This window comes from Balaenoptera physalus (genome assembly GCF_965194825.1).
Source record: "Balaenoptera physalus genome assembly, chromosome: 6".
In the NCBI taxonomy this organism is placed as follows: domain Eukaryota; kingdom Metazoa; phylum Chordata; class Mammalia; order Artiodactyla; family Balaenopteridae; genus Balaenoptera; species Balaenoptera physalus.
The window spans coordinates 17,699,653-17,771,741 of record NC_138885.1 but is presented as its reverse complement, the minus strand read 5'-3'; the positions used below and the strand labels follow the sequence as shown (position 1 = coordinate 17,771,741).

At 43.1% G+C, this 72,089-nt stretch overlaps 1 long non-coding RNA gene across 1 annotated transcript; it reads left to right on the top strand.

Annotated features, from left to right (window-relative positions):
* The first annotated feature begins 37,310 nt into the window (after window positions 1-37,310).
* Window positions 37,311-71,323, top strand: LOC309662778. Its single transcript, XR_014264954.1, has 3 exons — window positions 37,311-42,923; window positions 60,051-60,115; window positions 60,812-71,323. It is a non-coding gene; the product is annotated as an uncharacterized lncRNA (long non-coding RNA).
* Window positions 71,324-72,089: the final 766 nt, after the last annotated feature.

The following is a 72,089-nucleotide window of genomic DNA, read 5'->3' as shown; positions in this document are numbered from 1 at the left end:
TGACACTAAGCTACATGGAATTTTCATGAATATTTTGCATAGTTTTAGATACACTGATTTTGAGATACATGTGGAATGTATATAGATAACTAGTTGGGAACACTGGAATACCAGTTTAGTACTTTTAAATTAGAGCTTAGGACAAGGGTCAGGCTAAAAATATGGATTGGGCAGTTAGTTATTAACATGTAGGTGGGAAAGGAGGTCAGGATAAGTGACACTTAACCAAGGAAAGCAGAACGGAGGGAGAAGGATAAAACCTGGTGGAACATCAACAGCTTAGGGGCAAGTGAAGGAAAAAGAGCCAGGAAAGGAGTGTGGGAAGGGCTAGGGATGGAACAAAGGAGAGAGTAGTGTGGGAGAAGCTAGGGAAGGAAGAGAGAACAGGGCAAAGAAGATTTTGGGGTCAGTGACCAAACCTGGGCTAAGGGCGTGTGGATAGAGCTGATGAGAAGGGAGCATGTGATTCTACCTCTCCCTTTAGCTGCCTGATAAACCTTGTAAACACAGTTTTTCCCAAGTTGATGGTGGCTTATTTCTGTTACTCTGTATAGGGCAGTGGTTCTCAGTGGGGTAGGGGGTGATTTTGTCTTTCTGGGTTCATTTGTGGTTGTCACACTGGGGTAGGGATGCTTCTGACCGTCTGGGGGGTAAGGAGCCAGGGATTCTGCTCAACATCCTACAATGCACAGGGCAGCTCCCTGCCGTCCCCAGCAAAGAATCGCCCGGCCCCAAACAGCAGTGAGAAGGCTGAGAACCGTGATGCAGACTTTGTGTGTTGGGTACATTCCTTGCGCACAACTTCTTAAAGCCTCGGGCGCTGTGTTCACAGTGAGAACTGTCTGCCACCGCAGGGCACTGCAGCTCTTTCTAGTTTGTGGTTCAACAGCGGGGCCGCCTTTGAAAGTGGAATTTGAAAGATTCTAGCGAGCCAGCCCACCTTTTCAACCAACGCAAGAGGTACATTAGCACAATAATTTTAGGAATAGTCGTTTTTTTTGTTTTGTTTTGTTGTTTTATTTATTTTTGGCTGCTTTGGATCTTCGTTGCGGTGCGCGGGCTTCTCATTGCGGTGGCTTCTCTTGTTGTGGAGCACGGGCGCTAGGCATGCGGGCTTCAGTAGTTGTGACATGCGGGCTCTAGGCGCACGGGCTTCACTAGTTGTGGCGCACGGGCTTAGTTGCTCCACGGCATGTGGGGTCTTCCTGGACCAGGGCTCGAACCCATGTCCCCTACATTGGCAGGCGGATTCTTAACCACTGCACCACCAGGGAAGTCCCAGGAATAGTTCTTTTTTTTTTTTTTAATTATTTATTTATTTATGGCTGTGTTTGGTCTTCGTTTCTGTGCGAGGGCTTTCTCTAGTTGTGGCAGGCGGGGGCCACTCTTCATCGCGGTGCGCGGGCCTCTCACTATCGCGGCCTCTCTTGTTGCGAAGCACAGGCTCCAGACGCGCAGGCTCAGCAATTGTGGGTCACGGGCCTAATCGCTCCGCGGCATGTGGGATCTTCCCAGACCAGGGCTCGAACCCGTGTCCCTTGCATTGGCAGGCAGATTCTCAACCACTGCGCCACCAGGGAAGCCCCAGGAATAGTTCTTAATAAGTGCCATAAGAGACTTAAGAGAAATGTATTCCAAGAATTGAACATCTTAACTCAGCAACGTCACTCTTTCCTTGGTGCCTTCTTGGTACACTTCCGAGTCTGGGAGTGAGCCAGGTCTTCTCCAAGTTGTGCTTTGCAACTTTGGCCCTGCTGATAAGCCCCAGGCATGTCAGCTCTGGGGCCTTTGAGATCTTTCAGCTCAGCTTAGCACACTGGAGCTTTCTTAATTGAGAGCACTCACTAGTAACTCCATTTCCTAGAAACTCCTACCACCCAACAGCTAAGCTTCCTGTGGGTCCTGATTTCTGCTCATCAGGCTGGTGAAGCCAGAGCGGGAACGCGGGTTGCTGTGTGCTCACACCAACGCTGGCCCATACGTTCATATCAGTTTCACCTCCCAACTCTCAGAGCTCATGTTTGGAGGCTCCGAGTGAGGGCTGTGAAGTGGCACTGCCTGGATTAGAGCCTGCTTGACTATCCAGCCGCTGGGTAAGTGACTGAATATCTCTTACGTAAAATGAGAATAACTGTACGTCCCTCAGGAGGTTGCTTTGAGGATTAAACGGGTAAATACGTGTAAAGTGTTCAGAGCAGTGCCTGGCACAGAGCAAGCTCTCAAAATAATGTTAGTGACGTTAGTTATTAGATACTCTATTCCTTTCCCAGGGATGCTTTAGCAAAGTACCATGAACTGGATGTCTTCAAACAACAGAAATGTAATTTCCCACAGTTCTGTAATCTGGAAGTCTGACATCAAGGTGTTGGCAGGGCTGAATTCCCCCCAAAGGTTCTAGGGAAGAATCCTTGCATTTTCCTAGCTTCTGGTGTCTTCTGGCATCCTTGGCGTCCCTTGGCTTGTAGCTCCAACTTCTGTCTCCATCATCATACCTTCTCACCTGTGTGCCCCTGTGAATCTTCAGATATCCCTCTCCTTACGAGGACACCAGCAGTCATTGGATTTAGGACCCACCCCTACGTAATCCAGTATAACTTCATCTCAACTAATTGCATCTGCAAAGACCCTGTTTCCAAGTAGGGTCACATCCCAAGATTCTGATGGACATGGGTTTGGGGGAACACTATTCAACCCACTGCAGTACCATTAAGGTTAATCAACAAATTCATTTTGATTGAGCAAGTACTTCTCTTGGTGAGGAAAATCTAGCAATATGTTTAGGTTTCTTTCAGACAAATTTTAAAAGCTGCTTCTTTAAAACACTCTACATGTTATAGCCTGAACACCATCCTGTAGAGACAATTTATTAAAAAAATCAAAAATAGTGTTTGACTCAGACTTCCTCTGGCATGAGAGCTGGTGGCAGAGCTGGGGTGGGAGGAGGAGGCTGTGTCCAGTTCAGCTGACCGCCTGTCCACCGCCAAGGTGACAGACTTCCACAGAACCGACTCAGGCAGCTTGATGTGTAATGGAAGAGTCACTCTTCTGGTTTATGCCAAACAGAACTGGGTCTGTGTGTTCAGAACATTGAGTCCCCAGCACCCCAGTGCGGCATCAGAAAACACGTAGTAAGAGAATGGTGCCAGTCAAAACCCTATTTATGGGCAGAACATCCACGCGTGCATCTGTTTCGGTGGGCGTCCCCTCCCCCCAGGTTTCCCAGGTGGGAGAGACTGCCAGGTGCACAGCGGTTACGTTTGCATCCAGATGTGTACTGCTTGACGTCCAAGTCACGTGCTGATTCCTTTACATTCTTGTCGTGCACGAGAGGCAGGTGATGCTTTCCAAGTCAATATCTGAATGTAGTCACATGTATCAGATACCCATTTAACTCCCACAGAACCCACCCGAGAATAGTCAGCTTCTTTATGTCTGTTGATGACTGCCCTTGTGAGCACGTCTTCCACGGTGGCGGTTCTCAAACCCTTGTGTGTATACAGATCCCCCGAAGATCTTGTGAACCTGCAGGTTCAGATTCAATACGTCCTGGCTGGGCCCAAGGCTCTGCATTTCTAACAGGTGGTGCTCCCAAACACGGCTGGTCCACGGCCAGGGCAATGGAGAGCTTAGCTAGCAAGGCTCCGTGTGAAATGCCCTCCCCCAGTCCTTCCTAACAGGTGTGCAGCTTGAGAAAAAGTAATTGTGGAATTAACCTTACGGCATCTGAGAATAAGAAGTACACTCACCATCCAAGGAAAGAATGCCAGACCAGAAAGTAGGAACCAGATACTGGCATTTAAGTCCTGGCTTTGCTGCTGAGTAGCTATATCATCTTGGATATATCATTTAACCTCTTTAATGCCTCAGTTTCTTAACCTGTACAGTAAGAGTGATAATGCTTCCTTTAACTACAGAATTAACTGAGGTGACGCATTTTTTAAAAACTCTGTGAAAAGTGTAAAGCATGATTAAAGGTAAGTTATTCTCTTCTTCCATGCTGTCTGGAGAATGAAAGACCGGCGTTGGCCCATGGAAAAGAGCGCTGTGACATAAAAAGCTCCACCCATGGTACGTGTCTGGGCTTCTTTAAGAAATGTATCCGTCAGGGTGCTCTAGGACAAAAGCATGTTCAAACATAAAGCTTTCATTAATAATTTCTAGTAATTCAATGTATTTGGCACTGACTCAACTCTTTTTACCTGCAAGGTGTCCGGGGCTATGGATGTGTCAAGGTAAATGAGGCAGGGCTGTGGTCCTGGAGGAGTTAAATTGCGCTCTGGAGCTAGATCACAGACCTGGAGTCCCATACAGAGTAGCCTGGATCACACGTAGTGGGTGGGCGCATGGGGGTCCTCACTGCCCGGTGCTCCTTCGGCTTCATCTCTGTGTGTCTTTGGGTAGTTTACTTAACCTCTCTGTGCCAGAGAGGCTGATCTGTACATTGGAGATACTATAATAGAGAGCTGTTGTGAAGGTTAAATAAGTAAGTATAAATATATATAAATATATGTATATTTTTACACGGTAAGCTCTGTGGGTTAGCTGTTAACGTCGAGTGAAAGGGGTGTCCACAGAGAGCAGTGAGGGTGGGGCTCTGCCAGCGTGGGCCCCGGCTGGGTGCGCGTCTTCCCCGAGCTGGAGAATCCACAGGCGGAGTACAGGCACCTGAGCTGGAAGGCCCTGCACCCCCAGTAACATGAGATGGACAGTTAATGAGGCTTCCTGCTTGCACAGTGTGGCGCCTTGAGTGACAGCGAGTGACGCACAGGGGTGGCTAGGCTTTCAGCCTCTGGTTGGGCTCCCCTGCCACTCCCTGCAGCCGCCACCTAGGTCCTGACTCCTGGGCTGCCTCTTCTCTCCTCCTGGTCCCCCAGGCCGGAGCGGCCACTCTCTCCTCCCAGATCTCTTCCAAGTCACACTCCATTGCACCCTCCCCTGGGGGCCCTCTCTTGGTGTCCCTGAGGGCAGAAGAGGGTGGAGAGAGGATGGTCTCCTCCTTTCTCCATCCTCCCGTTCAGCTCTCCTGTTGGGCACACAGTGTAGCTCCTGCTTATGTCACGTCTTACGTTTTAGTAGTAGCGTATATAAGGGTTCATTCCCTCAGTCTCAAGGCAGCATGGAGGCCTCGAGCACTGATGTAGGGAAAAGAAAAACAAAAATTGCTATTTAATTTACGAAGCCTCTACATATACTGCAGGAAAGGTGCAAACCCAGGAAAGGAGGGCAGAAGAGAGGGCCAGCCATCAACCAGCACATATTTACTTGTTGTCATTTTCACACAAGACACTATGGGGACAAGCAGAAGGGGTTAAATCTGCAGAGCGCAGGTTTCCCAGTGGTGTGTGTCCGGGGAAAGACTGACCCCTCATGGAATCTGAGAGTGAGAGGAAAGTGTTCACTATGCGGGGAAGGCGTGAGGTGTTGAGGCAAGAAGGCCAGCTTTCTAATTGTCACCTCTTCCCGGAAGCCTTGCTAACTTCAACCTGCAGTAATTCATTCCTTCATCCATCCATCCATCCATCCATCCATCCATCCATCCATCCATCCATCCACCCATCCTACAAGGGTTTCTGGTCGACCTTGCTTTTCCCCTCTTCCAGGCCACCTAAGGTTATTACAGTGGCTTATCCATTTCTCACTATTGTCTGACTAATTAGCTTACCCCCCCTATCCTATAACAGTGTGGGTCACCACAGTGACTGTGGTTTTCCATCAGAATCTCAGCCTGGCAAAATGAAAACAATGTGGAGTGGAGTTTTAGCTCTGCCACTTACCGACTGTATGATCTTGAGCAAGTTACTTAACCTTTCTGAGTTCAGTTTTCTAATCTACTAAATAAGAATGACAATGCCTATATACTAGTCAGCTTGGGCTGCCAAACAGAATACCTTAGACTGGGTGGTTTAAACAACAGAAATTTATTTTCTCACAGTTCTCCAAGCTGGAAATCCCAGATCGAGGTCCAGCAGGGTTGGTTCCTGGTGAGAGCTCTCTTCCTGGCTTGTAGATGGCTACCTTCTCTCTGCGTCCTCACGTGATGGAGAGAGAGAGACAGACAGACGGACACACAGAGAGAGATCTCCATCCTCTTATAAGGCTGCAGTCCTATCAGATTAGGACTCTACCTTTATAATCTGATTTAACCTTAACTACTTCCTAATGATCCTGTCTCCGGAGACAGTCACAGAGGGGGTTCGAGCTTCAACATATGTATTTTGGTTGAGAGGCACAGTTCAGTCCATAACAAACTGCATGCAGTCATTTCGCACAAGTTTCTTCCTCCGTGGAGGAGGCGGGTCCGAAGGGAGTCTGCCAGCCTCAGGCCTCCCTATCGAGGGGCAAGGTCTGAGTTGAGCAATGCTCCTCCTAGTGGTCCGTTTCTTCTAGGGAGCCCCGTTGTCCTTTCCTGCCAGCTGCTGCCTCAGTCCACGGACCTGTCCGATAACTTTAAACCACAACAGGCAGGGCCCTGGTTCTACTCCCCTTCCTATCAGAAGGCTCCAAGGCCCCGGGGTAAAGGAGCAGATGCAGATATCCGCCAGGGAAGGGCACACACTGACGGATGCTACCTCTATCTGCAGATCTCCTCGCCCAGACAAAGGCATCTGGGTAGGTAATTCTTCCAGAATGAATGGGCACCTGCCTTAACCTAAATAACTTAGAGAAGCCACTCAGCTGCCTCTTCTCAGAGCAGCAAACTGCTCCAAGGTGGTGTTTCTGACTCTAGGAATAGGAGGGACTGGGACTTGAGAAATTCTGTTTTCTTACCAGCGATCAAAAGCGTATGTTCATATGTGATAAAGCTCTGCTTTACTGGGCACGTCGCTATATTTAAAAATGAAATAATGTCAACTTTTTTTTTTTTCTTTTTCTAATTGGGTTTATTGTACTTCTAGATGTTATATGCAGGGCTCTCCACTAGAAGCCAGTCCGGAGACCGTGAGCAATGAAAGACTAGGTTCCTCCTCTTGAAAAGGCTTCCAATGTAGCCTGAAAGACAAAGCAGACACATGTGAAAGGATCAATGCAGTGCGGGACTTAATAACATTTCAGGACAACAATGACCTGCCTATCTGCACCTGCTTCATAGGGTCATGGTGAAAACGAAATTAATAAGCGAAGGCAGAGGTGGTTGAATAAATGGGTGAATGCATGGCGGCCAGTGAGGGTGGGGCACGGGAGACATAAGAGCCAATGGAATGGGTCGGAGGGTGTGGTCCTGGCTCTGGAGCAAGCCTTGGAAAACACAGACCCTCTGTGTGGCTGAGCTGGAGCTGCAGTTGTCTGTCACTCAGGGATCCCAGCTCTTCCCAGCTCCTGGAGCCCTTGAATTACCCACCCATTCACAGGGCTCACAGGCAAGGGCGGATTGGTTCAATGTGTTATGTTTTTTGGTTTTATTTTTTTTACATTCCACTTTTTGCCTTTCAAGTGATAGAGCAGATGGAAATCTTGCTTCTCAATTATCCAGTGTCCCCATTTGATCCGAGTACATCTGGAAGGAGATTATTTGAATACATTTGTTTTTTAAAAATGAGAGTGAAAACAGGCATGGAGTTGGGGAGGCTTTTTATCTTTTTTTCCTCCTGCCTGCCCCATCAATATAGCTTCCCAAGAAAAACGAAGAAATACACTCTTACAACATTAAGTCACAGCAGGGACTACTTCTGCTGCATCCCTTTCATCTCAAAATAAACTTAATTTATAAGGACTGGGAGGGCTACAGTGATCTTCTGCAATGCAAATTAAACTCAGCATGAATACATACACGGGAAGAAAGTTTTGCGCTGTGAATATACCCAGAAAGTTCAGAGAGGCATAAAAAAGTTGGGGCAGGAGCGAGAAATGATTACTTTGGAAGTGAATTGCAATTTTCCATTTTTAAGGGAACATATTCGCTACAGTTTTCTCTTCCAGGATTGACTAGAGGGTGGCCTTTAGCCAGTTTTTTACTGTGGTTGATTTGGCTGGCTGTGTTGCATTTGAAATGCCCATGACAATGCTGTCCTTTGGGTATTTTCATTCCCACTTCTCTTCTTGCAGCCTGAGCAGTTCAGAGCAATGTCACCACCAACTATAATTCAACCACTGACCACTTATTTCTTCTGGCAATTAAAAAGTGTGCTAAACCAGGGAGATCAGCTCGGTGCTTTGTGACCACCTAGAGGGATGGGATGGGGAGGGTGGGAGGGAGGGAGATGCAAGAGGGAAGAGAAATGGGAACATATTGTATATGTATAACTGATTCACTTTGTTATAAAGCAGAAGCTAACACACCATTGTAAGGCAATTATACTTCAATAAAGATGTTTAAAAAAAAAAAAAAAAAAGTGTGCTAACCAAGCCAGGACTGACTTACCAATTGAAGCATGTCTCCCCCCCACCCCACTTTTCTGAAATTCCAGTTATAAGGCTGGAAGCAAGGACTGAACGCTAAATCTTTTCCTGACTTTGCTATTAAATCAGAGGATGTCCAAATTTGGACAAGGCAGGGATCTAGGACCATCTAAAATTGTGAGGGTAGAAAGGTTGTCTCTGGGCACTGCCTGTCTCCTTTCTCTGCTGCTGGCCGCTTTATAACTCTCTACAGGCTCCTCGTCTCCTAGCATCCTTGTTCCTGTAGTTAGGAGAGAGGGCATCTGATGCCTGTTTTCAGGCCAAGGTGTTAGAGACACAATGAGCTATCAATCTGGAGAATATTTGAATTTATTAAAGAATGCCTGCAAAGGGCACAGCTTAACCAAAAAGCATGTTAATGGTGAGGTTTCAGTCACAGTAGGTCTTGGGTTGGGGAAAATATTTGGGGACAAGAAAATTTCTTGACACTCAAGAAGAGACATTATTTATTTACTTAGTTTCCTATTTATCTCCCTATCTCTCTAGATCTATCCACCTATCAATTATCTCTCTCTTTCTCTCTCTATCCATCCATCCATCATCTTTGATCTTGAGAGTTTATTATTTATAACAACTAAATGCTATGCTCAGATATTTAAGAGCTTGAGATCTCTCTTCAGACCAGGTCAGAGGGCTCCCAAGACACTCTGCATACAACACCTGTGGAGTTCTGACCTCTCCTCTCTGTGTGTAAGGAAGAGCCTGGTCACAAGCAAAGTATGGATGGAGAAACATTTGCCGTTTGCATCTACGTTTTCTTTCCAACTCTTCTCTGCCCTAGGTTCTATTTGGAGGCACAAGGATATGTCTCCAAATAGAGAGACACATCTTTTATTTGCGGCAAAATTAAAGTTACTCAGTGACACTATTAGATCATCAAAAGTTTTAAGCAGAAGCTGAATCCCAAAAGTAAAGGGGAGAAGCTTGCCGTTGCACAGAATCAGCAAAAGAGAGACTCAATGATTCAGTTTAATTCCTTAGAATCCTTTGAATTAATTTTAAGGGCAGTAAGACATTTTAATGAAGCTCAGTATTTAATTCCAGGTTGTTGCCCCAGTGACTGTGGAGTGGTCTCTTGAGTGGCGTGATTAAGGGGGTTGGTCTCTGGAGGTAAGAGCAGTCTTTCTCCAGGGGTCTTCTTCCTAAATCACTAGATGATTTACCAAGGGTTTGATTGACAAGAATATTGCACTGGTCGCCAGCTTTCTTTTCTGTCTCTTTGGGACTCCCCTGTAAAGAGGGTGGAAGGGCCGCTCCTTCACTCCAACATAGCACGCACTACATGTCTGAGACTGCCCCAAGTGCTTTACCTACGTTAACACTTTAAGTCATCGTAACAACCCAGTGATGTAGGTACTATCATTAACCTGGCTTTATGAAGGAACTGAGGTACAGAGAGGTTAAGTGACTTGCCCAGGGTCACACATTTTGCAAGCAGTAGGGCAAGCGTTTGAGCCCAGGTAGAGGTCTGACTATGCGCCCAGGCTGTTAACAATTCTCTGCCTCTCATCTCACCCCCTCGCACTGATTTATGCTTCTCATCTATCTCTTATCCACCGTGTCCTCCACTGTGGCTATATCAACACTTGCCTCTTTCCCCATCACAACACCATGAATTTCCTGGGATCGGGAACTGCATCTTATATTTGTATTTGCGTTCCTTATCATGTGTTGCTGGCACAGAGCACAGTGGGTGAACAATACATGTTTCCTAACTTTATTACCAAACAACTTTAGAGCAGTTCCCTGGAGGAAGAGAATGCTTCTGTAGGCCCTGGGATCCCCTGCTCCAATTGTCCTCAGCTCCAGGGACTGGGCAATGAGCTGGCCTTGGGCCCTTCCCACTAATCTCCACTGGGGAACCTGCTGGAATCTAGCTAGGCAGCCTACTGGACTGTGGACTGAGGCGGGCTTCTTGGGTTTGTTAACTTTGTCCCGAATAATCTTAAAGTTACCACAATGACTCAGGTGCCGATGAAATCAGAGAATCTGAGTGTTGAAAGAGATCCCTCTAGGTAAAGTCCCTCTAGGTAAATGACTGCAGGACAGGTGTTTTTTCTTCTGAAAGATCTCTAGGGTGGGTAACGGCAGTATTTTCAGTCACTCATCACTGATACCTCCTTAATTTTTATTCTTTAATAAAAATATTTCCTTATTTCTTGTGAAAGAATGTGAGCTCTCATATAAACTTCAATCTAACATAGAAGAGTCAAATTAAAAATAACAGTAGCACTCATGCTTTGAAAGGAACAACAAGAATAGATGTTCCCAGGCACCTAGAATGTGCTAATGTAACAGGTTTTTTTTTTTTTTTCATGGATCTTGGCTCCAAAAAGTGAAATAAAGTTGCATAATTTTCCTCATAAGATAAAAGAAATCCTACAAAATTTTGATCAATGATAAATTCTCTTTGGGACTAAATTCACAGTGGAATTTATCCCCAAGGTCCTTTAAAAGGGGCATTTAGTCATGCGTGAGCATTGTATTTACATGTGAATGACAGCACTTGAGTGGATGCCTCTTATTTCAGGCCTTTACCCGAGGCATATCTTACCAAAGGCATTTCTGTGGGTGTTGGGAGATCTATATTGTGGCAGCAGATCACTGGAGGTTATTCAGAGCCTGTGCACAAATATGAATGAATGATCACCCTGCTCATTACAAGAACCTTCTAGAAGTCGGTCAATAGCACAAGTATGAGGGTGTCCATGTGTTTCATGGCAAATTAGTATTGGACCTGGGATTTGGAGCCAGGGCTTCTACCATGAACTCCTTGCACTATGATGTGTAAGTCCAAGTTCTTGGCTTTCTCATGACCTAGGAGAGCCTGGAGATCCTAGGAAATCATCTGGTTAACTTGTTCATTAGAGTGGCTGTCGCAATATCCAGTCCATTGAGAATCAAATTACCCGGCAAATGGCGACAGCACTGATTCTTAGTATTATGGAAATTCCGCAAGGTTGATTAAAAGTGACTGGGCAGACAGAGTCACCATTCTGTTGAGAGAGTAACAAGTTTTAGATCCTCACAAAATCGCCCTAAATGGCAAATGGATCTTATTTCCTATTATCTTTAAAGGGCCGCGGTGGCTGTCTTCCTCTGGGCTGAGGAAGGTCTGAGGCTGCATCTGGACTTGGCAGATAGGATTGGTGATGGGTGATTGGCGGGCAGGGGGGGATGCAGTGCCAGCATGTGGGTATGTATTATTCAAACCTGAGACAGTCGATTTTTACTTAAAAGAGAAAAGAGATGCAGATGTTGCAAATGATGGCAAAAGTACATGGTTTAGTCCCAAAGGTCTGTATCATTTATTATGAAAAAATTGGGGGCAGGTATTACCAAAGAATTCATTCACCATAGAAACTTAGTATAATCCTGGTGAAACTTCTGACTGCAAATTTAGCTGCATCATTGGAACAAGCCCTCCAGGATGAGTTTGCTGTAAAGTACACCCTTAAGTAGATGCATGAAATTACTTTGTGGGCAGGCTTGTTTATGAAAAATGTAGAGAAAATGTGCCAGATGCAACTATCTCAACTTTGTGCAATGGGAGGCTGAGGCATTCTTTTTTGCTTACTTTGAAAATTTAATTTAATTTATTTTTTTTTGGCTGCGTTGGGTCTTTGTTACTGCGTGCGGCCTTTCTCTAGTAGCAGCAAGCGGGGGCTGCTCTTCGTTGTGGTGTGCAGGCTTCTCATTGCGGTGGCTTCTCTTGTTGCGGAGCATGGGCCCTAGAGCACAAGGGCTTCAGTAGTTGTGGCACGCGGGCTCTAAAGTGCAGGCTCAGTAGTTGTGGCTCACGGGCTTAGTTGTCCCACGGCATGTGGGATCTTCCAGGACCAGGGATCGAACCCGTGTACCCTGCATTGGTAGGCAGATTCTTTTCTTTTTTATGTCTTATTAGACTATAATTGCTTTACAATGGTGTGTTAGTTTCTGTTGTGTAACAAAGTGAATCAGCTATACATATACATATATCCCCATATCTCCTCCCTCTTGCGTCTCCCCGCCACCCTCTCTATCCCACCCCTCTAGGTGGACACAAAGCACCGAGCTGATCTCCCTGTGCTATGTGGCTGCTTCCCACTAGCTATCTATTTTACACTTGGTAGTGTATATATGTCCATGCCACTCCCTTACTTCGTCCCAGCTTACCCTTCCCCCTCCCCGTGTCCTCAAGTCCATTCTCTATGTCTGCGTCTTTATTCCTGTCCTGCCCCTAGGTTCTTCAGAACCTTTTTTTTTTTTAGATTCCATATATTTGTGTTAGCATACGGTATTTGTTTTTCTCTTTCTAACTTACTTCACTCTGTATGACAGTCTCTAGGTCCATCCACCTCACTACAAATAACTCAATTTTGTTTCTTTTTATGGCTGAGTAATATTTCCATTGTATATATGTACCACATCGTCTTTATCCATTTATCTTTTGATGTACATTTAGGTTGTTTCCATGTCCTGGCCATTGTAAATAGTGCTGCAAAGAATATTGTGGTACATGACTCTTTTTGAACTATGGTTTTCTCAGGGTATATGCCCAGTAGTGGGATTGCTGGGTCGTATGGTAGTTCTATTTTTAGTTTTTTGTTTTTTAAAAAATTTATTTGTTTATTTCTTTATTTTTGGCTGTGTTGGGTCTTCGTTTCTGTGCGAGGGCTTTCTCCAGTTGCGGCAAGCGGGGGCCACTCTTCATCACGGTGCGCGGGCCTCTCACTATCGCGGCCTCTCTTGTTGCGGAGCACAGGCTCCAGACGCGCAGGCTCAGTAGTTGTGGCTCACGGGCCTACTTGCTCCACGGCATGTGGAATCTTCCCAGACCAGGGCTCGAACCCACGTCCCCTGCATTGGCAGGCAGATTCTCAACCACTGCGCCACCAGGGAAGCCCTATTTTTAGTTTTTTAAGGAACCTCCATACTGTTCTCCATAGTGGCTGTATCAATTTACATTCCCACCAACAGTGCAAGAGTGTTCCCTTTTCTCCACACCCTCTCCAGCATTTATTGTTTGTAGATTTTTTGGTGATGGCCATTCTGACCAGTGTGAGGTGATACCTCATTGTAGTTTTGATTTGCATTTCTCTAATGATTAGTGATGTTGAGCATCCTTTCATGTGTTTGTTGGCAATCTGTACATCTTCTTTGGAGAAATGTCTACTTAGGTCTTCTGCGCAATTTTGGATTGGGTTGTTTGTTTTTTGATATTGAGCTGCATGAGCTGCTTGTGTATTTTGGAGCTTAATCCTTTGTCAGTTGCTTCATTTGCAACTGTATTCTCCCATTCTGAGGGTTGTCTTTTCTTCTTGTTTATGGTTTCCTTTGCTGTGCAAAAGCTTTTAAGTTTCTTTAGGTCCCATTCGTTTATTTTTGTTTTTATTTCTATTTCCCTAGGAGGTGGGTCAAAAAGGATCTTGCTGTGATTTATGTCATAGAGTGTTCTGCCTGTGTTTTCCTCTAAAAGTTTTATAGTGTCTGGCCTTACATTTATTTATTTTAATTAATTAATTAATTATTTAATTTTTGGCTGCTTTGCGTCTTCTTTGCTGCGCAGGCTTTCTTTTTAGTTGCAGCAAGCGGGGACTACTCTTCATTGCGGTGAGCAGGCCTCTCATTAAGGTGGCTTCTCTTGTTGTGGAGCATGGCCTCTAGGTACACAGGCTTCAGTAGTTGTGGCACATGGGCTCAGTAGTTGTGGCTCGCGGGCTCTAGAGCACAGGCTCAGTAGTTGTGGTGCAAGGGCCCAGTTGCTCTGCAGCATGTGGGATCCTCCCGGACCAGGGCTCGAACCCATGTCCCCTGCATTGGCAGGCAGATTCCCAACCGCTGCGCCACCAGTGAAGCCCCTGTTACATTTAGGTCTTTAATCCATTTTGAGTTTATTTTTGTGTATGGTGTTAGGGAGTGTTCTAATTTCATTCTTTTACATGTACCTGTCCAGTTTTCCCAGCACCACTTATTGAAGTGGCTGTCTTTTCTCCATTGTATACTCTTGCCTCCTTTATCAAAGATAAGGTGACCATATGTGCATGGGTTTATCCCAGGGCTTTCTATCCTGTTCCATTGATCTATATTTCTGTTTTTGTGCCAGTACCATACTGTCTTCATTACTGTAGCTTTGTAGTATAGTCTGAAGTCAGGGAGTCTGATTCCTCCAGCTCCGTTTTTCTTTCTCAGGATTGCTTGGCTATTCGGGGTCTTTTGTGTTTCCATACAGATTGTGAAATTTTTTGTTCTAGTTCTGTGGAAAATGCCATTGGTAGTTTGATAGGGATTGCACTGAATCTGTAGATTGCTTTGGGTAGCATAGTCATTTTCACAATGTTGATTCTTCCAATCCAAGAACATGGTATATCTCTCCATCATTTTGTATTATCTTTAATGTCTTTCATCAGTGTCTTACAGTTTTCTGAGTACAGGTCTTTTGTCTCCTTAGGTAGGTTTATTCCTAGGTGTTTTATTCTTTTTGTTGCAATGGTAAATGGGAGTGTTTCCTTAATTTTTCTTTCAGATTTTTCATCATTAGTGTATAGGAATGCAAGAGATTTCTGTGCATTAATTTTGTATCCTGCTGCTTTACCAAATTCATTGATTAGCTCTAGTAGTTTTCTGGTAGCATGTTTAGGATTCTCTATGTGAAGTATCATGTCATCTGCAAACACTGACAGTTTTACTTCTTCTTTTCCGATTTGGATTCCTTTTATTTCTTTTTCTTCTCTGATTGCTGTGGCTAAAACTTTCCAAACTATGTTGAATAGTAGTGGGGAGAGTGGGCAACCTTGTCTTGTTCCTGATCTTAGTGGAAATGGTTTCAGTTTTTCACCATTAAGACCAATGTTGGCTGTGGGTTTGTCGTATATGACCTTTATTATGTTGAGGTAGGTTCCCTGTATGCCTACTTTCTGGAGGGTTTTTATCATTAATGGGTGTTTAATTCTGTCAAAAGCTTCTTCAGCATCTATTGATATGATCATATGTTTTTTCTCCTTCAATTTGTTAATATGGTGTATCACATTGATTGATTTACGTATATTGAAGAATCCTTGCATTTCTGAGATAAACCCCACTTGATCATGGTGTATGATCCTTTTAATGTGCTGTTGGATTCTGTTTGCTAGTATTTTGTTGAGGATTTTTGAAATTTTTTAAATTTATTTATTTATTTATTTATTTATGGCTGTGTTGGGTCTTCGTTTCTGTGCGAGGGCTTTCTCCAGTTGCGGCAAGCGGGGGCCACTCTTCATCGTGGTGCGCAGGCCTCTCACTATCGCGGCCTCTCTTGTTGCGGAGCACAGGCTCCAGATGCACAGGCTCAGTAATTGTGGCTCACGGGCCCAGTTGCTCCGTGGCATGTGGGATCCTCCCAGACCAGGGCTCGAACCCATGTCCCCTGCATTGGCAGGCAGATTCTCAACCACTGCGCCACCAGGGAAGCCCTGTTGAGGATTTTTGCATCTATGTTCATCAGTGATATTGACCTGTATTTTCTTTTTTGTGTGACATCTTTGTCTGGTTTTGGTATCAGGGTGATGGTGGCCTTGTAGAATGAGTTTGGGAGTGTTCCTTCCTCTGCTATATTTTGGAACAGTTTGAGAAGGATAAGTGTTATCCTTCTATAAATGTTTGATAGAATTCGCCTGTGAAGCCATCTGGTCCTGGGCTTTTGTTTGTTGGAAGATTTTTAATCAAAGTTTCCATTTCAGTGCTTGTGATTGGTCTGTTTATATTTTCTTTTTCTTCCTGGTTCAGTCTCGGAAGGTTGTGCTTTTCTAAGAATTTGTCCATTTCTTCCAAGCTGTCCATTTTATTGGCATATAGTTGCTTATAGTAATCTCTCATGATCCTTTGTATTTCTGCAGTGTCTGTTGTTACTTCTCTTTTTTCATTTCTAATTCTACTGATTTGAGTCTTCTCCCTTTTTTTTCTTGATGGCTCTGGCTAATGGTTTATCAATTTTGTTTATCTTCTCAAAGATCCAGCTTTTAGTTTTATTGATCTTTGCTATTGTTTCCTTCATTTCTTTTTCATTTATTTCCGATCTGATCTTTATGATTTCTTTCCTTCTGCTAACATTGGGGTTTTTTCGTACTTCTTTCTCTAATTGCCTTAGGTGTAAGGTTACGTTGTTTATTTGAGATGTTTCTTGTTTCTTGAGGTAGGGTTGTATTATTTTAAGCTTTCCTCTTAGAACTGCTTTTGCTGCATCCCATAGGTTTTGGGTTGTCATGTTTTCATTGTCATTTGTTTCTAGGTATTTTTTGATTTGCTCTTTGATTTCTTCAGTGATCTCTTGGTTATTTAATAGCGTCTTGTTTAGCCACCATGTGTTTTTATTTTTTACAGATTTTTTCCTGTAATTGATACCTAGTCTTCTAGTGTTGTGCTCGGAAAAGATACTTGATACAATTTTAATTTTCTTAAATTTACCAAGGCTTGATTTGTGATCCGAGATATAATCTATCCTGGAGAATGTTCCATGAGCACTTGAGAAGAAAGTGTATTCTGTTGTTTCGGATGGAATGTCCTATAAATATCAATTAAGTCCATCTTGTTTAGCATGTCATTTAAAGCTTTTGTGTCCTTATTTATTTTCATTTTGGATGATCTGTTCATTGGTGAAAGTGGGGTGTTAAAGTCCCCTACTATTATTGTGTTACTGTCGATTTTCACTTTTATGGCTGTTAGCATTTGCCTTATGTATTGAGGTGATTCTATGTTAGGTGCATAAATATTTACAATTGTTATATCTTCTTCTTGGATTGATCCCTTGTCCATTATGTAGTGTCCTTCTTTGTCTCTTATAATAGTCTTTATTTTACATCTATTTTTTCTGATATGAGAATTGATACTCCAGCTTTTTTTGATTTCCATTTTCATGGAATATCTTTTTCCATCCCATCACTTTCATTCTCTATGTGTCCCTAGGTCTGAAGTGGGTCTCTTGTAAATAGCATATATTCAGGTCTTGTTTTTGTATCCTTTCTGGCAGTCTATGTCTTTTGGTTGGAGCATTTAATCCATTTACCTTTAAGGTAATTATCGATATGTATGTTCCTATTACCATTTTCTCAATTGTTTTGGAATAGTTTTTGTAGGTCTTTTCCTTCTCTTGTGTTTCCTGCCTAGAGAAGTTCCTTTAGCATTTGTTGTAAAGCTGGTTTGGTGGTTCTGAATTCTCTTAGCTTTTGCTTTTCTGTAAAGATTTTAATTTCTCTGTCGAATCTGAATGAGATCCTTGCTGGGTGGAGTAATCTTGGTTGTAGGTTTTTCCCTTTCATCACTTTACATATGTCCTGCCACTCCCTTCTGGCTTGCAGAGTTTCTGCTGAAAGATCAGCTGTTAACCTTAACGGGGATTCCATTGTATGTCATTTGTTGCTTTTCCCTTGCTGCATTTAATGTTTTCTCTGTATTTAATTTTTGATAGTTTGATTAATATGTGTCTTGGCATGTTTCTCCTTGGATTTATCCTGTATGGGACTGTCTGAGCTCCCTGGAGTTGATTGAATATTTCCTTTCCCATATTAGGGAAGTTTTCAACTATAATCTCTTCAAATATTTTCTTAGACCCTTTCCTTTTCTCTTCTTCTTCTGGGACACCTATAATTTGAATGTTGGTGCGTTTAATGTTGTCCCAGAAGCCTCTGAGACTGTCCTCGATTCTTTTCATTCTTCTTTTTATTCTGCTCTGTGGTGGTTATTTCCACTATTTTATCTTCCAGGTCACTTATCCATTCTTCTGCCTCAGTTATTCTGCTATTGATTCCTTCTAGAGAATTTTTAATTTCATTTATTGTGTTGTTCATCATTGTTTATTTGCTCTGTAGTTCTTCTAGGTCCTTGTTAAACGTTTCTTGTATTTTCTCCATTCTATTTCCAAGATTTTGGATCATCTCTCCTATCATAACTCTGAATTCTTTTTCAGGTAGACTGCCTATTTCCTTTTCATTTGTTTTGGTCTGGTGGGTTTTTCCTTGCTGTTTCATGTGCTGTGTATTTCTCTTTCTTCTCATTTTGTTTAACTTACTGTGTTTGGGGTCTCCTTTTTGCAGGCTGCAGGTTCATAGTTCCCCTTGCTTTTGGTGTCTGCCCCCAGTGGGTAAGGTTGGTTCAGTGGGTTGTGTAGGCTCCCTGGTGGAGGGGACTGGTGCCTGTGTTCTGGTGGATGAGGCTGGATCTTGTCTTTCTGGTGGGTGGACTGAGTCCGGTGGTGTGTTCTGGGGTGTCTGTGAACTTATTATGATTTTAGGCAGCCTCTCTGCTAATGGGTGGGTTTGTGTTCCTGTCTTGTTAGTTGTTTGGCATAGGGTGTCCAGCACTGTAGCTTGCTGGTTGTTGAGTGGAGCTCGGTGTTTGCATTGAGATTTAGATCTCTGGGAGAGCTTTCGCTGTTTGATATTACATGGGGCTGGGAGGTCTGATGGACCAATGTCCTGAACTCGGCTCTCCCACCTCAGAGGCTCAGGCCTGACACCCGCCCGATGCACCAAGACCCTGTCAGCCACACGGTTCAGAAGAAAAGGGAGAAAAAAAAAGAAAGAAAGAAAGAAAAGAAAATAGTAAATAAATAAATAAATAAAGTTATTAAAATAAAAAAATATTAAAAATAAAAAAGTAATAAAAAGAAAAGAAAGAAGAGAGCAACCAAACGAAAAAATAAATCCACCAATGATAACAAGCGTTAAAAACTATACAAAAAACAAAACAAAAAACAAACAGAACCCTAGGACAAATTGTAAAAGCAAAGCTATACAGACAAAATCACACAAAGAAGCATACACATACACACTTACAAAAAGAGAAAAAGGAAAAAAAAGAATATATATATATAATAAAAAAGGAAGAGAGCAACCAAATCAATAAACAAATATACCAATGATAATAAACTCTAAATACTAAACTGAGATAAGTATAAAACCAGGAAGAAATTAGGTGCAGAATGCAAACCCCAAGTCTACAGTTGCTGTCAAAGTCCACCGCCTCATTTTGGGGATGATTCGTTGTCTATTCAGGTATTCCACAGATGCAGGTACATCAGGTTGATTGTGGAGATTTCATCTGCTGCTCCTGAGGCTGCTGGGAGAGATTTCCCTTTCTCTTCTTTGTTCGCACAGCTCCTGGGGTTCAGCTTTGGATTTGGACCCGCCTCTGCGTATAGGTCGCCTGAGGGTGTCTGTTCTTTGCTGAGACAGGACGGAGTTAAAGGAGCAGCTGATTTGGGGGCTCTGGCTCACCCTGGCAGTGGTGGGCTGCACAGGCTCCTGGGAGGGGAGTTGTGGATTGTGACCTGTGCTTGCACACAGGCTTCTTGGTGGCTGCAGCAGCAGCCTTAGCATCTCATGCCCGTCTCTGGTGTCTGTGCTGATAACCATGGCTTGCGCCCGTCTCTGGAGCTCATTTAGGCAGTGCTCTGAATCCCCTCTCCTCGTGCACCCCAAAACAATGGTCTCTTGCCTCTTCGGCAGCTCCAGACTTTTTTCCGGACTCCCTCCCGGCTAGCTGTGGCGCACTAGCCCCCTTCAGGCTGTGTTCACGCCGCCAACCCCAGTCCTCTCCCTGGGATCCGACCTGCGAAGCCCGAGCCTCAGCTCCCAGCCCCGCCCGCCCCGGCAGGTGAGCAGACAAGCCTCTCGGGCTGGTGAGTGCTGGTCGGCACTGATCCTCTGTGCGGGAATCTCTCCGCTTTGCCCTCCGCACCCCTGTGGCTGTGCTCTCCTCCATGGCTCCAAAGCTTCCCCCCTCCGCCACCCGAAGTCTCCGCCCGCAAAGGGCCTTCTTAGTGTGTGGAAACCTTTCCTCCTTCACAGCTCCCTCCCAGAGGTGCAGGTCCCATCCCTATTCTTTGTCTCTGTTTTTTCTTTTTTCTTTTGCCCTACCCAGGTACGTGGGGAGTTTCTTGACTTTTGGGAAGTCTGAGGTCTTCTGCCAGCGTTCAGTAGGTGTTCTGTAGGAGTTCCACATGTAAATGTATTTCTAATGTATTTGTGGGGAGGAAGGTGATGTCCACGTCTTACTCCTCCACCATCTTGAAGGTCCCCAGTTCATGGCAGGCAGATTCTGAACCACTGTGCCACCAGGGAAGTTCCCTGAGGGACTCTTTAGGACAATGACTAGCTAACATGTTCAAGTGCTTCTGATAGTCTCAGCTAACATTTTTTGAGACCTCCCTATGCACCTGACACTGACCTAAGCACTTTGTGAGGCTTAAGGTATTTAGTCTTCACACCATCCTTATCAGGGATGACTATTGTCATCCCCACTTAACAGATGAAGTGGAGTCGTGACGAAGTTAAGTACCTTGCCCAAGATTGCACAGTTGGTAAGTGGGAGAGCCAACGTTCAATCCTAGGAAGTCTAACATCATAGACTCTGTTAAGGGCCAAGTATAGGAAGAGAGGTCTTTGAAAGACTAATGTTATGGCAGGTGCTTGATGCCCACAGAGCCTCCTTCCCACCAAGCATGTCTGATTTGGGGTGGGAATCACACAGTAGGTGAGTCTGGGGTGGGTGTCTTATAAGCCTGGCTCTCTAATCCTAGAGTTGAGAGCTACAGAGTCTGATACTATCTTATTTATCTCTCTATATTATATATATTATTTATCTCTTCCCATGACAAAGACGTCACAGAGACACTGATGCCTGCCTCACATCAGAAGTTTTGCAGTGACATGGAGCCGTGCATATTTAGGGGAGTTCCTGACCCACTTTCTCAAAGGAAACTGGAGTGCTGATCCCCAAAGAAGGGGGGAAGATGCTGCTAGTTGGGAAACAGCACGTGTCTGCCTCAGTGTGTATCCATCTCACCCACTGGCAGTGGACCAGGGCAGTAGCTACCCATTAAATGAGAGAGGACCTGGTCATATTTAGCACTCTTTAGATCTGGGTTTGTTTTTGCCATGGAACCATCACTCCCTACTCTGATTTCAGCACTAAAATGTCAGACTGGCCTTTCGCCCTTCCTATTCCAATGTCCACTGTCCCAGACTGGCCCCTCATTACCCTTTCTCAGGTTATTGCAATCACTTTGTATCTGCTTTCTCTGTATCCAGTCTCTGTACCTTCTAATTTGTCCGAAGCACTATTCTAATAATTAGCTTTGATAGCACAGATCCTATGATGTTACCCCAGATAAAAAGTCCTCAAGAATTTCTCAACTTCTTTTGTATGGCTTTCAAGATTCTCTAAAATCTGACCCTTACCTATTTATCTAATTTTCCTTCTACCGACTCCTCTTGACACATTAGGGCCCTCAGTTAAATGTTTAATATCTCCACCTCCTTGCCTTTGCTCATACCATTTTCTCTGCCTGGAATATTTCCCATTCTTCTCATAGCAATTCTACTCATCTTCTGAGGATTACCTCAAATACTAAGTCTCTGTGATGCCTTTGCAAATCAACTGCATTTACCTATATGCTGTTGCCTTGTTCTCAACTCCCTTTTATGTATGCATTGTTTCTATTTATTTCTTAGGATATTTAGGATTGCAGAAAGAGAAACTAATTCTAGTTAACTTAAACAAAAAGAGAACAAAAAAGACAATTTGTATATGGGTGCAGACAGTCTCATAAGCCCAAGGGCAGGGATAGAGCCGACCAATTGGAAGGTACTAGGAATCAGGTCCACAGACTCTCTCTCTGCCCCTTATTTCTGTTTATCTTTGTATGTCTACCCCTTTCTCTCTCTTTCTCTGCAGATTGACTTTGTCTTCTTCTCTATTGTACAAGGTAGAAAATGCCTACCCTTCCAGACACAGAGTCTGACGTGATTTTCAGTCTAATTCTTAATTCCCAGGAGAGTAATATAATTGGCCTATCTTGAGGAAGATGTCAGCCATGGGTCCAGTGGGCCATGGCTAACAAGTGGCATTACCATACAAACATGGCTGTTGGGGTCCATCAAGGGGAATGGGGGTGAGCTTCCAAAGAACTGGGACATCTGGCCAACGGAATGGATAGATAATTCCAAAAAGTTTCTGCTATAATCTCCACTTGTGCATGAGGACCTCAAGAATACACATTATATTCTCTTCTTTACTTGTTTCATTTCCTCCAAACTGTCATTTTCCCAAGGTTTAAATATGGCTAGTCTTAAAGTTGTACTCAGTAAAATAAGGCAATTTTGTTAAGGACGATACATATAGAAGAGTAACAGGTTGTTAGATGTTACTGTTACTCTTGTCTCAGATTTTTTGGTGACAATTCCAAAGGCGGAGAACAAATTGACTGGTGCCAAGTATCTACACTCATCAGGCGGGCAATGTGCTGGACAAGACCCTGGCAGAGCATGTGAAGAGATGGTGAACTGGTCTATCCTCATTAGCCCATCTTCCACATCCAGCATAAACAGGGGAGGAGAGATTGAAGCATTGAAAGAAGAGAATTCTTTGGAGGGAGCTGAGAGGGTTCTAAGCATTTCTTCCACCTTCATCAGGACTCTTCATTGATTTTAAGCCAAATGAAGGGGCGTTTCAAGAGAGTATTCAGAAAGACTGGCTGCGTTCCTTAGAGTTTGAGAGACTCTGAGACTGATATCTGATTCTGGCTTAAAGTGAAGGAAGGCAGGTAGCTGAGGCTGTGACTGGCCAACAGCTCCGGGACAACAGAATCCAGAAAGAGATGGCTGTGTGGAGAGTGACTGACTTCTGCTGACAGCGGGATAAAGGAGCATATTTTCTGGGTAGATGTGGGCTTATAGAAGGGAGATGGCTTGGGTGCATCTCTTTGGGTTCCTGCCTAGGAAGATATGGAGGGCTGATGTAACCCTTACTGAGAGGTGAATCCCTGGAGACAGAAGTGGGAGTCAGAAGTACTTAGCCAAAGGAGAAGCATTACACGAGGCAACACAACCAGAGTCAAAAGTTGAAAATCCCCAGAAACTAGCAAAAGCACATCAGAAGAGGAAGAGTCCACTTTGGACGTGTGCAATGGCAGGAGGCCACCATCTCCAGATCTCAGCTCTGCTGGCAGCTAGTGAGTGGCAGTGGAGATGGGGCAGAGAAGAGAGGGGGATGGAGAAGGTGACCACTGCTTCTCCTCCCCTGCAGGTTTCCAAGCCTGAGGAAGGTGTCACATGGGGGACAGAAGAAGGTTTAATTAAATAAAAGTTTGGCTATCATATTGCCCAGTGTTACAGATGTGTGTCTATAAGCTTGGACTGGACTAATGTTCTGCTAATATTAGTTTCCATTGGACACTTTTATATCTAAAAGTGGCCAAAGCAAAGGGAATCTGCCCAAAATTTTATCAAAAGGGGTAGTAAGGAATGATGGTGCTAACTCAAACTTACGGGGAAAGGTGAGAAAAATAAAATCAGTTTTTGCTTGCTTCCTATTAAGTCTAGTCGATTCAATAAAACATGACTGACACTCAGAAGGAGAGATCTCTGTGGGCAAGGATGATCTGAAAAAGTATCACAGAATAGGAAGAACTTGCGCCATGTCTTAAAAGGATGGGTTGGATGCAGTCTGACCTTGTTCTTTCCTGTGAAACATTTATTAACAAAAACTCATTTCCTGTGCTCATTGGTTCTTGGAACCTCTGAAGACTCTGACACCACTCAAATTGACTTGGAGTAAATGAACTGTGCAAATCTTATGCTATTTACTGACCACTGGACAGAGAGCTTAGCCTGACAGAGACTTAGCAGTGAGAGTCACAATGTCACTTGAAAGGCTCAGCCTGCATTCTGAAGTGTCTTGTTAAAAGGCAATGTTTGGGGGCTTCCCTGGTGGCGCAGTGGTTGAGAATCTGCCTGCTAGTGCGGGGAACACGGGTTCGAGCCCTGGTCTGGGAGGATCCCGCATGCCGCGGAGCGGCTGGGCTCGTGAGCCACAATTGCTGAGCCTGCGCGTCTGGAGCCTGTGCTCCGCAACAAGAGAGGCCGCGATAGTGAGAGGCCCGCGCACCGCGATGAAGAGTGGCCCCCACTTGCCACAACTAGAGAAAGCCCTCGCACAGAAACGAAGACCCAACACAGCCATAAATTAAAAATAAATAAATAAATAAAAATTTTAAAAAAAATAAAAGTTTAAAAAAAAAAAAAAAAAAGGCAATGTTTGGGAAAACTCTAGGAATAGGGCAACACCCAAGGCAACATATCTTTATTAAGTGACTTGATATCAATTCCAAATATCCACATTATTTGAATTAAGATACCTCAGATTTGGTCGGTATAATACACATGTCACTTAAGGAGACTGATAGAGAACATTTCTTCCAAAGTGTTCTCACATCTGATCTCATAAGGTCTGTGTGAGAGAGGGAAGGATGAGGATTGGTTTTCTGTTTTTATAAGGAAATTGCATGACTTGTTCATATTGACACTGCAATATGTCATAGCCCACAGTATGAATTTCATTATAGTGGAAGTTCTTTTTCTAGAAAGGCATATCTGAACTCTACCCCTACCGGGTGAAGTTCTCCAGGAGCAAGAGTGAGCCAGTTCTCATCTATCTCCATCATAACATGTGGTAAACCACAAAAATGGTCACAAATTATTCCCCTCTCTCTATCCATGTCCTTTGCTAGTGCCACCCTACATTGACTCTGGCCTTGAGACTACATTTGGCCAATAAAACTTAAGCAAGTACCACATAAGCAGAAGTTTAAAAAGCCCTTGTATATTGGGACATTTTCCTTGCTGTGCTTGGAACCTTGAGACCACCATGTGAATGAGCCCTTGGGAGCTGTTATGGGATAAATTGTACGCCCCTCCCCCCATTCATACGTCGAAGTCCTAAGCTCCAATATTTCAGAATATGACTCTGTTTGGAGATAGAGCCTTTAAAGAAGTAGTTAAGACTACATGAAGTCAGTAGGGTGGGCTCTAATTCAATATTACTTGTGTCCTTATAAGAAGAGTAGATTAGGACACAGACACACACAGAGGGAAGACCATGTGGAGACACAAGGAGAAGATGGCCATCTGTAAGCTGAGGAGAGAGACCCTCAGAAGACATCAACCCTGCTGACACTTTGAGCTGGAACTTCTAGCCTCCAGAAATGTGAGGAGATAGATTTCTGTTGTTTTAGCCCCCCAGTCTGTGGTATTTTGTTATAGCAGCCCTAGAACACTAATACACTAGCTTATTGAAGGATGACAGGTCATGTGGAAGAGAACTGAGGCGCTCCATTCAAAAGCCGGCCAACTTCCAGACGTGTGAGAAAGGCCATCCTAGATCACCCGGCTTCCAGCTGACTGTAGGGATATGAGAAAGCCTAGGAGAGATAAACTACTAGGGTTGGCAAGAGAAGGCACGGGTCCCCTGATGCTCTTTTCTGTCATGGGAAGGTTTGCTGGGCTCATGGTAATTTTGTGTTCCAGGGAAGGAACATGGCCCCCTGTTGCATCCCCTTTTTATAGGTAACTGAGAGAGTCACTTTGTCAGTGGAGGGAAAGATAGTCTACTTGGATGCCGGCTAGTCTAGAAACAGGTGCCGGCTTTCTTTTAGGAGGTATTCTAGAAAGCTAGCTGCCAAGCACCAGGTGACCTCAGGCTCGTGGGAACTTGTTGCTCCTTTGGCCGGGAGCTATACTACTACTACTACTACTGCTATAGGAAACTGAATCTCAGTGTAGGCCCTCCCTTCAGGAGAGGAGTCCACACTGGCTCCTTGTCTGGGAAAACCCAGAGTAAACTCCAGGGATCGTTTTTAGATAATCCTTGTCATACCACACTTTGTCTATGGAAACCCAAACAAAACCAAAGGGAAAAGAGGGGCAGGCTACATTTTAGATTCTCATTGGGGTTTCCGTCATCAAAAGGCAAGTCCTTGTTCTCCTGGTTAACAGATGGGAGAACCAGAGATGATGTCATGGAACTGAGCCATCCCTCTTACAAAGGTGATTGATTGTTCCCATCAGCACCATAGACTTGCCCTGAGCCATTTGCTGATTCTCACTAAATTTCCCTGTTGTTCAGAATACATTTTCTTAAATGGTTGGTTGGATTTATCGGTGCTGTCAGTGGCTGGAGAGTAGAGGGAAGTGAACTGGCTCATAAGGAGATCGTGTTAGTTCACCTAGATCGTACTGTTACCTTTCAACAGATTGTACTAACTCACCTCTGTGGGACTCTCCCAATGTCCACATGGACTGTCAAGTCTCAAGTTTATTTTTTAATTTGCCCTTTCACTTTTAGCCTCAGACTTAGAAAAAAACTACTCTTTTGGACTATTTCTGCTGAAAAAATCAGCTCAACAACAAAAGAATTGTATATTATCTCATAGGAGCTGACTGTGTCCCTTTCCCCTCCCTTCCTTCCTTCCCTTACTTCTGTATATTTTATTTTATTTTATTATTATTTTTTAAATTAATTAATTTATTTTTGGCTGCGTTGGGTCTTTGTTGTTGCTCGCGGGCTTTCTCTGGTTGTGGCGAGCGGGGGCTACTCTTCGTTGCGGGGCGCAGACTTCTCCTTGCGGTGACTTCTCTTGTTGCAGAGCACGGGCTCTAGGCGCACGGGCTTCAGTAGTTGTGGCACGCAGGCTCAGTAGTTGTGGCTCACGGGCTCTGGAGCACAGGCTCAGTAGCTGTGACACATGGGCTTAGTTACTCCGCGGCGTGTGGGATCCTCCTGGACCAGGGCTCGAACCTGTGTGCCCTGCATTGGCAGGCGGATTCTTAACCACTGCGCCACCAGGGAAGTCCCACTTACGTATATTTTAAAGCACCATAGGATCAATAGGTAATTCTGACACTTCAAGAGCAGTTCTTCGTATCGGTTTCATTCTGATTATCTGCTGGAAACTACCAACATTTTTCAATTTCAGTGGGAGTCTTTTGAAACCTGCTTAAAGATAATCTGTCTGGAACCTTTGATTTGGAAAAATGGAAACGGGAAAGAGAAGTGACTAGATTTTCAGAAGTTTTTGAGATCAAAGGATTTGGTTAATCCTTTACGCTGTTTGCTATAACTTTATAAATTCGGGTGTGCAAGGTTAGTCTCCATAAGTCCTTACTCTGCCACTGTGTGGTGTTCCCAGGGTTATAGTCTCAGGAAGCCCACAGGTTTCCTTAGTTTGGGTTAAATTCAGTGGTTCTCACCCTGGGCTGCACGTTAGGATCACCTGGGGAACTTTAAAATTTACAGAAGCCCATAGCCCATCCTTAGAGTAAGGAAATCGTATTTTCTAGGGGTAGGACCTGGGGATCAGCATTTTAAAGTCTCCAGATTAGGATGTGCTGTCAGGATTGAAAACTGTTGAGGCAACTGAATCAGAGAAAATAGAAAATGTGATCACACCTAATTATTCTTTTAAAAATAAACAAAGGTATTGAAGTCAGCTATTAAGATACTAGTCTAAACATTAGACTAGTAAATAAGATGTAAAAATTAAATTATATTGTAAAATTTAAAGCAATATAAAGACCTATGCATAATTAGGTACCATTTTAACAGAACTGTCTATGGTTTCCAACTCTTGCTTGATCTTTTCTTCTGTAAAATTTTATGATTTTTCCCTCTGCCTTCCTCAGGTTTGAACAGATATTGTTCACTTGAATCTTTCCTCTTATAGTCAAACATAATCCGTCTCTGTGAATGTGTCCCTATATTTAAGATCTCCCAGCGAGCTTGTGTCTGCAGGGAGAGCTTTTTTCTCTTATCAGATGATGTTAATTAAAGCCTAGCTACTGGAGGCGTGGTCTGTGGACCAGAGGCAGCGTCACACCTGGGAGCTTTGTTAAAAATGCAGAGATCTAGACCCTACTCCAGATCCTACTGAATCAGAATCTGCAGTTTAACGAGATTCTACATAATTCATCTGCACATTATGTTTGAAAAGCACTGAACTAAAGAAACTCTTTTACTCTTTCTGCATGTGCTTTTACCTCTGGCTTTTACCTGTCTTTCCAATGCAGGCATAATAAGAAAAAGAAAGATTTCTATTAAAAACTTACATGTATATGTATGATTCATACTTTTCTCTTTGAATTAAAATGGATTTTCATAAATGGGAAAAGAATTTGAAAAAAGAATAGATATATGTATATGTATAAATGAATCACTTTGCTGTGCACCTGAAACGAGCACAACATTATAAATCAACTATAATATAAAATAAAATTTAAAAAAATTGTATATCTACCATCAGTCTTCTTGGCTATATTTTTATAAATTTATTTTTATGAATAAGAGTAAAAAATGGATTTTCAGAGCTCGATGATCACTTTTCTAAATGTTAATTGCTTGCTCGTTAAAAGTCGCATCATTTCCAGGTGATCTACTAATTAAGCTTTGCTAGTGACAACCAAAACTCAACTGTGACTTGATTGATACAAGTTGTTTTAATCAAGATTAGGGGATCTATTCTGGGTGTGCTGCTTTAAGGAAAAGTACCTTGGATCCAGAGCCAAGCTGTGTTCCTTCATAACGCTGCCCTTTGCTTCCCAGTATCAGGTACAGTGGCAGCCATCTGTCCACCTGAATTTTCTCATTTGGTAAACAGAATGTTGACCTGCAATTCCTTTTGTCTTACTAAGTTTCCTTCTTACCTTGCCTAGCTTCCCTAGTTTGATTACGTGCTTTGAGCATTTGATCAGTCAAAGTTGGACATCAGGAGGTCCAAGATGTCCAGTAAAAGCTAGAAATCATTGATTTTTTTCATACTGACAGCTCAAGAGAAAGATAATATAAAGCTTATGACAATAAGCATCTCAGAATTGAGATGAAGGCCCCATTGACTATGTAACCCTCCTGTTTCTCCTGTTAGCACCCCTGCTTATCACAGGGATGTTTGTTACAGTAATGAGAGGGGTGTTGGGACCACAAGGGGACAGTGAAATGTGATGACTGTCCCAGGGTTTTGTCGTTGGATGTCTTTTTTCCTCTTTCTACACCCACTCTCCCTCCAACTAATGGCTTTAAATACTATTCATATGCTGACGATCCCTAAAATTATATTTCCATTTCAGACTTCTTGCAGAAGTCTAGACTCTTGGACGTCCAAAAGGCATTTCAACTGTCACAAGTCCAAAGTCAAACTTGTAATCCTGCCTGCAAACCTGCAGCTCTGCTTCTCCAGTTGCTCAGTCCAAAACAGAGGAGTCCCCTTTGGCTTTTCCCTCCCACACACATCCACTTCATCAGTGAGTCCTGAAGACTTTTTCTTCAAAATATACCCCAAGTCCCACCATTTCTCACAAGCCCCTTTCCCATCACTGCTGCCTGGTGCAAACCATCATTTCTCGCCTGGATTGGGTTATCCCCTCCCTACTTCTACCCGTGTAATCTTCCATTCTCTCTACAATATAGCAGCCAGGGGATCCTTTTGAAAAGTCAGACCAAGCCAGCTCTCTGCTCCAAACACCACAAAGCCCTCGTCTCACTCAGTAAAAACAAAAGTCAAGGTCCCAGATAACTTCCTGAACTTCTCTCCAGCTACCCTTTCCCTGGCTCACTCTTTGTGGCAGGCTGGGTTTTCCAGAAGCAGACACTGGAGACAGAGTTGGTCTGGATATTTATTAGGGCTTAACACCTGTGGAAAGAAATGAGCTGAAGTAGGATGGGGAAAAGAGAGAGAAGTCAAAATGTGAAGCAGCCCAGCAAAGCTGCAGGCAACACTTCAAGGAGGTTGGGAGAATATATGGCCCGCTGGAGGTGCCTCTCGTGAGGCCAGAATAGCTGCACCTTTATACCTGCCTCGTCAGCCATTGGATGAGTACTGCCATGAGAAGGGACCTGGTGCAAGGTGGCTCTCTGTAGCTGAGGCACACCTTGAAGGAGCTGACTACTAGAGACTGTCTGCTGGTCCCCTGGGCAGTGCATGGCCATATGCACTGCATACCTCCTCAGCCACATTAGCTTCCTGAAATAAATCCAGCCCACTCTGCCTCATGGCCTTTGTACCTGCGGGAAGGCAATTTCATTAGATACTTTTCATATATCTTGCTCCCTCATCTCCTTCAGGCTTCTGCTTAAATGTCACCTTATGAATGAGGTCTTCCTTCCCCAATCATTCTGTTATAGATTAAAAATGTTAACCCTTTACTTTTCTCCATAGAATGTATCACTATTTAATATACTATATATTTAATCCCTGACTTGTTATTGTTTATTTCTCCAGATAAAATGTCAACCCCATGAAGGTCCTGTCACATAGTAGGTGCTCAAAAAATATTTGCTTATTGAATGAGTGAAAAGAAGATTTTGTTTATATGGGCTTGGATCACAGTGTATCTCCTTGTGTTGGTAGGATATAAAAACAGCCTTAATCTCATGATATCAGTAAAATCTTTTGGAGCCACATTTAGTAAAGGAGGTTTTTGGTATTGATTCTGAGACAGGAGGGAAGGGGGCAGGGCACAATCTTTAAAAAAATGACAGAGCCATCGAGGATATGGCAAAAACTGGTCAGAATCCGTTAGGCCCACGATGGCGGAAGATCTGACTTCCAGTGGACCTTGAGCCTCATTATACGCTCATTGTAATACAGTTAGCTAAGTGACACACCCACAGGCGCCATGGCAGTTCTGAGGCCAACCATAAAAAGCCAAAAAGTGGGTGGTGCCCCAGTTCCTGGAAATCTCCGCCCCTTCTCCAGAATCATTGGAATAATCCTTCCATTCGTTAGCCCATGAAATTACCCAGCCCATAAAAACTAACCACCCCCGACACCTCGGGCCGCTCTCACCTTCTGAGATGGCCCACACTCTGTGGGGTGTGTTTCTCCCAAGGTCACTGTTGCCCATGGATAACGTGTGTCTCTGCTATCACTTCACCACGGCTCGCTCTTGAATTCTTTCCTGTGAGAAGCCAAGGACCCTCACTTGGTGGCCCACCCCAGGGACTCACCCGAGACCTGGGACATGACTATCCTCTCACGCCCCATTTTCCTGCAACATCTTTACGAAGGATGTTAATAAATCTACTTCTTGCCTATCACTGTGCCTCTTGCGGAATTTCTTCTGCACTGAGACATAAAGAAGCTGAGCTTCATTAAGTCCTGAGACCAGGTGTGTGGTTTCAACTGGGAGACTGTGGGTTCGAGCCCCCACCCAATCTGAGGTGCGATTGGGTTCAAGTCGCAATCTGAGGTGTGTGGTCTCAATTCCATGAATTTAAATCTGATCAGATTTAGAATTCATGATAATTTGAGGTGTTTATATTTTTCCCTACAAAATAACATGTCCAAGGTAACAAATAATGTAGAATGATGTTTAAAGAGATTAATGTTTAAATTCAAAGAAAATAGGTGTTCTAGAAGTACTTATTTATATCTCCACTTTGATATGTTGATTAAAAATCATTGTCTTTTATTAATGAAAGAAAATTCTCCAACTCTGCTTGGTAAATAATCTGGGAAGCAGTCCATGGATCTCATTGATGTTACTATAATTGCTGGAAAAAAAATAGAAATGTGTTTAAAATTCTTTAATTTATATTTTTCCTTAATCCTCTTTTCATAATTAGTTCTTCTGCTTCTTTTTTGTTTTACTAAACTTAATGTTTCATGGGGGAGGGCTGACTCCTGTCTGCAGAGTTAGGAATGGGCTGAGCTCCATTTGGTTTGCTGTTACATGCTCTTTACAGCATTGTTGTTGGATTTTTTTGTTTCTATTTTTTGTTGTTGTTGTTGCATTTGTTATAAACTGGGAAAATAATCAGCAGCTTTAATGAAAAAGTGATTTAAAGACTCCATTCAATGTGCCTCTGATTTCCACCTCCACTTCGTGCTTTACCCCTTATCATCTACATTCCTTTATGCTGCTTTCTCCTTAAACTATCCAAACCATTTTGCTGGATAACCAAAGTCACTCTCCCAAGGGAAAAAAAAATACAAATACAAATGTATGAAAACTGCCCACCTGATGGTCACCTCTAGCTCTGATTGCCAAGGAGATTCAACATCTCTTCCCTTGTCTTCTCTCTCCATTGGTAACCCTGGAGTTTCCAGCATGCCTTTTGCTCTGAATTTCACTAAGATCTCTTAAATGTTACTCTCTTAAGATCTCCTAATTGTTCCAATGCCAGCTACCTATTCATAATTGAAAAGAAAAACAGATAATTTTGGAAGAACCCAGTGCTTTTCAACACCACCTCAAAAACCAGAAAACATGAGATGTTTGCAATGGGGAGAAAGGGAACCCCATACCTGACACCTGCCCATGGCTCTGCAGAGCACATCCATTGGGATAATTCTTCTAATAACCTTTAAGTCTCAATTGACAGTAATTTATATATATATATATATTTTTTTTTAAATTTATCTATTTATTATATTTATTTTTGGCTGTGTTGGGTCTTCATTTCTGTGCGAGGGCTTTCTCCAGTTGCAGCGAGCAGGGACCACTCTTCATCACGGTGCGCAAGCCTCTCACTGTCGCGGCCTCTCTTGTTGCAGAGCACAGGCTCCAGACGCGCAGGCTCAGTAGTTGTGGCTCACGGGCCTAGTCGCTCCGCGGCATGTGGGATCCTCCCAGACCAGGGCTCGAACCCGTGTTCCCTGCATTGGCAGGCAGATTCTCAACCACTGCGCCACCAGGGAAGCCCTATATATTTTTTTGAAAGTCTGAGAAAGAATAGAAGAAGCTGACCATGTGTTCACACCGTATGTCTCTTAAGAGTCTTGCTCATGCTTGTCTTCCCGTATTTACATAGTGCCTGGCGCATAAAGGCAGATGATAATGATGTAACACCAAGATGGAAGTTCAACACCAGGATCGCAATTTACATTTTACATTACATTTTATGTAATTGTTAAATATCTTTAACATCATGTTATATAAAAATACTCAGAATTCAGAAAATATAAAATATCTTTAAAACCAAATATGTCATGGTTTCAAATATGAAAATATGTAAATATATTATAAAACATAAAGTATAAATACAATAAATATAACCATTCTAATTTATTAGCAGATAAAATGAATGCAATGAAGTCATATTGAAAAGGAACCAGAGTTAGTATTAAAAAGGAAACAAAAATACATAAGAAGTAAGAAAATTTAATTTTATAATTAAAAATTAAATGATTAAAATATTTTTTAAAAGTAACATCTTAAAAAAAGAAGTGTAATCACTGTGTCATCATTGAGTCATTGACAAGTGAGTTTTTTGCAGAATTTTTCAGCTGATGAATGGCCCTTTTGACACTCCATTGGGTGGGAGAGTGGAGAGGAAATAGTTATAAGCTAACTCCAGATATTTTCTTCTGATTCTTCATCTTCGAAGAATTTCTTCCCTTCATTAAACATGTTGATATCTTTTTTGAATTCTTCTTGTTTAGGAAATACACTCTTTTTAATTTCTACCAAGCTGAAGTTTGTTTCAAAGAAGGCTATGCTGGTTTTTCCTTGTTTTATTTACTTCATCATGTTCAGAGGAGTTTCCACTTCAGAGGAAGCTGTATCCATTTTTTAAATTAATTTTTTTATTGGAGTATAGTTGATTTACAATGTCATGCTAGTTTCTGCTTACAGCTAAGTGAATCAGTTTTACATATACATGTATCCACTCTTTTTTAGATTCTTTTCCCATATAGGTCATTACAGAATATTGAGTAGAGTTCCCTGTGCTATACAGTAGGTTCCTATTAGTTATCTAATTTATACATAGTAGTGTGTATATGTCAATCCCAATCTCCCAAATTATCCCTCCTCCCCCTTTCCCCCCTGGCAACCATAAGTTTGTTCTTTACATCTGTGACTCTATTTCTGTTCTGTAAATAAGCTCATTTGTACCATTTTTTTAGACTCCACATATAAGCAACATCATATGATATTTGTCTTTCTCTGTCTTACTTTACTCAGTATGACAATCTCTAGGTCCATCCATGTTGCTGCAGATGGCATTATTTCATTCTTTTTTATGGCTGAGTAATATTCCATTGTATACATGTACCACATCTTCTTTATCCATTCCTCTGTCAATGGACATTTAGGTTGTTTCATGCCTTGGCTATTGTGAATAGTGCTGCCATGAATGTAGAGGTGCATGTAGCTTTCCAAATTATAGTTTTCTCAGATATATGCCCAGGAGTGGGATTGCTGGATCATATGGTAGCTCTATTTTTAGTTTTTTAAGGAACGTCCATACTGTTCTCCATAATGGTTGTATCAATTTACATTCCCAACAACAGTGGAGGAGGGTTCCCTTTTCTCCACACCCTCTCCAGCATTTACTGTTTGTAGATTTTTTGATGATGGGCATTCTGACCAGTGTAAGGTGATAATTCATTGTAGTTTTGATCTGCATTTCTCTAATAATTAGTGATGTTGAGCATTTTTTCATGTGCCTCTTGGCCATCTGTATGTATTCTTTGGAGAAATGTCTATTTAGATCTTCCACCAATTTTTTGATTGGGTCATTTTAACACCATCATGTACATGTTTTCTTAATATAGCAAGTCTTTGGTCCAGGGTGGGACTTTTTGCAATAGACCTTTTGCTTTGCTTATTGTCATTTTCTTCTACTTACAGAGGGGAAGAAAAATGCTTTCTAAATTATTCAAATTAAAAATTTAATGCCCTATATCACTTTCCAGATATATTTCAGATTAATTTTTTTAATTAAAAAAGTTAAAGTTTTTGGCATGTCACCAATAAAATACTATTATTTTGGCAATTAAAGATAGCACAGAACCCCAGAATGCCAGACACCAACCACAATCCTTAGTCAGTACCTATTGTTGAGTGAATCTGCTAAGTGCTTAACCATTAGTCTGGTACTTTAATCCTCATATAATGTCACTTCCATCTCACAAAGAGAAAAAGAGAGGGTCCGAGAAATTATGGAACTTGCCTAGGGTCATACCACCAGAAACTGGTGTGCTTGACATTCCACCCGAGCTCAGTCTTCTGGCTCTTAGGACTTTTTTTCCTCCACAGTGAATGTGACCCTGCATTAAGTTCCACTGCCTGTAAGGGCAGGTGTCCACAGCGAATAGATGACATCATCTTACCAGGAAGCAATCACAAACACTTGGGGTGGGGAGCGGGCTTCAGATGGGCTGTCCCTTTGGTGAGGAAGAAAAAAAAATCTCTGGGCTCCATATTATTTTATTTTTAAGCTATACCTGCCTGGATGATTTGAGCCGTGCTGGGAAAATTCCTCTGTCCAAATCTAAAGCCCTATATTTGGGTGCAATGGAGTTTGCAATCCCAGTCACTGGGTTCAGTTCAGCACTGTCTTCTCTTAAGAATGTTTGTTTTTTTTTAAATCTTAACTTTTCTGCAAGGATAATCACGCTAAAGTCTCTAATGTCTTTCTCTGAAGGATTTTTTTCCAGATTGTTTTCCTCTGTTTTAAGGGAGAAGCGGAGGCAACCGGGTGTAGGATTCTGGGAGGAAAGACTTAACTGAAGTGTGGAAATGACTGTGGAAAGAAACAAGTGAGAGCACCAAGGGGGGACCTGTCTCCCCAACTTGCCAAAGGCTAGTGCTGCCTTTTGGGGAACACTCAGAATGCTCCAATGGCTGGGACTTCGTTTGATCTATTCCTGAGGAGTTTTCTTAACAATGATACCCATTTTATAGATGAAGAAACTGATGCTCAGAGAACCCAAGTGATTTTCTCAAGTTCACATAGTAACTCTGCGGAACACTCTGAAGCAAAACCCAGATTATTAATTGTCCGTTTCAGAGCTCTCTTTGTGATAACACCCTATTCTTCATTATGCTTAGTTTATGTGAAGGGATTTTAAGGATCGATGTAATCAGTCGCTTCTATAGATAGGAAAAGACAAAACCCTGAATCAGAATCTTTAAGAATCAGGAAAAATGATTCTGACATATTCAGATTTGAAATCCAGCACTGGAAACAGAGGTCAGTCATCCAGTCCATCTCACAGGCAATGTGTAATCACATCTAGGTCATCCCGGACATAGAGCTATTTTCTTATGGTTTCAACACAGCCAGGGATGGGCAGCCTATTCCTGTTTTGGACAGCTGGAATTATCATAACTAATTTTTTCATCCTGAATTGAAAACTGTCTTCTCATAAATTCTTCCAAAGACCCCATTTCTTCTTTGGAGTTGGTAACAACACTAAATTAATTTTCCACCCAGCCCTTTAACTATTAACAGAGAGTTACCAGGTCTCCTCTTTTCTAGGTTGAAGGTCCCAGGTGCCTTTGGTTGTCTCTCAATCAGATATTCTGTCAGCTCGGTCACCTCTAACAGTTTTCCACACTCCAGTTTTCATACTCCAGTTTTCAATATTCTGCTTACAGAGTGGAGCTCAGAACTGAAGGTAAAGACAGTAGTTCAAATGTCATCCTTACCGGACTGCAGAGGAGCCACATCAATAGTGCTCTCCTGCTGTTCAAGGAGGATCTCTTCTTCTGTGCACTGGCGCCTTTGTTTTGTACCCCACGAACAGAGGTCCCCTTCAGGGTACCCATAAAACATCAGATCTGAAGGCTCCGTGACACAGCTCCTGGGCTCATCTTTCTCTGCACTGATTCTTATTGATCAGTCTCCTGCACTGGGTCACCTAAAGATGCTGCTGATGGTGCCCATTTGAGAAAACTAATGAGCCTGCCAAGGGTGCCCTTGCCGATTTTCAAGAAGCAGTGGTCTTGAAAGCACTAGGGCTGGGCTGTGTGTGCAGGTGAAAAGAGAAAAGCTTCCCTTGAGGCTGGGTCACCGGTTTCCTATTCTGCTGGTGCCCAGAGCCCCCCAGAGAGACTCCTGTTACACCAGGTCCTCCAGCGTCTGGGCTTCACCTTCCAATAAATATAACTCAGTACCATTCTGAGGGACCATGTGCGGGCAACCACCAGCAACCTTCATCAGGCAGACTTCATCCCCAAATTACCTCTTCTTTCTCCCCTCCGCCTCCTTCTCCTTCTCAATCATTCCCCCCCCTTTCCCCGTTAGAAAATAACGGATTTCAGGGTGGAGGCAGGCAAAGGACTGTGTGTGTTGGGGGGGTGGGGGGGCAGGGGGCGGGAAGGTGCTGTCCACCCAGATGGTGCTGAAGCTCCAGCTCAGCGTGGAGAACTTCAGGGATTAATTGTAATCTTTCTAAACGGTAAAATGATGGTAATTATAACACCCATCTCTTACAGTTATCAGGAGGATTAAATAAACTCGTATGTTAAGGGCTTTGAACAGTGCTTGGTGTATGACAACTGCTCAGGCTTTGCCATACAATGATGGTGGTGATCAGCATTACTACCAGTGCTTTGGAAATAGCAAGCTTCGAGGAAAGGGACCCCAGCAACAAATGACATCCCCAAATTCATATTCTTTCATAGACGTAATGAACATAAAGAGATTTCTGTAGTTTCTGAAGACCTTTTTTTTCAATTTGCAATTTCCAAATTCTCCTATGATTTTCTATCGTGCTTGTAGGTTTTTTGTTTTTACTTCTCATGAGAATAATTTTAGGAAAATAATTATTCCCTTAAAAATACATCAATCAAGCTTTAAAAAATAATAGAATACTCACTTTCCTGACTATTCCAATAGAAACGGGATATTTTTTCATTCTTAGTAAAAAACACCGTATTTTATATTCTTTATTTTTTAAGTTTAAAATTAATCCAAGAAGCACATAGATTAAGAAGTCAAAATAACCTTTCATCCTTCCCCTAATTTTAGTCCCATAAGCACTCACAAAAATAAATATTTTTTTCTTGTTTTCTCCTTTCTTCTCTGCCATTCAAGCAATTTGTCACGTTAGTTCTCAATATCTTAGATGAGTGGCAAGTTGGAATGTGAAGTAACTTGTGCAGAATTCCTGCTTTTTGTTTTCAAAACCCAAGCCTCTGGTACAACCTGGAGAGTTTACAGAGGCAGTAGAAGAAAAGAAAAGAAGGGGTGTACTTCTGGGGGGAGTTCTGGGGTTGCCTAGAGCTGAGAGTGGCAACGGGGAGTGATTGCAGATGTTCCAAGGAATCTTACCTGGGGTGATGGAAATGTCCCAGAACTGGATTGTGGTGATGGTAGAACAATTTGGTAACTTTATTGAATATTATTAAATTGTGTATATAAAATGGGTGAATTTTATGGTATGTAAACTCTATCTCATTTTATAAGAAATTAACATTTAAAAAATTATAAAAGTATTTTTTAAAAAATAAAACAACAAGGCCAACTTTTTGTTCTGTTTATTTTGCAGAATGCTGCAATACAGGGCTCTTCAAACTTGTTTGATATAAAATACATTTTCCTTTGTTTAAGCATTTATTTTCAAACACTAACAAGTTTTTGAACATCTATTAAAAGTCAGTTTTTTTAAGTTGTCTATTACACTTTTATAGTTTTTGAAGATGATCTAGGTAAAGCAAGAGCAAAGTACCATTGTTTGCCTTTAACTGGGGGGGTGGGATATTCTCCATACTTTTTCTTTTTAACTTAGCACTTTCTTTATATAATAGTTTACTTCTAGGGGAAAGATTTTTCTTCAGACCAAAAAGGAGGTGGAGGAGGGATTTGTGCTAGAGCACTGGGAAACCAGGCCCTGTTCCCCAGCAGAGAGGTAGGGGTTTGGAAAGACCCAGAGAGCAGTGACTGCAGGATGTGCCAGGACAGAAGGATGGGGATTCAGGGCAAAGGGTCCCTTGCCCTTGGAATAGCGAGTCTCTGGAGCCCAAGGGACCACGACGGCAAGAACACTGATGGCGTGTGGAGTCAGCGTGGACAGGTGCCTGACGACCAACTTCCACCCCTTTCCCCACTTCATTTCCCTGACTTAAATAAGATCCCAGAACTGTGGCACAACTGGGGCTGGAGAGGCAATTCAGGAAGTCATGCTAAAGGGATACCCTAGTCCCAAGCTCAGTTAGTCTAGATATATTATGTTTTCATCTTCTGTAAGTCTACTTAGATTCAAATTTGAGCCTGTCTCCCATAAGCTGGTGGAAAATAGAATATTATATATTCGTTTAAACATATACATAGACAAATTAGATTGTATTTATATATCTCTTGGCAACTTACTTTTTTAAATTAATTAATTTATTTTTGGCTGTGTTGGGTCGTCGTTGCTGCGCACGGTCTTTCTCTAGACTCTTTGTGGCGGTGCACGAGCTTCTCATTGCGGTGGCTTCTCTTTGCTGTGGAGCACGGGCTCTAGGCGTGCAGGCTTCAGTAGTTGTGGCACACGGGCTTCAGTAGTTGTGGCCCGCGGGCTCTAGAGCGCAGGCTCAGTAGTTGTGGCGCACGGGCATAGCTGCTCCACGGCATGTGGGATCTTCCCGGACCAGGGCTCGAACCCGTGTCCCCTGCATTGGCAGGCGGATTCTCAACCACTGTACCACTAGGGAAGCCTGGCAACTTGCTTTTTACCATAATAATTTACCTCTTTCGGTGACATAAAATAAACAAGTTTTTCTCTCTTTTTTTCCCCAGATATGTAATATTCCAAAGTATGGATATTTTAACTATTTCACGTTCTTAAGAGTTTGGCAAAATGAGGCATGAGCCGGTACAGGTAAGTTGAATGGCAATCACTAGGGTCCACAGGAGACTGGCACGTCCTTGGCTGACGGGTGGCCCTCACAGACACTAAGAGTCCATTTCTGTCTCAACCCCTGCTGTGACTTTCCCTCACAAACCACGGGAAATTATGGTTTAAAAGCAGATGGGAAGGGGGAGCTTTGCAGACCTTCATTGTAGCTGCATGCTCCTGGCACAGGGCGCAGGTTGCAGTAGCACAGCCTCTCTAACTCCCTGGCTCTGCAGTTTTGTTTTTGTGATTAATGTCCAGTGCAAGGGTGAGTAATGTAGCAATTCATTGTAGTAATGCAAGTTATGGTGAATATATGGGCTCCTTTGCTCAGCACCCCTCTCTCCAACTCCTTGTCACATGAAAAGAATCATTACGTTGGGAATACAATGTCATCAGCCACAGGACCAAGCAGAGATAAAACTCACGCACCCTCAAGTATCTCGACTCTTAGAGCCCTTCTTTGTAGGACCGGAGGAAGCTCACTGGACTCAAAGTGTGGTCAGGAGAGCTCCCAAAGCTTTTTTTGGCCTTACTTGTATTGGCTGCTATTTAAGAATGACAGGTCAAGTATGAATGACTCACAACAGCTACGAAATTAATTTAACTTTCATACTGTATCGTTATCACCCCAAAGTAACTTTCAGAATCCTGGGAGAAGTTTTGGGAGGGCAGTTAGGGGAAGACACCTGACTGGCAGCGTTAGGAAGAACCCCTACTCCAATAGGTCCAGGACAGCATGGCCACTGTCACCTTGCAGGGCTGGAAGAGCAGGCAAGCAGATGAAATGCAGATGTGTTCCCAGGTTCAAGGGAAGAGGTGGAATGCCCGTGAGGCTGAGGGCCCTGAACTCCACCAGCTTCGGAAGCAAATGATAACACACACCTTAGGGTTTCCATGGCTCTATAGGAAAGGGGGGTAGAACGCATTAAATCTGGATTTTCTGCTCTCACCTGTGAGGCTGCAGTCATGTCATTTTGGCTGTTAATGTTATGAAGGTGTTTCTGAATTTGTTAGTGGGTGGAGTCCAAGACCGTGGGTTCCTCTTTTACTAATCCAAGGTAGACAGATTAAAGTTAGAAGTATTGAAGCACACTTGGATGCGTTGAACAGTATTGCAATCTTTCTTGAAAAAAATTCCCTGTTGGTGAAGAAAGTGTGCAAAGGTTAGGGAAGAGGGGAGCTAGCTCAGGCCCTATTGTTTACTTGCATTTTGGTGGGTAACTCCCTCCTGCTGCACTGTGAACCTGTGCAAGCCTCTGTGTGTGTGAGAGAGAGAGAGGAGAAGAAAGGACAGGAGAAGACAGGAGAGAAGAGAAGGGGCCATGCCTGTCTAACCCATGGAACCTGGTCCCACAGGAATTTCCTGCCCTATCTGAGTCTCCACCACTCCCTGTCTAGCCACTAAACCTGGGTGGGAGTGGGTTTAAGTTGAGGTGGGAAAGGAGTTCGTATCCCAGCTCTGTCCATCATTCCCCTCTCACAGTCTCAATGCCCAGGGCTGCCTATGCAAATGGTTCCAATACCTTGGATCCTGAGCCCAGGTTATTATTCTCCGAGATGTATAAACAACATTATCTGAGTCCAAGGAACAGCTGCATATGTTGTTGTTACAAGGTTCCTGTTCAATTTTACAACACTTAAATTTCAGAAAGAAACGTTGTGCTCTGCACATTGCACCCCTAACCACATCGAGGCTCTCTCCATCCAGTGGGTGTCTGACTGAAAATTCAATTCAACTCACCTCAAATATGTATTGAACACCTTTATGTTGGCAGCTAACTGGTAAAAGCCACAGGGGATACAAAATAAGTGTAAAGCCTAGTCTCTACCTTCAAAAAGTCTGCCATGCTATTGGGACCAACATGGAAGAACAACAAGAGACCAACATGAGACGGAATATATTTAACTCATCAGAATGTGTTGTTCTGACATTAAGTGCATTGCGTGTTCCAGAAAAAGGAGCTCTCGGTGAAGGCCGGAGTTGTCAGAGCAGAAAGTTTTCCTGGAAGGGCTGAGGGTTGGCGTGGGGCTTTGAAGGATTAGGAATACGAATATGTAGCAGGATCACTTGCAAAACTTTTCTTGTTTCAGATTTTCTACGGAAGCCTCAAAGCTGAAAACGACATGACCCAATTACTCCCACCGTCTGCAGATCTGGCCAAGGAGTTGCCAGACCTAGGCAGGGCTTTCCTCGGAGGTGGCCAGGTCGTCCTACGATCCCCGCTCCCCGGTCCACACTTCTGTGCTCCCCACACGCTCCCACCCGATTATAAAATCTGGAGATGATAAACGCAAAAGGAAGTTCTTGCCGGGGGTTTTTAGTGGCAGGTGGTCTGCCTAGAGAAAGTGGCGGTGTTTCCCCTCCCTTCCCCCAGGAGGAGGGTGGAGATGTCCCCACTTCTCCTAAGACGAGAGAGAAGAGCCTTGAAGCTGTGCGCCTGCTCTGGGGCTGGCCGTAGAACAGAGCATGGAGGGGAGTTCTCGGGAGAACTTGACACAAGACCTTGGGTGAGAGAAGGAATCGTGAGCGTATAGACTGGTACCTACTGCTTGCAGGGGAAATCTGGAAGATGGGGGTGAGTGGGACCCGCCTGTGTTATCAGGGCTGTGGGCTGCCTGCCTCTGCACCGCTTAGCCCGCCAAGGATTGGCGAGTTTCCTGTGGACCGAGTGGCTGCTGTGGAACAGAGCATCTGGTTGAAGAGGGCGGCTGGCCAGGTGAGGGCTCTCAGCTGTGGAGAGCTATGGGGTGAATGAAGGGGCAAGAGGTGAGGGGAGGGAGGTTATAGGAAGTCAGCAGGGAGCCGTCCTTGTCCGGGCGTTGTACCACGTGGAGGCCCCCTGGGGTCAGGCAGCCTCAGTCACATGGAGGATGTTGCTGGTGAAGGGGGACAGCCCCAGTGAGGTCAGAGTGTCCCCCTTCTCTCAGGCCTCTTGCTGACTCCAACTCTCGAGGAGGGAGAGGGACCCGGGGAGAGAGAGAGGGAGGGGAGGGGGAGCGAAGGGACAACCGCGCTCTTTCTGTCTCAGGCTGCAGGTGAGTCCTAAGCTGGGAGAAGGGGAGAGACTTTCCGCTGCATGTGAGATTGGATTTTGATTTATATGGAGCCGGACTTTCCAGTTCCTGAAAGGTGAGTCTAAATGATTCAAATGACACTCTTCTTAGAATAGAGTGGCTGGACGGTGTGGGAACTGTTGTCCTAAGATGCTTCCAGGGTCACGAAAGGGAGGTGACACAGAGCTCCGTCCCAGGGCGTTTCCCCCAGCACCTCACAAGGATGCTCAACCGATTACAGGCAGATGGGGGCACCAGGAAGGGGAGTTCAGGAGACAGAGGGGTAGAGGGGGAGTCATGGGTGGGGGGAGCCTGAATTGTCTCAGTGACTTGGGCTAGCAGGAGGGGGGAGTACAGCAGGTGACAACGATGTGAGGAAGACAGGCACCCGCTGTGGAAGCCTTGAAATAGACCGTCAGTGTTTTTGAGAGGGTAAGCCGAAGAATGAGTTCAAGCAAATAAACAACAGAAGAAGGACTATCCCACTACTCAAGCATGCTTGCTGGGAAGGGGCTCATTCTCTCCAAACACCCCCCCTCCTCCTTTCCTGCAGCCAACTAGCATTTCTCCCTGACACCTGCAAATTGGTTTGTTGTTGCCACATGCGTTTGAGAGTCTTTCTCATAACATTCTCATGAGGGGCTCTTGGGAAGGAGGGCCACTCCAGTCCTTTTTCCTACTCCCCATGGGGGCAGGAAAGACCCACTGAGCCTCTACTTGTGTAACTGGACTTAAGTCAACTCAGACCCAGAGATGGTAGTTTAAGGTATCGTTCACAAAACAAAAAGGAGCAAGGAGGAGAGAGGAGGCATTTTTGTTGGCGGGGTATTGGGAGAGGTGACCCACCGCGCTTCCCTGAACCGTGGATTCCAGAGAGCTTTAATCACGACCTCTGAGCTGGAGCTTGGGGGGCACCACTGCAAAAAAAAGCAATTGGTAACTGTCTTATTTATATACTGCTGTCGGGCTGACTTGTATTTGCCTCTATAGCAGTTAAAATTTTGATTCACACTCTCAGAGGGCAAGAAATGTCTTGTTTTTACAAACCAAATTTCTTCTGACTGAGAGCGTTAACTCTTTAGAGGGTGAGAAATCAGATCTCAGTCCTCTTTGGAATATTGTTGCATTTCCGTGCAGGTACACAAGGATCAGGGCAGCGGGGATGGCAGCAGGGCCTCTGGTCTATAACCCATCATTGTGATGACCAAGACCCTCGCTGTTCAAACTTACACGGTCCACTTGAGGGCGGGGTGCTTTCCTGGTTCCCTGGCAAGCATCTGCATGCCATCTTTGGCTACTGTTGGCAAGGCCGCCTCTCTTAATGTTTGGTCTCTTCAGCATCCCTGAGCCAACTCTGGTATTTCTTCTTAAGAGGCTATAAGACTTTGTCTCCTTTCCAGGCTCTTTTGGAAAGAGATACCAGCTGCTTTTGATATGGCTGCTTCCATATGCCCTGCCCAGCCCCACTCCTTTGCCTTGGGACCATCCAGCCTAATCGCTTCAGTGAGTCGTGGGTCTTGGACACAGAAGTCCAGATGGGGGAAGGGAGTGTTAACCCCTGGGTGCCTCTCAACTTCTGCTCTCTGCAACACAAACGCACACGAGAGAGGCAACACCAGGCCTGGCTCCCTTTTTGTATTTGCTGGAGGGTGGAGGAGGAAAATTCCTATAGTTGGAAGTGAGAATCCACAAATATATTAGTCCGTCTAGTCTTTGAAGTACAAGTGGTGAATAAGCTGAAGCAACTCCCAGCCAGAGACTCGCCTCAGCTGACCCTGGGAGCTGTCGGCAGCTGATGTTCTCAGCAAGGAGGGCGTGAGTGCAGTGGTCCTGTGGGGGGCGTCTGGCCGACCACCACGGTATTCTCTATGGCATGTGCCACCAAGCATCTACTATCAGCCTTCGCTGCTGCGGCCCCCCTGTCAGTTGTTACTCACAATACATGAGAGAATTTGACCGTGACACCCTACCCACTGTTAAAGACAAAAACTGAACAAGCAAGGAGATGGATATATCCAGCCTGCCACAGTAGAGAGAGTACCCCAGATCCAAAGACCAGAGTGGAATTGCCGAGTGGACTTTTATAGGGAGGGGTAAGAGCATTGCAGATGGGTGGTTGACAGCTGGGGTTCTTTTGTAAGCAGGGGAAGCCTCAGTCAGTTGTCTGCATAGGAAATTCTTTTTTTTTTTTTTCCTATGGCTAGCTACTTTCAGGGGAACAAACAGCTTTAATCATTCATGAGATAAAGAATGGGAAGTTGAAGGGTCTATGTTATGCACTGAGTGGTGTCCCCCCAAAATATATAGATATAGAGTCCTAACTCCCAGTATTTGTGAATGTGACCTTATTTGGAAATAGGGTCTTTGCTGATGCCATCAAGTTAAGATGAGATCATTAATTAGGGTGGGCCTTAATTCAATACGACTGGTGTCCTTCTACAAAGAGGTGGAGATAGAAACACACAGGGAGAAGAAGGCTGTGTGACGACAGAGGCAGGGATTGAAGGGATGCAGCTGTAGCCAAGGATTGCCGGCAACACCAGAGGCCGCGAGAAAGTGTGGAACACGTTGGGCCTACAGTCTTGAGAAAGCATGGCCCTGCCAACACCTTGATTTCAGGCTTCTAGCCTCTGGAACTGTGAGATGATAAATTTCTGTTGTTTAAAGCCACCCAGTTTGTAGTACTTCATTACGACAGCTCTAGAAATCTAATACAGTCTTTTTTTTTTTTTTAATTTATTTTTGGCTGCGTTGGGTCTTTGTTGCTGCGTGCGGGCTTTCTCTAGTTGTGGCGATGGGGGCTACTCTTTGTTGTGGTGCACGGGCTTCTCATTGTGTTGGCTTCTCTTGTTGTGGAGCACGGGCTCTAGGCACGCGGGCTTCAGTAGTTGTGGCTCGTGGGCTCTAGAGTGCAGGCTCAGTAGTTGTGGCGCACGGGCTTAGTTGCTCTGCGGCATGTGGGATCTTCCCGGACCAGGGCTCGAACCCGTGTCCCCTGCATTGGCAGGCAGATTCTTAACCACTGCACCACAGGAAGCCCTCTTCTTTCTTTTAATACCAGTGTTTACTACTATGAACAATACTATAACAAAGAGTTCCTAAGTTCTGGTGGTTTTATTTATTTCTGCAGTATAGATTTCAAGGACTGGGTTTGCTAAATTGAAGAGCACATATATTTAAAATTTTAATCTGTATTTTAATCAGTGTTACCAGATTGCTTTTCCAAGAGGCTGTAACATTTCATGCTTCCACCTAAAAGTACAATTTCTCCACACCTCAACCTGCAGTAGGTATGGTATTTCAAAATTTATGCCAGTTTGATGGGCACAGCATAGCTTCAATTTTGCATTTCTTTGGTTAGCGGTGAATTGGAGAACTGTGCATATGTTTGTGGCCCATCTGGATTTGCTAAACCTGTGAATTAGACAAAAAGCCTCATTTCTTTTTCTCATTGCTACATTAAAATTAAAAAAAAATTTCTATTCAAAGTAATGCATGCACAGAGCAAAAAATAAAGCAATACAGAAGCATTTGTAAGGAAAGCCATAACCATTTGTTCTTATAACCTCTTCACTCTTATTCCTAATCCCCAAAGGCAGGCAACAGAATCCACACTAGCTTTTCTAAGCAGAAAATGCTTTATGTCAGGGTAATAGGTGGTTTACAGAATTTCTGCATTCTTCAGAGAAGATGTGTTGGAGCTAGGAACGAATGATTTATTCAGGAGAAACACCCAAGTACACAATGGTAAGTTCTGGCAGAAACTTCTTTGCTTGCAGCCTGATGCTTAGTACCCAGGAGGTTAGAACCCAGGGAGCAGAAGTTGGACTTTAGCTGCCTCAGGAGACACCATTTCTCCACCGGCAGCATCTAGCTTCAAGAGAGCCAGGGAAGTGGAGGTTTTTGAGTTTCCAGGCTCAGTAGCCTCCAGGCACACAGAAAGGGGGTTGGCGTGGGTGTTGATCTGAGTGAGCCACCTGTAGTGTCGGCTGCAGCTATATTCCATCTTCCCCTTTCTTGCTTCCTCCTTTATTTTCTGGCAGTACTTCCCAAGTACATTGCAATAAAGATACAACTTGCTGAACACCTTTCCTGAGCAAGTTTTCTGAAACCTGTCAGAAAATGTGTTGATTTTCCCCCTGTTCACAATGGATAGTTTAAAGATTCAAAGCTTAGATTCAATATTATCATTTTCTACAGAGCTTTGAAATCATGGCTCATTGTCTTCTAAAGAATGTTGCTGTTGAGAACGGTTTTGCATTCCCTTATAGATGAGGTCTTTTTTTTTTTTTTTTTAAATCTCTTTGGAGACTTTTGAGTCTTTTCTCTCATCGTGGTGTTCTATAATTTTGTGAGGACGTGAATAGAAATATTCACCCCGTTCAGTTCTTAGCTGGCCCTCTCAAAGGAAGAATTATCTCTCTCTTCAGTTCAGGAGAATTTTCTTCTTTTCTTTTGTTGATTATTTATGCTCCTTATGAACTGGATGTTCATAAAGTTTTCTCAACTTTATCCAGGCCATCTGTTGTATTTTTTGTCCTACAAATTATTAGCTTATTTTTCAAGAACTTTATTGGAATTGCTCTCTTTTCATAGTAGACTATTCTTATTTTATGAATGTAATGACTTTAGAATCTTTGTGAAGATACCTATTAAAATTTTTAAATCTCCTCTCTCCCCATCCCTCCCCTTCCACTCATCTCTTTTCTCTAAAATCAGTTGTTCTGTGTTCTTGATCTTCTCTTTTGTATGGGAACCCAAGACCTTCCCTGGCAGACTTCAGTTTTGTTGGAGAGTGTTTATCCAGCTTTATTCTGGGGTAAACATTTCTGTCGCCAATTGTTCTGAGTGCAGTATGTGAAGCCAGCTTCTGTGGCTGCTTTGAGCTATTCTGCATCTAAAGCCTTATTTGTTGTCCTGCTTCTCACTTCACTTTCTGTATCTCCTTACCAAGCGTACTAGGCAGAATAATGACCCCCAAAGGTGTCCACTTCCTAATCCCTGGAATTTCTGATATGCTGTCTTACATAGCAGAAGGGACTTTGCAATGTGATTAAGCATCTTGAGACGGGAAGGTTATCCTGGATTATCCAGGTGGGCCTATTATAATCACAAAGATTCTTATAAGAGGTAGAATAGCAAAGTCAGAGTCAGAGTAGGAGACGTGGCAATCGAAGCACTGGTAGGAGGGATGTGGCCACAAGCCAAGGAATGTGGACAGCCTCCAGAAGCTAGCAAGGCATGGAAACGGTATTCCCCCTAGAGCCGCAGCAGGAACACAGCCTTTGAGTTTAGCTTCATAAGGCCCATTTCAGACTTCTGAGCTCCAACACTATAAGATAATAAATTGGGGTTTTTAAGCCACTGGGTTTGTGGTAATTTGCTGCAGCAGCAATAGGAAACTAATATTCCAAGTCATGAAAAACCTCCAGATCTACAGGGAAGATCAACTTCCACCACCATGGAGTTTTCTCCTCAGCATATTCTGGGCTGTGCCTTCCTCCCTCTATTTATTGACAAGTTACTATCCCATCCCCTTTTTAACTTCTGGAAGGCTATAAACATTTCTGATCTGTCAGTGGTCCACTCTTCCCTATTCCTGGTGCCTCTACGAGTTGATTTCCTTTTCTGTTTCTTTATTGTCACACAGTGGATCTGGGAAGATGAAAAGTTTTCGGTGTGCTTTTAGAATCAGTGACACTCTGATGAATACAGAATGTTTCCAAACGTCTCATTATTTTAAAGTCACAGCTGTCAAAGATGGCCCATCAAAAGTAATTCTTCTGGCTCCCCCTCAGTCTCCCTGAAGCCACACTTTAGTCCAGCATGGGCAATTGTGAGACAGCTGGTAGAGATCGGCAGTGCAGACTCTGTAAATTGTGCAGAGTTTCTTTTTACAGAAAGATAGCTGGGGTGAAGCAGCACCCTTGGCCTCGTAAGCAACAGTCTCCAATCCACAGAGGCAGCCGTGCAGCCATCTGATGCGAATTCCAGCCAGGTACGGCTTCGCTCCTGGCTCTGGGCATGGTCCTGCAATGAGGAGAAACATCGCTTTCCTCCAGGAATCTTTGGGGAAAGAATGGAAAGCTGGCAGGCCTGCGTGGGAGCCTGTGTTCCGGAGCAGTCCCTGCCATCTCGTGGTCTTCTCTGCCCCGGCAGGCAGTGACCTTATCTCCTCATTAAGGCTCATTACTCGATTACTGAACTCAGCTCCCACACTTCTCCAAGTTCTGAAACTTTCCTGTGCTGCATGGAGAGAAGTCATGTATCCAGGGGGTTGGTGGCCTTGATTTTCAAGAGAGAGAAACTTTGATCTCCTCCCTAGCATGGGCACAGTCTGCAAAACACAGATGTTTTCTTCACCAGTTATTTCTGAGACTTGGAAGGTAAAATGTCATTTTTAATGATTTCATTGTTTGGCTCTTTCTGCCATTTGAGAGATAGTAGAAAGTGTCCAGGCTGTAGAAGTCAGAGAGAGCGCTGCCACTTTCTAGCCGTGTGATTGTGGGTAAACTTCTTAAACCTCCATAAATCTCAGTTTTTTTCCCCTTTTGGTTAAAAAGGTGGATAACACCTATATCATAGGCCTGTTGTAAAGATTAAGTGAAATAAAGAACATAAAGTTATTAGCACATAAGTGTCCATCCTCTTGTCTGCCTCTATTGTAAGAGCCAACAGAGTATTTGGAGATGCCAGCAAGAGTTAATAGTTCTCACATGCTTTTTTTTTTTAGCATCAATTAATTTTTTTCTGACTATAAACATTATAAATGTAGGCTTATGTAGAAAATTTGAATAAACAATGAATATTCTAATAAAACTCTCACTATCAATCTCACCCTCTAGAGGTAATTCCTATTAGCATTTTGGTATTTTTTCCATTGTTTCTATAAACAATGAGAGAGAAATTATTCATTTTGCATGTAAAGCTATTACCCGCTTTTCTCACTTCATGTTACACTGGCACTCATCTTCTTGAGAGAGGGATTTCCTCTCCCAGCAGCTGTGGGAAGGACCCACATTCTTTGTGTCTAGACTTGGTAAGATTGAGTACAAGGAAGATTAGACTGCGGAGGGGGGTGGATAAGTCAAAGCCAAGAAGGAATTTGACCCCTGAAAGGGCAACATTTTAAGGTGGTGAAATGTAGTGGGTTGGTTTCACAACCCTATAAAGTAATTATGCTGGTGTTTCAAGATGGCATGCTTGGGGCCTAAGAGGTTTAGCACAACGGTGTCCTCTGGCCTGGCTGGACTTCACCCTGGTCAAGCAGGAAACACCACCATCAACCGGAGCTGAGCAGCCACACTCACCAAACACCCCCCTGCCTGTATCTCTTTATACACTTCGGGGGGAATACATCATCTGGATCGCAGCTTCTGCAAGACGCATGCATCAGAATGCTCATTTCCATCAAGCCTCAGCCCTGCATGAACAGGAGAAGGACCCAGCCTGTGACTGGGAATGTGTGCTAACAGAGGCAAGGTCCACTGGTCCAAGGACAGTCACGAGAAAGAGGCATGTAGCAACGAGGGTCCCCTCAGGAGTCCATAATGAGGCTTGAGGGACTGTTTATGAATCCTCTGAAATTTTATGTACATACATTTTTCTAGGAAAGGGTCCATAGGTTTCCTAAGATTTATAAGGGGGTCTATGCCTGCCTCCTAGTTATTAGGAGCTGTTGATCTCAAAGAAGGGGTAGAGTGCATATTCTGTAGGCAGTCCCTCAAGAAAAATGATTTCTTATCACTGAGCTTTAGATAAGGATCAGAGAATAGAGAATATGGAGTTATGTTCTTTGGCAAGAACTGGAATACAGAGATTGAATATTGCTAAATAAGGGACGATTCATATGCTTTTACATCAATCATTATGTCTTCCTCCCTCCCTCCCTCCCTCCTTCCCTTCCTTCCTTCCTCCTTCCTTCTTCTGATTTATCTATCATCTATCCCTTTATAGCTATCATTATTACTGTTGAGAGACTAGTTTGACTTTAGACAGACTTGTAAGTAACTTATCTTTTTTGTTGCTTTCTTCATTGCCCATGTAAAATTGAGATAGTTTTTTACCTCATAAGTTATTGTAAGAATTAAATGAGATATCTTTGTTGTAAAGCGCTTAACACAATGCTTAATATATAGTAAGTTCTCATTAAATATTTGCAATTATAATGATACTAATTATTAACTACAGACATATTATAACTCTCAGGCCATTATATGCGCAGAGGAATTTCCAATACTGTTTCACTCTGGCCTGCCTTCCCAGAATACTGAATGTTAATGATTTCTGTCTTTATCCATGTTTCATTTCTGAAAAAATATGCTCTTTCCTGGGGTTAATTGGTTAACTGATTGTCTATTAATTACTGATAACAGGTGAGTTAGAATCTGCCTTTAAGGGAAACTCAGTGACTAGCTTTGTGGGAGAAACTGTCAGAATAGGCTGTGCTATACTCCATTAACAAGTGATCTCAAAGTCTTCGTGACTTCAAACAAGGGAGGCTTATTTTACATCCATGCCGCACATCTCTCCCAAAGTGGTTATGGGGCTCTGGTTCTGTATCTTCACCTTGGTTGGCAGAGCAGCCACTATATTTGGAGAAAAAGAGCTCTGGAAGGTCTCCCACTGACATGTAAATCCTCTAGTCTGGGGTGCATCTGGGGCTTCCAGTTGCCACTCATTGGTCAGAAGCAGTCACGTGGCCACACCCAACCACGGGGAAAGGGAGTAAGCAGTGCAATCCTACACGTGCCTTGAAGGGTGGAAACCCAGAAATACTTGGTGAATTTATCCACGACTAAAACAGTAATGATGAGATTTTAGGTTACGTATGATACTCGGTTATGAACACACAGGCTGTTTGGCCTTCCTGATGGATGACCACCAACTTCCAGGTAAAACATGTAAAAGCTCTGGGGCCCTGTGGTGATATCCTGGGATACTGGAGAAGGAGATGAAAAAAGACTTGCTTCTCTCCCTTATTTTTCTTAATCTCCTTGAGTTTGGGCATGTCAGGACTGATGTTGATATAATTACAGAAAAGTGGTCTTTGGGTGTAGTTTTTTCCTTGTATGGTGTCTAAAATGGCACACGGAGGAGCCTTTGCTCATAGACATGGAAAATACCTGTTCAGAGGAGGGATTTTTAGCCTCAAGCTGGGACAATATCTTTTGAAAAGGAGATGTACAGGATTTCTTTTCCTTCTAGTGACCAGAAGATATCCTCTATGGAGTATTAAGAGGTAGCAATATATTAAGATAATTTGGGTTAATTTTTAATTGTACTTATATTTTCCATGAGCTGAGAATTTTTCATTTTGCAAGGCATTTTATCTTCATCAGTTATCTCTTGAACATTCCTAGTTATCATGTGAATTTGGTGTATGTATATATATATATATATATTTGTTTTAGAGATGATAATATTGAGATACGTAGAGGAGAAAGAAGGAGAAAAAACTCAGGTTATTCACTGAGCACCTGTTGTCTTCCAGACCCTCTGTGAGGCAATTTCACATGTGTTATTTCATTTTAATCTCCCAATAGCTGTGTAAGTCATGTATTATTATCATATTAGTAGGAAAACTGAAGCTCAGAACATTGAAATGGATTGCATTTGAACTGCATTAGAACCAAGGTTTCCTAATTGCTAGCATCTTCTTCTTGAGCCATGCCATCTCTTTTCTCTGCTTCACTCAGGATTGTTGGGACTGAAGGCATGTTTTTGAATTAGTGCTGCCTCTATTCATAATATTTCTCCTTGACACATTCAATTTGACTAAAATGATTAAAGTAATGCTTCATTTTGTTTGGTGAAGTTGTTACTAGAGCATCATAGAGAGGGCTCTGCGTTGAGAGGGTTGATTGCACTGACATTCTAAACATGCCACTGCAGTGTTAAGATTTTCTACACCAGTGAAGCAAGATAAAAAAATCATCAGTGAATCTGGACTGATATTCAAAACTGTACACCCGTCAGTCTTCTTTTTCCAGTTTCAGCTGGAGTTAATACAGATGACTTCAATAATATGTCCAAATTTTCCAAGATCCCTGTTCACAGATTAATGGATTCAGCACAATAGCATCAGCAATAACATTTTTAAAGATCAAGATGACAGTATTTGTTTACCCAACTTAATACACACACACACACACACAGGTCTTATTGCTTTTATTTGGGGTTTTCTTTTTCGTTATTCAGTAGTCCCTTGGGATTTTCTAACTTGACATCTATGTCTTCGATTATGTGCCAGGAACTCGAAAGGTCCAAGACACATAGTAATTTGACATTTTGTTGAAGCATGAATTTGAACTGCAGAGTTGGTGAGAAATATAATTTGTGGAGTAAATTATATATCTAGAAGTGGGCTCAGCCTAGAGCTTAGCATTTGTGTCTCATCCTAGCTGTGCTTTGTACTCTTTGTCTTAGTGTATAGAAATAACAGAGCAGATTATATTCTGCAGTAGTAATCGGGAATTGGTGAATTAAGAAAAGTCTAATCATATTCTTTCTCATAATCTTGGGCAGTTGCCTCCAAGTGGGTAGGAGAAAAACTACTTGGGACTTTTACTACTATTTATTTTTCAATTCAGGGGTTGGCAAAATATGGCCCATGGCTGAATCCAGCCCACCATTTGTCTTTGTAAAGAAAGTTTTGTTTGAATATAGCCATTTGTTTACATATTGTCAGTAGATGTTTTCATGACACAGTGGCAGAGTTAAGTAGTTGCAAAGAAGACCATATGGCATGCAAAGCCCAAAATATATATTATCTGGTGCTTTAAGAAAAAGTTAGTTGACCCCTGTTTTAATTTTATCTTTAAATTTTTTTGTAAAATTTTATAGTACAGTTTTATACTGTACTATATAGAGTATATAGTAGTCGTACATGTACACAATTTAAAAATAAATATATGCATATATTGATGGGACATTTAAAAATCACCTACTCAAATGGGGGCACATTCAAAAAAATTTGAGGACCACAGATTTAGGGCTATTACTATTTAAGAAACACTCACAAATGAGTGCCTTTGTTGTGGTGGTTAGTGTCATTAAAGCTACACATCTTGTTTTGTGCAATGTTTATACTTTTATTATGCAAATTCTATGGGAGAAAGTATGAACACAGTGACGCATGAAAGGAGGAATTGTGACCAAAAATGAGAGAAAGAGAGAGGAGAAAAAGGAAAAAAAAAAAAAAAAAAAAGAGGAATAAAGAGTGGAGGAAAGAAACAGAAGAGGCAGCCTACCGTGTAAGCAGTAGTGCCTACTCAGAGCTGGCCTATTCTCTTGAATTAGGTTAGACATCAAAACCAGCTCTAATCTGATTGCAGTAGACAGCTGCCTGCACGGTGTGGTTTGAAGTATCTGAAAAACTCCTCCCATTGACCAAGAAAGAAAGAAAGAAAAAATTTCTCCATTGGTTTTTCTCAAAGCCCGAAATTCTCCCATTTTAGTCAACCTCTCAGATTATGGGATTTGAGATTCTCTTTAAAATATATTTCTGTTCTGATGCTGAGGGACGACACACTGCACCATCTTTTGCCATTAACTTTGGTTGTTCATTAGTTCGTCGGATTACTTAGAGCTCAGTTGCTTGGTTGAAAAGTATCTGAGGAGACCTTGAACCCAGGATCATTCTTTCATTTTGGGAAGAGCAAACCAACTGAGGGATGGCAGCGATGGGCCAGAGGTGCCGTGGCTGAGGGTAGAGAGTCTGATGAGGAAGCCTGCTCCAGGCAGGTCTGATCCCTGGTCCATCTGCAGAGAACGTGGACAATTGGAAGTTGCTCCTCCTGAGCTTGAAGGTTCATTAGTTAGCGAAGTAATAAGGACTATATATTACCAAGGACCCAAGGCCTACTGAGAATTTCTTGTGTGTGTGTTAATCTCAGCAGAGCAAAGCTCTGCCAAGCTTAAAACTAATCTGCATTAATGAACAGCCTCCTTGATTTCCATTTTTATGATGCGTGCAGCGTGGTGATTTGTTTCTCCATGGCTCGTGATGGGGTGGCTGACTGATGAATCACCTTCCCTGAGAAGCTTGTCTGTGAGCAGTAACGTTGCAAATGGGTGCAAATCAAAAAGTCTGTTATTATTTCATTAAAAGGATGACACAGGCTCCTAGTTTCCAAAATCATCCCCTCTCTTCACATGACCCACTGAAGTTTCTGTCTCAGTATGTGGGTGTGTGTTGAACCAGTCTCTGCACTACTGCTGTATATTGGAAGACGCAGCTACTTGGGACAATTTTGACGCATCCTAACTTGGCCAGTCAAGCAGGAGAAGAGGCTGGAGGAGATTATTTTGGGGTCAGATACAGTTATTTGGAGTGAGTTGAACAGAAGAGTTGGAACCAGGGCCAGGTCCAGAAAAGCTGGAAGTAGTGGGGCCGGAAGCGTGGAAAAGAAGAGGAGTAGGAAAAATAAAGCAGAGTGCAGATGGGTTGCTCTTGGGTTTTAAATTTAGGCCTTAAACCTGTGAGCACAAGATATTCCTTAAGGTGATACCACCATAATCATAACCACCACCACCATCATTACCACCATCACCATCATCACCACCATCACCATCATCACCATCACCATCCTCCTCCTCCAGTCTGGCACTATGCTAATTGCTTTATATGTCTTTATCTTTAATCCTCACAGCAACCTTTTGAGAGAGGTGTTACTATTCTTCTTCTTTCTTTTCTTCTTAAAAGAAAAATTGGATAGAATTCATAAATCATAAAATTCACCCTTTTAAAATGCACGTTTCTGTGGTTTAGTATATTTCAGAGTTGTACAACCATCATCCCTATCTGATTCCAGAACATTTTAGCACCCAAAAGAAACCCTGTACCTATTAGCAGTCACTGCTTATACTTTCCTGCCCCATAGACCCTGGTAACAACTAGTCTACTTTCTGTCTCTTTAGATTGCTTATTCTGGATATTTCCTATAAATGGAATCATACAGTATGTAAACCTTTGTGACTGGCATCTTTCACTTAGCATAATGTTTTCAAGGTTCATCTATGTTGTAGTGTATATCAGTACTTCATTCCTTTTTATGGCTGAATAAAATTCCATTGTATGAATACACCATATTTTGTTTATCCACTCATTGATGGGTGTTTTTCTTTGTTATTATGAATGGTGCTGATAGGAACATTAATGTACAAGTTTTTGCATTGACATATACTTTCAATTTTCTTGGGTATATACCTAGGAGAGGAATTGCTGAATCATATGGTAATTCCATGTTTTTTCATGTGCTTATTATCCATTTTTATATCTTCTTTGGAGAAATGTCTATTCAAATAATTTTGTCCAGTTTGTAATTGGGCTATTTATTTTTTATTGTTGAATCATAATAGTTCTTTATATTTTCTGTATACTGGACCTTCATCAGGTATGTAATTTACAATTATTTTCTCCCATTCTGTGGAATGTTTTTTCATTTTCTTTATAGTATCCTTTGAGCATAAAATTTTTTAATTTTGATGACATTATTTTATCTTTTTTTCTTTTGTTGCTTCTGCTTCTAGTGTCATGTCTAAGAAACACTGTCTGATCCAAGATCACAAAGATATACTCCTATGTTTTTTCCTAAGTGTCTCATAGTTTTTAACACATATTTTAATCTTTGATACATTTTCATATATTTTTTAAGATTGTGCGTATATAATTTTTGTATATGGTGTGAGGTTGGGCTCCAATTTCATTCTTTTGTATAAGAGTATTCAGTTGTCTTAGCCCTATTTTTGAGAAGAGATTTTCCCATTGAATTATCTTGGCAATTGTTGAAAGTCAACTGTCCATAAATGTCTGCATCTGTTTCTGTATTCTGAATTCTATTTCATTAATCTATCTGTCTGTCATTATGCCAGTATCAAGCAGTGCTGATTACTGTAGCTTCGTCATAAGTTTTGAAATTGGGAAGTGTGCGTCCTCTGAATTTGTTCTTTTTTAAAGATTGTTTTAGCTATTCTGGATCCCTTGCATTTCTATATGAATTTTAAGATAAGCTTGTCAATTTCTCAAAAAAGCAACTGAGATCTTGATAGGGATTGTGTTGAATCTGTAGATCAATTTGAGGGGGTATTGCTATTTTAGTAATATTGTCTTCTAGTTCATGAACATGGGATGTGTTTATTTATTTAAGTGTTCCTTAATTTTTTCAACTGTAGTTTGTAGTTTTCAGTGTAAAATTTTTTCACTTTTTGGTTAAATTTATTTTAAAATATTTTTGATGCTATTGGAAATGGAATTGTTTTCTTAATTTGTTTTTTTTGGATTGTTCATAGCTAGTATATAGAAATACAATTGATTTTGTACATTGATCTTGTATTCTGTAAGCTTGTTGAACTCATTTATTAGTTCTAGTATTCTTTTGATTTTGTGGATTCCTTAAGATTTTCTATATGCAAAATCATATAACGTACAAAAGGAGATAGTTTTACTTCTTTTCTAATATGGATGCCTTTTATTTCGATTTTTTACCTAATATTCTTAGCTAGACCTCCAGTATAATGTTGAATAGAAATGGTGAGAGCTCACACTCTTGTCAGACTCACCAAAACCTTTTAGCTTGGTCACCGAGCCATACTGTGTCATAACTTACATATATAAGTTATATATATGGGATTGCTACATAATTATGTATTATATATAATGATATAATTATGTATATGTATGTCTTATAGATTTGTATTATTGACTCCAAAGAGCTCTACCAGCTTGGACAGCAATGTTTTTCTGGGAAAATAAGCTTACATTTCTTACTAATAGTGAGCAAGAATTTCCTCTAGCTCCAAGCTGCTGATGATAAGACTCATAATGGAAGGCAAGGACTGGGGAGTGTTTGTTTGTTTGTTTGTCTGTTTTATTATGCACATATCATGTATATATACAGTCAGGCATAGTTTTGTTACTTGGTTGCATTGTATTACTAGTTTATATATTAATATATAAAATTTATATATTCACAAAATCATCTATTTCTCAGTTAAAACCCTTTTCCCTCTCTTCCTGTTCTTCCCCCATGGAGTCAACTCTGAAACATGCAAGAGAAACTGTAAGGAATTGTACTCAAGAAAACATGTGAGAACACCTATGATAGCTTTTTATATGTATAGTGACCATATAATTTGTAATTAATGAGCACAGTTTTGAGAGTGAAAGGGGAAATCAATAATAATTAAGAGGCAGCAGACGAAAGCTAAGACTGGCTGAGGAAAACTGAGACATAAGTTCATGCTACAGTAAGTCCCCTACATACAAACGAGTTCTGTTCCGCGACCGCATTCGTAAGTTCAATTTGTTTGTGAGTCCAACAAAGTTAGCCTAGGTACCCAACTAACACAATCGGCTGTATAGTACTGTACTGTAATGGGTTTATAATACTTTTCACACAAATAATACATAAAAAACAAACACAAAAAATAAATAAAACATTTTTAATCTTACAGTACAGTACCTTGAAAAGTACGGTAGTACAGTACAACAGCTGGCATACAGGGGCTGGCATCGCGTGAACAGGCAGGAAGAGTTACTGACTGGAGGAGGGAGAGGCGGTGGGAGATGGTAGAGCTGAAGGATCGTCAGCAATAGGAGATGGAGGGCAAGCTGCAATTTCACTCATGCCTGATGTTGATGGCACAGGCTCTGGTTCCTTGCTGGATTCAATTCTATCTACCCTCTTGAAAAAACGATCCAGTGATGTCTGGGCAGTAGCTCTTTTTTTCTCGGCATAGATGACACGGTAACACTGGATTGCATTCTGAACGGCTGCTGCATCCTTCATGTACCGTTCTACGTTCGGGTCCTGTGCCTCAAAACTAACAGTGCCTCCTCAAATAAAGAAAATCCCCTTGCCATTTCCTGCATCGTGAGTCTCTTCGGTTCTTCAGTTACTTCTTCCTCTTGTCTCTCTTCCTCCTTTCTCTGGGTCTCCAATTCCATCATTGCTTGGCGCTTCTTAACAGTACCAGCTACATCACTGCTCCTTTTACGCTTGCTTCCGGACATCCTGGGCTTGAAATAAAGATACTGTACTACTGTACTCTATACAGTACTGTACAGTAAAGTACACAAAAGCACTTGTAGAGGATGCACGCATGTGACAACGTATGCCAGACACATGAACTAATTTACATGATTGGACATGTGAACGCATGTTCGCCTCTTTGGAAGTTCGCAACTTGAAGGTTCATACGTAGGGACTTACTGTACTTAGAAGAGAAGATAATTAAACATGTTTTTTAATATCTACTTTATAATTTGATTTGAACACCAAATGTCATCAGTATATAGCACGTGTCTTATTATACCGACCCCTGTTGTCTGATGAAATGTGAGTCTAGAATCACATTCTAGCTTATGTAATTCTAAAGAAGCGTTTCCAGGAGTGGTTCAATGTGCTCTTTTGCAAAACATCATTAGCCACGAGTATGTTCTTCGGGTAATGTGATGCACTGACTTGGCATCTCAGTCAGTGATAGGAGGCACTTTTCTCCTTTTTGAGGAAATGTCCTGTCTTGACCTGAGGCTCATGTAGTGCACAGGCCTCTGCTAAAGCAGATTGTTTTTCTGGACCAGATCACAAGCCAGGATTTTATACTTGTGAAAATGAATACTAATTTGGCCTCCTGCATGTCTGGAGTCTGAACTGATGGTTCTCATTTAACCACCAGCACAGATCACAGGCGGTATCCAACTCACCAGTGTGAGGAATTCCAAACATTCATCAGAAAGTTGGATGTTTGGCACTGGAGTTTATTTTCCTCACAAAAACAGCGACAGTTAGGTTCCCAGGCTTGTCAACAGAGCCTTGAACACCCCAAGTGTGCTGTATTATTGACCCCATATTGACCTCACAGTGCTCTGCTGGCCCTGTTTGGACAACAAAGTTTTCTGTGAAAATGTGAGCGAGGATTTCCTCTAGTTCCAAGTTGCTGATGACAAGACTCATGGTTTGGGGCTGGGGTTTTGGGAAGGCAGGACAGTGGGGTCTAGGGTGCTGTATTATTAGTTTCCTATCGCTGCTGTAGGAAATTACCACAAATTTAGTGGCTTAAAGCCACACACATTTACTGTCTTACAGTTCCAGAGATCAGAAGTCCTTCGTGGGTCTCAATGGGCTAAAATCAAGGTGCCTGCAGGGCTGCATTCCTTCTGGAGGCTCTAAGGAAGAATCTGTTTCCTTGCCTTTTCCAGCTTCTAGAGGCTGCCCACGTTCCTTGGCTCATGGCTCTCCTCCTCCATCTTCAAATCCTGCAGCGGTAAGTCCTTCTCATGCTGCCATCTCTCTGGGTCTCTCTTCTCCCTCCCTCTTCCACTTCCAAAGACCAAAGTGACTACATTGGGCCTACCTGGGTAATCCAGATTCATCTCCCCATGTCAACGTCAGTTGAGTAGCAACCTCAATTCCATCTGCAACCTTCATTCCCCTTTGCCATATAAAGTAACATATTCACAGGTTCCAGGGATTAGGTCACAGACATCTTTGAGGGGCCGTTATTCTGCCACAGGTAACCAGGAGTAAGGGGGTCCATCCGAGTATCACATTCAGTTAATTGCTAAGTTGTATTGATAGTATTTTGGAACTCGCAACAGAAACACTCTTATCTTTTACATCTCCCTAGCTGTTTTCCTTACTGCCTCTCACATGTAATGCTTTTCCAATACATTAATAGCTACAGAAGTCCAGCTTTTAGAAAGAGTAAAAATGATTGAGCGCTGAAGTGACCTGGGCAGGCCTCCTGGAGGGGGCTGGCCTTAGGGAAGATGATGAATGTGCAGGACAGGTTTCCAGAAGGGATATCTTGGGGCAAATGTAAAGATTTCAACTTATTAGGAATGGCTAAGTATAGGTGGTGAGAAGAAAGGGTCGTGTCGGGGAAGCCACATCAAGGAAGGGGGATGATTCGAGAGGCTCCTGAGTTCCAGCCTGACTATGGGTTTGTGTAAACATACAGATTGGCCTTCTGCAAGAGCGTAAGGTTGGGCCGCGTCCTGGCCAGCCTGATCCTGCTGGTGAAGAGGAGCTGTGAGGCCCTGATACTGCTCAGCTCTGCCCCTCAGTCATGGGATGGAAATGAGTCTCGTGAATCTTCAGTTTCACCAAGAGCCTGCTTTGTAAACCAGTCTGAGGGCCACCCTCTTTGCAGCATCTCATTCAAAGAAATTCCAGTCCAGCATCTAACAATACTTGAAAAGCAATTTAAATCTTGACTTCAGTCTTGAGAAAACGCCAAAGAGGGAGCCAAATTTTCAAAGCCCCTTTCCCTTTCCTTACATCTGTTTGACTCCCATGCAAAGATCGGCCTCCCCGCTCCTGCTTCCACTCTAATGACTCTTTCAGGTCACAGGGACTTCTTTGCTTCCTTGTGTGTTTCACTGTCTTTCCTGTTTCTGTTCAGTTTGGTGAAAATCCAGCTAGACTCTTGCTTCATGATCCAGGAAAGCAAAGGCAGGTTCTCCTCTGTGGGTGGCAGGGGGATAGGCTCTTGACACTAATACTCATTTTTGCTGTCGCATTTAGTTCTTTCAGCCAAGGTAGAGAGCAGGGAGGCGAGGGCTGGCGGGAACGCAAGGCCATGGGCAGGGCGGTCCCCAGGCGGCTGTGGCCTTCTCCCTGCTAATGGAATCGGTGTCGTGAAACAGCGAAGGCTCCACAAGAGCGGAACCGAAGTCGGCACCCATGGGGCTGCAGGAAGAGGCAGAATCTTGCTGGGGTTTCATTTAAGTGGATGCATTTTACAAATATTGGATTTTAGCTCACTCAAGAAACAATTAAACTCCAAATCTGGTTGTATATATTAAATTATAACAGTGGGGAGGCAAATACAGAGGTGCTTAGCAGATTTAAGAATTAATAGAACAGAAATTGGTACCGTGAAATTAGCACCTCGTCCATCTAATCTAACGGTGCATTACCTACAGCGTCAAAATAGATACGGTTAGGCATAGCACTTATCTTTCCTGTGGCACCTGATGGCTGGAGGTCTTAAAGAACTTTTCAAATTACCCTTCTAAAGTAATTAAATCTCTGCCTGGAGGTAGGGGGAAGAGGAAGAAGCCATCTGTAAAATAAAATGCAAAGACTCTCGCTTTTCCTGTCGCTTTGTGATGCTGGCAGGCTGGTTTCTTTCTCTGTCCACACATGCATTTTTGTGGAGCTGACAGGTGACCATCAGCATTGGGTTGGTCTTCCTTGGGACCACTGTAAATCCAGCCTTATCCTTGGAATCTTGCCCACCAGCTCTTCTAGAAGTGACTGCCTCTTCTGATCTACTGAAATCCTTAATACGTGGAAGTAAATGCTAAGTACCTTGTATTATTAATAGACTGAGCCCCACAATCAGGTTCTTGTCTTTTGGGGAGTACGGGTCATGTCTTTCTTATATGTGTTTTGTTTTGTTTTTCCTGCAGCTCCCAGCATGGTGTTTCAGACATAGCTGGTGCCAGGAGGAATACTAAAAATATTTAATAACTGACTAGGACGCCAACTGGTCAGAACAGATGTTGGGGGCTAAAACCCAGTACAGCAATGCCACCATGAACCCACTAAATGTCAGCCCTGAGGGGTACAGAATTGTTCATTGGCTCATAAGATGGACCCAGGCTGTGACCGGTTCCTTCTTCTGGAGCAGAGGGTATTGCCAATATGACTAATATAATTGGAAAATTATAGCATCTTTATGTTACAAGTGGACAGACATTTTAAACTAACTTCCTGAATGATACTGCGGCTTGCAATTGCATTTAAGTTTTGCATGTAACGACAATATGATGGCACTAATAATGACAATGCCACACATTGTTATGATTCTTTATAAATTCTTAAAAGAATGTTCCCATCTGTGATCTCATTTTATTTTCTTAGCAACTCTGAGATAAATATGACAGATATTAATATTCTCAAATTATAAAGAAATGGATCATCAAAAAGATTATGCCTTGGATATTGCATCATGTAAATATTCACACGTATGCCCCTGTGCACACATATGTACATGAACAGACTTACACGTAAAAGGATGATACCTATGCTTGGGAAGCAGGTGGTCCAGAGAGATGAAAAATCCTGGTATTGTTTAAGAATACGTACAGTGCAACACATTGAAAGTTTGGAGGGTGGACAGAAACATTACGATTCATCTCAGGTGGATGAAGCTTCTCACCAGAAGTGTGTTTAGAACAGGAGTTTGGAGAAACTCAAAGAGTGAAGCAACTTCAGGAGTTTGGGGCATATATTTATACTTATATAACTGGTTAAAACTTCTCAGTCTAGTACAGGTTACCATATCCTGGGATCCAACGATAAACTTTCAAAAGGGTCTTTGAATACTCTGAAATTATATACGGCACTTTGTATGTATTGATGTGACCTTATCTGGGGAGTGAATCCATGGATTTCGTTGAGTTTTCAAAGACTCTGTCATTCAAAATAGTTTAATAATCTCTGCTTCAGGGAGTCGCAGTTATTTACCTTAAATGATAAATAGAGTAGCATAAATTATGGTTTAGGATTAACACAAATAATTTGCAAACTTATAATGACGTATGAGTTTAAGTGGTTCGTTAACCTATACACTCTCATGGCAAGAATATACTTATTATCTTTTATTCTAAGTCTTCTTTTCCAGGTTGCTTTGCTATTTCTACTATTTCTTGCTTCCTCAATCTCCTTTTCTGGAAGCCTTAATTTTACAATTTTCTGCACCTCTAGGCAATTTCCCTCTTACTGTTTAGGGTATAAAAGAACTTGAATGACCCCAGGCTCTAGAGAAGGACCATAAGTTTCTACCACAAGCACCCTCCTGAGTAAATGCCATCACTCAGACCCTCGGATTCTCACCTAGACTTTTCTATCCATATTATGCCCAAGAGTTGAATGGTTTGCACATTCTTTCTATATTACCCAACCTATTAATTTTCTGATCAAGAGTAACTGCTACCACATGATTACCTTGTTGGTGACAGTAACATGTTGACTGGATTAGCTTTCAAGGGGGAAGTAATAGAGGTTAATGGCCCACATTTGTTTATATCCTGTTAATAGGTGAGGCTATGGGGGATTGTGGAAAAGACTGGAAATTAGGGCCTCTGGGTTTCATCCCAGCTCTACCACTGCATGCCCTCTGCCTAACACGTAACCTCTTCTCATCTCTGAAATGGCCTCAATTGTGAGAGGTCCTTTCTGACATACCATTATACGATTCTTTAATAGGCCACCTGAGAAGATAGAGAATCATTCTGGAGAGATCTCCAACTATCAGAGATATTTTGGAGTTTCCAAAATGCTTGCCTCATCTATTGCTTAATCAGTGGTTTGTAAGAAATCACTGTGGTTATTGAAGCACAGGACACCGTTTTTACAGCTTCCATTAAGGACTGAAGCCAGGCTGTGGCGGGGCTGGCTCAGTAAATCATTTGTATTGGGAATGTATTTGTCAGTTTTTCTGCAGATTGTGTAATTATTGCATCGTTTTATTTCCAATGCTCATAAGTGGGGATTAGAGCTGACACTTGGTAATTGAAACAGCGTTCTACCTTTCATAACATAGTTAGCAGGAATTGTTAAGAGTTTTATTTCTCTCCAAAGGGTTTTCTCTTGCTGGCTGCCTCCAAGTTCCCAGGGTTTCACACATTCTGCACTGGGCAGGCTCTCCAGGACATCGAAGACCACTACCAACAGCTGCTACAAGTTTAAAACCTTTAGAAGAAGGAACAGATTGCAGTTTGCTCCTGAGGGTTTGTTGAGTTTACGTTTCTGAAACGTTAAGAGACACACGGTATAAGAATTTTGAACATTTTGACTTGTGCCTTTATTTATTTTTGTTGAAATATAGTTGGTTTACAATGTTGTGTTAATATCTGCTGTGCAGCAAAGTAATTCAGTTATACATATATATACATTCTTTTTCATATCCTTAAGAACTTTGAACATTATTAATGAGTAGAGTTCTTCCTTCTTCAGGTCTGAAGGGAAGGGGTTCTCTTCTTTCCATGATCCTTCTTGCTCGCCCCCTCCCACCAGCACACTCAAGACCGGCATCGCTGAGCCCTCGCTCTGTGCCAGGCCCTGTCAGCATTCATCACAATGACCCTAAGGGGTCCTCAACATAATAGTCTGCATTTTATCGGAGTGTGAGCTGATTGGCTCCAAATCAGGAGTCTGCCTTCCCCACTGGCACCCCATTGCTTCACACGTTCACATCACTTTTAGAGGGATTTCTTTTCTCATTATCGTTAATGCTGTTCCACCTATAATGGCGTTAGAGTTGACAGCTTTACCCTGCGCCACCTCCTCTCACCCTAATCACACATATCCGCACACACACAAGGACACACGCACGGTCCCTCACACACAGACATCAGCACAGAGGCATGTGCACATAGACTGTCAGAGGCTCTATCGCACGCATATGCACGCACGTGCACACAGGCACACTCACACTCATACACGTTGAAAGTAAAAGCCCCAGAGTTTCAATGGTGCCGTTTCCCGAGTCTCCTGTTCGCCGTCGCCCTGGACTCTTGACTCCTGTTGCTCTAAGCCGCCCCCTCTGACCCCTGCTTCTCCCTTCCTGAGCAGTGTGGCCAGCTCCCTGCATCTTCCACCTCCTGCTAAGGACAGAGGTGTGGGGCTGAGAGGTTAAGGCAAAAGGCTCTGTCTGCGTGCCTGTGGGAGTTTTTAGGCAGATAGATGGTTGGGATCAGGGGCGAGGTTGGCTCCAGTACCTGGTAGTCGGGTCATGTGCTACCGCTGCTGGGCTGACATCGGGAAATAAAAAATAAAATCTTCCCCCTCGACACTGTAGGAATGGGGCTGCCCCAGGAACCTGGGGGGGCGGTGCAGGCCTGGGGAAGTATGGAAAAGGACCCATGGCTAGTCTTTATTATTTTTTTTTAAATTATTTTTTATTGGAGTAGAGTTGCTTTATAATATTGTGTTAGTTTCTACTGTGCAGCAAAGTGAATCAGCTATACGTATACGTATATCCCCTCTTTTTGGATTTCCTTCCCATTTAGGTCACCACGGAGCACTGAGCAGAGTTCCCTGTTATACGGTAGGTTCTCATGAGTCATCTATTTTATACATAGTATCAATAGTGTATATGCGTCGATTGCACTCTTGCTTGCCTCCCCCGTACCGCCTCTCCCGAGGTGCTCCATATTGGCCCAGCAATAATAACACAAGATTCATAATAGTGTGGTTTTAGAGGCAAACACTTCTCCCTTTGGACGGCTGATGTCAGAAATTCCCTTTGAGATGAACAAAGTCTTATGCCTTCTCCCAAGTTTAAAGATAAGGGGGAGCATGTGGGTGTCCTCAGAGAGCTGACCTAGTGGCTTTCACACACATGGGAGAGTGCTGTGGTGTGAGCTCAGAGCCACGGGCTGGGGCTGGGAGAATGGGCTCCCTCTGGTGGCCTCAGCCAAGCCGCCACCTCCCTCTGTGTCTTATTTTTCCCATCTGTCAAAAGATGAAAGGGTTGTCTTAGAAAATCTCCAAAGCCCTTTCATGGGTAGCTTCCAGATATGTGTATTATGATAAGTTGACCATGAAGCACTTTCATATTTTAATGGGGGTGGGGTAAAATGAGGACACAGGGGAACCAGCACCTGAAAGGGACCCAAGTGAAGTAGGGACATAGGCCCTAAGGTCAGGCCTCCTCACTTCAAACTGGTAAATCAGAGCTTTGGCCAGAGGTATGTTAGGTTGTCTGCGCTGGGCGTGTTCTGATCTCCACGAGCAGACGGCTTCCAAAGTTTGATGAGGGTGGAGGATCTGCAAAGGTAAGAAGGGGACAAGGAAGTCGCCTGTTTCACAATCTCATCAAGGGTCTCCTGGTTGCATTAGATTAGGCACCGTAAGAATTACAGGCAGGCACAACTCCTGCCTAGTGGAGTCTCACAAGCTGTGTGACCCTGGGAAAGCTGCTTGACCTCTCTGAACTTCAGATGATTCCCCTCTAAGGCAGGGATAACAATTCCTACCTGGGAGGTTTCATGAGCTAGGGTTTGCAGAAACGCCAGCTAGAGAGCAGGGTATATACAGCAGGCTGTTCGTGAATGGTCGCACAGAGATGCATCCATGGCCCAGACACTTGACCGGGGATTGTAGCAAGTTCCATAGAGCAGAGAATAACATGAATAAATAACATTTAGCTCTTTGGTGTTCGGAAAGCATTTTGCTTTTAAATATTCCTGCCTGCAGGAGGTTTTCTAAAGGTCAGCTCCGTGCAGCTTATTAAGGAAGATGATTAAATCACTAGGCAGTTTGAGAAGAAAAAGCAGATGGATTTCAACAGCATCCTCCCCCCACGATTGACATTTTCTTTTACAAATCAAGGTGAGATTGTGGATTTGCTCACGTGGTTCTCCAGAGGAGAGCGTGGTGGTGCTGGGATGCGGCTCTGGTGCCTTCTTCCTTGTTTACGCCCAGCTGTTACCCTTGTTCCTGTCACTGTCAGTTACTGAAGGATCCATCATGCCCGAGACTCACAAGGGGGCTGCTTTTCTGCTTCCTGAGGAGGAGTGGCAGGGGCAGTGGAGGTGAACAAATTGGATTGATTACCATCTGAAGACTGGGTTAGAGCTTCTGTCCTAATCATGCTGGCGGGACCGCCAGGCTGTCTGATTCACTCAGACAAAAGCCCTGAGAGAACAGAGAGGGTTAGGAGCCCATATGCCCACCTGGTAGCCTAGCGGCCGCTCTGGATTGAGCAGAACTTCAGAAATAAGGAGAACATCTTTACTACTAATAACCTCCCACAAATGTCATAACCAAGGCTCTGAATACAAGAGACATGCCGAGATCTAATTCCACGTACTTATGTGTGTGGCTTTCTGATATCGACTGAGCTATTAATTGGTGCGTGTCTTCCTTTTTGTACTCCCCTTCCTGCAGGTAACTGGCTCAGCACATCATTGATTCAGGAGAGCTACGTGGTGGGGTAGAAGGTAGAAGTGGCCTGTTAGTCCTTCTGTCTTTGGTTTTTCAAAAGCTGAATTGCGCAGGAGAACCGATAGGGTTTGCTGAGGAGGTAGAAAGAAAGGAGAAGGGATTTTAGAGAATTGTGGAGAAGCAAGAGAGATCAGAAGACTCTCTCCACTGACCCCCACCCCACCCTGCCCTCTACTAGGCTGGGAGATGAGGGAGAGAGATCTCGGAAGCACTGAGATAACTTACTCATCAATCCTATTTTGTTCTGTGTATTCATGTAGTTCTCATTCCTGGGTGCCCACTTCTGGGTGTACACTTCCTTCTCTCTTTTCTAAGACCAAAGCCTTTGGCTCATCTCAAGAGCTCATGCATTGCCTGTTTTCTCTGTTTCTGGAAAACTGTGGTTTTATGAAATATCTGGAATTTCTCATATCACAAAGAAAAAGTGCAGATTTTCCAGAACGACCAGGGGGTCTGTACCACATAGCACTGAGCGTCATTGGACAGATTAGAACTGAAGACATGCTTTTAAGGTAAGATTTTACTATAAGGCGGAATGCATAACAAAAGTGTACAACGTTTCCTAGGAACTCCAGCATTTCAATTTTATTATACTTTTATTGAATATTCAATAAAAGAATATGACACCCTTTCAAATCGTGTTCTTGTAGCCTCCTGCTATGAAGCTAAATGAAGACAGATCTGTGCTATCAGCAGAAGTGGCATTCAACTGATTCTAAAACTTATATTTTTCCTGTATTGAGCATATTTTAAATGCACAGCATTAAAATCCTTGGTTCCTAATAGCTCAGTCCTTTCACTTGCGTATCACATTGCATTCAACAGTTCAGCATTTTTGTTTGAGAACATTTTTGGACTCTAGTTGGTGCTATCATTGGCTAGTAATGGTACTGTTTCCTTCATTCATTCCACAAAAATTTATTGAGTGCCTACTCATTGCCAGACATTGCGTTAGGCTCTAGAGAGGACTAAGACATACTGTCTTCATTGTCAATGACTTTGCAGTCGACCAGGCAAGATGAACTCAGCTGACTCTATCCTAATGATCCTCTAAGGTCTGTAGCAGTGTGAGGCAGAGGGTGATATGATGGGCACCCAATCCAGACTGCAGGGGGCCGAGGAGAGGCAGGGCAGGGAGGGCTTCCATAAGCAGAGGAGTGAGGGTTACCCAGGGGAAGGGGAAACGGGGAAAGAGGCAGCAGCATGTCCAAGGGTAGGTATCCATCAACTGGACATGCCTATTTGACTCAGGGACAATTTCAGATTTCAAAACACAAACCAGTAACTTCCGGCTGAGTAATACATGAAATAGACAACCCTATCCTGGTACTCGCCTCACCCACATTTATAGTCCAGACTCTATCAGTTAAATCATGCTCCTTTACATGGAGGAGTGAAATTACTTTCCAGAAAATTGCAAATGTATGTGCAAAAATGCAACATTTAACATTTTTGCATAGTGATTACTTTGTCCCGTCTTCCTGGAAAATTGCAGTACTTGCCCCCAGACCAGTGCCTCCAGGGGAATCCCGCTTTCAGAGTCTGTACCGTCTTCTGCCCCTTCCAGTGGGTGCCTTGTCAGGCCGCTGGACCTGGAAGTTATTCTCCCTCTTGCCTCTGGTCCTCCACAAGCCTGAAATAAGTCTTTGATTTCATGAAAGGAGAGATCTTTCTTGGACTGTCAAGTTCTCCAAAGCAAGAACATGTCAATGGAGTCTTTTAAAAGCAATAGAGGTGGCAGTAGGACCCAACAAGTTCACTGGACTTGGCAATTAGGAGGCCACTGACGACCTTGGCTTGAGCAGAGAAGCCAGATTGGGGTGGGTTGAGGAATGAACGAGAGCTGTGGAAATGGAAATCATGAGCGAGGTCTTCTCAGTTAGGACTTGGCTTGACAAAGGCGAGTGGAAAGGGACTAGACGGTGGGTGCAGGGTCAAGTTGAGATACAGAGAAAACAGGTCTAGACATTTCCCATGCTACCTATTGCCACTTTTCACGCTCTTAAACCTGAAAAGTCACTTAAAAAAGATACTCATACATTTCAATTTTTCCCCAAATAGCCATTGTTTTCTAAACAGAAAAACTTTAACACCCTCTGCCTATCACTGACATCCAGAAAGAAAATGCAGTTCATTTTTTTCCTTTCAAATCATTAAGAACAAATCAGTCACTTCGGGAAAATTCTTGTCATTGTCAGTGTGCCGAAACAGGCTGTGGTTCTGCACATGGGCACCGTGTTAATATATGCGTTTATTCTCTTTGCTCACACAGAGACCCTGGGTTGCTTGTTTCCGTAAAGGCTGCCTGTCATCTCTTATGGGACCTTCACAAGTCAGTGATACTGGTTACCTCAGGTCACAGCCCATCAGTTGGCTTATCTCCAGAAGAATGTGAAATTGCCTAACAAGCCTGCAAATGTGAAGGGCTCCACAGTGGCTTAATCACACGTGATGTTCCCCTGTCTCATCTGTCCCCGTACAGAGGCTGCACCTCTCATTTCTTAGACAAATACATTTCCTAGAGCTGTGGCTGGGCTATCGCAGTTGCGTGGGGTTTTAACCCCCATTCCCCAATTCCGGGGTGAATTTCATTCTGGAAGCCCTCCCGTGCCCTTCTCCCCACCTTAGAATCTTTCAATCATCTCCTTCCCTAAAACTGATCTGGGCAATCTGACAACCTGGCAAAATTATTTTAAGCCCAGGCTTTTAACTGTGTTTGGAGTGAGTGATAGCCTTGGAAGCTTACTTGGGGGTAATGCACACATCCAAGTATATATGTCCAGCAAAGTTTGCCACTTTGGGAGAGTGTGTACCTCCTTGATGCTTGCCCTCTTTGCAGAATTCTCCTGCCAGGGTCTTCTGTAATCCACTAGCTGTCAGCAGGGATGATTGCGATCAAAACCGCCCCCTCCAAAAAAGGTGCACATTCTGTGAAGTGAAAGACATCATGGTGGATGCAAAGATGAATAAAGTGATGGTCCAGCCCTCAACAAGGCAGAGGGCCATACATTGTATCAAAGGTACATATATTATATAAAGGACTAGGAAGCTGGGGACACAGTGTCATGAAGGAGCCAATAGTGTGATTATTTCTTAGTGTGATTATTTCTGAAAAGAAGGAGACAAACATGCCCAGGATAAGTCAATGCTTTGTTCTGTGGTCCAGAGGTTTTGGGGGCAGCTGCTTCTTTTTTTTTTTTTTTTTAATTTTATTATTTATTTATTTATTTATTTATTTTTGGCTGTGTTGGGTCTTCGTTTCTGTGCGAGGGCTTTCTCTAGTTGCGGCAAGCGGGGGCCACTCTTCATCGCGGTGCGCGGGCCTCTCACTATCGCGGCCTCTCTTATTGCGGAGCGCAGGCTCCAGACGCGCAGGCTCAGTAGTTGTGGCTCACGGGCCCAGTTGCTCCGCGGCATGTGGGATCTTCCCAGACCAGGGCTCAAACCCGTGTCCCCTGCATTGGCAGGCAGATTCTCAACCACTGCGCCACCAGGGAAGCCCGGCCGCTGCTTCTTTATAGAATTTGTATTAACAACATTTAGAAATTTTCTGTATTCCTGATGATCTGGCATTTGTGGCCTCGCTGGCTGGGGAAAGACTGCTGTTCCAAGGGAGCTAGTCAGTTCTTAGAGGCAGCAAAAGGCTCACCCCCAGGAGCGTCCCTTTCATTTGCAAACTAACAAATCCAGAACCTTTCCTCTGAACTACCTCCTCTCTCTGGCTCAGACACTCTAGGAGGCAGGATTCCTGTGCCCTAATCAGCCAGAACCGGGTGCTAGACAACTAGAGACCACCTCTATACCCAGAGCCCACTGATTCTTCAGACGAACCAGTCCTAACCTGGTTCCTGCGGAAAACTCAATAAATGCTCTGGGCCATGATTTCCATTCACCCCTTTGGGCTCCTGACCAAACCTGGTTTTTTCCTATGTGACCCTGCATGGAGTAACATGCCCCGTCCTCTCCGGAAGTGTAGTACTGAAACAAAATGTCTACACTGAACTCCTTTCAATGGCCTTAGCCTCTCTGTGTTGTCATTCAGTCACCTCTATAAATTAAAATCCTGCAGGTGCATTCTGAGATAGAAGTGGGCTCTGAGACAGAGGGTAACCCCGTAAGAGGAAAAGGACTTGGATCTTGGGCCATCTGCTTCTTAGGGCTTATGGGGAGTGGGAGTGAGCCTTTCCCATTGTCATTAAATTCTTTACAAAACCATGATTTATCGCAGTGGCATAGTATACCTACACTTACAAAATAATTTATTTAATTAACCTCCT